The sequence below is a fragment of the Dioscorea cayenensis genome, chromosome 3, assembly GCF_009730915.1.
Source record: "Dioscorea cayenensis subsp. rotundata cultivar TDr96_F1 chromosome 3, TDr96_F1_v2_PseudoChromosome.rev07_lg8_w22 25.fasta, whole genome shotgun sequence".
Taxonomy (NCBI): Eukaryota; Viridiplantae; Streptophyta; class Magnoliopsida; order Dioscoreales; family Dioscoreaceae; genus Dioscorea; species Dioscorea cayenensis.
In genome coordinates this window covers 1-50,965 of record NC_052473.1, presented here as the reverse complement: position 1 = coordinate 50,965, position 50,965 = coordinate 1, and the positions used below count along the sequence as shown (strand labels likewise).

The 50,965-nt window shown below is 36.5% G+C and overlaps 1 protein-coding gene and 2 long non-coding RNA genes across 7 annotated transcripts; all 3 read left to right on the top strand.

Moving 5' to 3' along the window:
• Positions 1–16,802: 16,802 nt before the first annotated feature.
• Positions 16,803–19,330, top strand: LOC120256655. Of its 3 annotated transcripts, XR_005535374.1 has the most exons (5): positions 16,803–17,055; positions 17,134–17,197; positions 17,277–17,398; positions 18,011–18,117; positions 18,399–19,330. It is a non-coding gene; the product is annotated as an uncharacterized LOC120256655 (long non-coding RNA). The 3 variants fall into 3 exon arrangements; XR_005535373.1 differs by having other exon boundaries at positions 16,803–16,989; positions 18,011–19,330; XR_005535372.1 differs by having other exon boundaries at positions 18,011–19,330.
• Positions 19,331–24,270: 4,940 nt separating this feature from the next.
• Positions 24,271–29,480, top strand: LOC120252700 (disease resistance protein RGA2-like). Of its 2 annotated transcripts, none has more exons than XM_039260821.1 (3): positions 24,271–24,917; positions 25,076–28,434; positions 29,102–29,480. In XM_039260821.1, the coding sequence occupies exons 1-2, from the start codon at positions 24,410–24,412 to the stop codon at positions 26,953–26,955; spliced, it is 2,388 nt and encodes a 795-aa protein (XP_039116755.1). In that variant the 5' UTR covers positions 24,271–24,409; the 3' UTR covers positions 26,956–28,434; positions 29,102–29,480. The 2 variants fall into 2 exon arrangements, with proteins under 2 accessions (XP_039116755.1, XP_039116763.1); XM_039260829.1 differs by lacking the exon at positions 29,102–29,480 and having other exon boundaries at positions 25,076–26,748; positions 26,873–26,942.
• Positions 29,481–46,120: 16,640 nt separating this feature from the next.
• Positions 46,121–49,612, top strand: LOC120283274. Of its 2 annotated transcripts, none has more exons than XR_005543243.1 (4): positions 46,121–47,062; positions 47,158–47,241; positions 48,195–48,362; positions 49,155–49,612. It is a non-coding gene; the product is annotated as an uncharacterized LOC120283274 (long non-coding RNA). The 2 variants fall into 2 exon arrangements; XR_005543241.1 differs by having other exon boundaries at positions 47,158–47,268.
• The last annotated feature ends 1,353 nt before the right edge of the window (positions 49,613–50,965 follow it).

Genomic DNA, 50,965 nt, shown 5'->3' with positions numbered 1-50,965 from the left:
CACGAAAGGCATGAGAGGTGTACTCACTCGCGAGTCGGACCGAAAGGTCTTAATAGAAGCAGAAGGCGGGTGTGGATCATAGCGAGAAAAAAAGAGCGATAGATGAGCGAGAATTAACTACGATGAGACATAAGATAAAGCCGAGTGAATCGAGTGTAGTCATCAATAAAAAAGAACATAATAGCGATGACCACCTTTAGAGACAAAGGGAGCGGGACCCCAAACATCAGAATGAATGAGTTCAAAAGGAGTAGTAGTCTGAGACACACTCAAAGGATAAGGACGTTGAAGTTGCTTACCAAGTTTACAGCCAAGACAGATGACATCAGAAGGAGGAGAGACAGCCCCTAAAACGCCATGACGAACAAGCGATGACAGACGAGACGGACATAAATGGCCAAGACGATGATGCCACTTATGATGAGACTGAATGGCAGTATAACAGTGATGAATAGGTTCAGGTGATGATGGAAGACGAAGGGAATCCAACGCATAAACTCCATTTTGACGACGGCCAGTTCCAATCACTTTCCCACTGCGATCCTGCACACGACACGAGGTACGATCAAAGATAACATGACAATCATGATCAGTAAGCTGGCTAACAGATAGAAGATTCATGGATAAACGAGGAACATGAGAGACTTTAGGAATTGAAAAGGCACTAGAAGAGAAATGACCAGTAGAGGAAACAGGAAGAAGTGTGCCATCAGCAGTGCGAACACGGGTGACGTGAGACGGTGAATGAGAATGGTGAAGATGGGTGGCATTAGGGGTCATGTGGATAGAAGCACCAGAGTCAAGAAGCCAGAGAGGACAGAAACTACCTGAAGCAGATGGAGCAACCTGAGTGGAACTCGCATATCCAGTGGAGTCCGCATGATTGGACTGTAGAAACTGTCGGAACATATCTAAAAATTGCTAATCTGCAGGAGACATCGTAGTAGAAGCCTCCCCTGTGGAGGAAGTCCGGAGATGGGTTCGTTCAGCACGAAAAGCAGCAGATCCATAAACATTCATCTTTTACTTCGACAAGTGGTCACCATCACTTTTGAAAAATTGGTCACTGTGGAGAAGTTATGTCTACCATTGTCTGCCACTTGTTGGTAAAATAATATATATATAGTGTAAATATATATTTATATAGTAGTGGGTCCCAGCATATTTGGAAGTGGGTGTGTGGAGAGATGCTTCCAATTTTGTTTGGAACGAAATGTTTTTGTTTGAAATTGAAAGAGGGGAGTCTTGAACGGACGAGCAGGTGATGTTCGAGCGGCCGACGTCGGTTGGCGATTTTTGTTTTTTTGTTTTTTTGTTTTTTTGTTTTTTTGTTTTTTGGAACACTAATAAATTAAGAACTGCAGCATGTGTACGGCGGCGTGTAAGTAGTGTTGGAGATCGACAGCCTCGATGATGGTGAGGGTGGTGATGGTGGCCGGCGATGGTGATGATGGTGGCCGGTGATGGTGGCACGTGATGGTGGCACGACTGGTCAGTCGCGGGTGGGACAGTCAAGCTGAGATAATGGCGCAATGATGGCCGGTGATGGTGGCCGGTAATGATGCCTGTGATGAGGGAGGAGAAGATATGTGATATAGAGATGGCTTGTGAGTGAGATGGTGATGTTCAGATGAAAGAAAGTTGGTGATGTAACAAAAAAAAAAAATTGCCGATGAGAAACAGAGAGATAGAGGGTCGGAGAGGAAAGGAGGTGGTCTGCAAGAGTAGGAAAGAGAGAGGACTGGCTCTGCAAGAGAAAGAGGGCCGATCGGTGCAGCAAGAGAGAGGAGTCAAGGAGGGCGACGGCAGTGCCGGTGGCCGAAAAAACCTAGGCGTCTGATACCATGTTAGAAGAATGAAAAGAGAGTGGAACAAGTGTACATTCCTTGAACGTATCACATGAGTGACCCTTTGGGTCTACATATAGAACATGATAAGTATACATATACATCTATACATACATATACATGCATACATACATATACAATACAATAATACATCTAACATAAAGAACATGCAACCCTACTGCCAATATCCGCTATGATGCAATTTTCAGTATGCAAAACAATTATACACTTGACATTCAACTAAAAGATACAGATATTGTGAAATAATTGAAGCATCTTTTAAAATTAAAATAAGACTCACCTTTGATTTATTTCCCTTATAAGGAATGAGCTTTGAGAGTTTACTTATGCTTTGATTTATTTCCCTTACTGATCATGAATATAACACATTTCTACTTCATCATCGCTGACTTCTTCAATAAAATTTGTTATTATGAAAAAGAAGAGCACACAATGCCAAAAAAAAAACCCAGCAACATAACAATACCATAAAATGATGTGTGGCCAATTTAAAAGTTGAATAAGGAATGGGGAAATTTCCCTATCAAAGCAATAAATTCAGAAAAGAGAAAATCATTGGGAAGTAGAGACAACAAAGGCAATCACTTACCCCAGAGGGTGGAGGTGGATTTCAAGTAAATTTGGTGCCGCCAGGAGCCCATGGAACTGCACATAAAAAAAAACAATCATAAGCATCCCAAATGAACACATATTGCTACTGGTTCATTCAACATTAGCTGCATGGCTAGCAAAATAACTGAAAAATATCCTCTGAAATGCAGTCTGTAGGTGGAAGTTCATGATTAAGACTTCTCTCAATTAACTTTTCCTTGGCATTATGCCCTTAAAACAACCAGAAGCAATGACCTAAAAATGCAAGCTGCACTCAAAAACATCAACAACTGCAGAACTTGTTGGAGATTAGACTGAAGGGTGACTTGTGTGCATGGGTACTGTGGTCACGTGAAGCATGGTCTCCAAACTCAATAGAAATCTCAGTGGATCTACAGGGTTTTACGTACACAGTATCACCACCATGCATTAATAGATGGAGGCTGAAGTGACATTATAATTAAAGAGTAATGGGTACAGTGATAGAGCACTGTACTAGAATGTTGTCCTTATGTTATTGTTCCTATCCTTTTTTGATTATATGTAATGTTTGTTTGTGTTTTGAATGCTAAGTCAGTGAAGTATGATGAAATAGCTTTTGAGAACGGTTGTTCTTGATCTAGAGCTCAATACACTCACTCAATTTCTCCTCTCTAACATATTGATCACACTGTAAACATTTAGAACAGAACTATGGCCAAATGAACAAATTTCATCTCAAAATTTACAAAAGAGCAAACATTCCCATAATCATTATCCAAGATAATATTTATTCAATAAAGAAACCACTCACTGGACTACTTCACAGCAGTTTAAAGCAATGAAGCACAAAGAAAAACATAGATCATAATAGAACTCAAGCCCAAAAAATCAAATCAAGCAACAAAACACAAATTTCTGTGTTAAATGCATAAAACACATCACTTCAAACTTATTAGTAAACAAAAAAGAAAGAGAAAAAAAAAAGGAAAACATCCAGCAACAAAGAGAAATCAACCACACAATGCATCATCAAGCAAAGCTTGAAACATTTAACAGCATTTCAAGCAACAACCACCTCCAAATCCCACAGATTTACTGCTCAAAACAGAAGCTTGATGTAGAAGAAATAAAATCAAGAAAAAGATAAAACAAGAACGTTAAGGGAAAATAAAATGTTGTTTATACAACTTAGTAAGTAATGCATGATAAGGAGCATTAATGGCAACAATTTAGGGAAAGTAATATGAAGGAACCCAATGAATGGTAACTCACTACATACGGGACAGGTGCATCCAAAAAGGTCCATCACATAGATTGGCAAAACCTGGATCATTATCAAGAATTCTTTGATGAGGAGCTTCTACCCCCAAAATATCAACAACTACATTTCCTAAATTGTATTACAAACCTCAGAAATATGCTAAGAGAGCTACCAATGGCCGCAATTGTTTCTTTATATGATGGCATTCCATTTTCATGATATGATAATCTCCTGCCAACTTGTTATTATCACACACTAACAAGTTCATCGTAACAGACTAGTCTAGATAAATCTTGCTTGAGGGAAGAAAACAATATAACAATGCCTGAAAACTCATCCATTTCATACAAAAGAAATAGTAAACCTTCTCCAAAGATATGCTACCAACAAAAGTTATTACAAAAAAGAAGATGGGCACACTTCTATAGAAGTGTAACCTGGTATAATAATTTATAAATGACATCAATTATAATTAACTTGGTCAAGCTCCTTCACAAGTTCCTGGTTCCTATATACAAATTGGAAAACTTATGGAATGGTGGTTTGACATAAAAATCCTGCCTTTTTACAGGTACTTGACCAATATTTTGAAGACTTGACGAAAATAACTAATGCTTTCAAAACAAACACCCATAAATCATTTGCTATACCAAAAAAGCAAGCAATAAACTTGCCCGATAGTTCAAATATTTTTGGGGCAGAACTAATACTTCCAAAGTAAAAACACAAAAAATCATATAGTAAACAATACAAAAGATTCAGCAAACAAGATTAACAACAAAGACACTAGATAATGGAAATCAAAATATGCTGTTGAAAGAGCCAGATTAATATACCATCCAAAGTACACAACATTCTAAACAGACTGACATAAAAAAGATATATTTAAGATCCAATTCTAACATGAAATTAAACAAAAGGTTTGCTAGTTCAATCAAAACCAAAAAACAGGGCCTAGAGACCGTGTTTTCAGTGACTCACTTGATTTATCTAAAACTGTTTTATGAGCTGCTGCTAGAATGGGGAAAACATTAGGAATCTGTTCAAATTAGAAGAGATGTTATGTGTCCAGAAAAAAGATTTACAGGAAAAAATGTAGAAATAATACAATCAAAGAGACGAGGGCTTTATATACACGACAAAGGTTAAAAGGAAGTCATACCAATGACTTCCTTTCAATTAGTTGTACACGCACGAACATGTATTGCATGCAATCAGAATAACTGACCTGACCTCATTGTGCAGTTCAAGAGTGCCAAAAGTGAGGGTCAACACTAGCATGTGTTTGCAAAAAATAGACCTTATAAAGTAAATATTTTTATAAGTCATCCTTAAACCTCTCCATTATTTGGAAGTATGTGATTTTCTGCACTCCCATTCCACCTAGGTTTAATAGGGGAAAATATTAAACGAGATATAAATGCACCACCAAACACATACGAGTACAATACTTTAAGAATAATTAACCTTAATTTGCATGTCAATGACTGCCAAAAGTCTGTATCAAAACTAGTATGTATTTACTTTAAAAAAAAATGGATTAAGAGACTCATTTCTGCCAACCCGATGGCACATGGCACAGTAAAGCATCCAAGAGATGATATAATCAGACTCCTAGATTCAAATGAAGCCCCATGGGATAAAATATACTACTAGCTATTGTTTTCATTCTAAAGCCAACAAAAAATGACATATGATGTAGCCAAAAGTTGATGAAAGCTTTCATGTAATCAGCATATTCCAAAGAATAAAAATACCTAAAATAATAAAATTCCAAAGTAAAGACCCTACTGAACTCCCAGAAAAATCTCAGTGACAGTGGATTTGAACAATTCTGCCTAACTACTGCAGAATGACTAAAAATATAGCACATCCCAAAGAATAAAAATTGATTAAACAAGAAAATTCCAAAGTAAAGACCCTATTGAACTCTATAAAGTCCTAGTGCCACTAGATTTAAGCAATTCAGCCTAACTACTGCAGTATGAATAAAAACAAATGGCTCCAATATACACGACAAGGGTTAAAAGGAAGTCATACCAATGACTTCCTTCCAATTAGTTGTACACGCACGAAAATGGATTGCATGCAATCAGAATAACTGACCTGACCTCATTGTGCAGTTCAAGAGTTTCAAAAGTGAGGGTCAACACTAGCATGTGTTTGCAAAAAATAGACCTTATAAAGTAAATATTTTTATAAGTCATCCTTAAACCTCTCCATTATTTGGAAGTATGTAATTTTCTGCGCTCTCAGTCCACCTAGGTTTAATGGGGGAGAATATTAAACGAGATGTAAATGCACCACCAAACGCATATGAGTATACAATACATTAAGAATAATTAACCTTAATTTGCATGTCAATGACTGCCAAAAGTTTGTATCAAAACTAGTATGTATTTACTTAAAAAAAAAAAATGGATTAAGAGACTCATTTCTGCCAACCCGATGGCACATGGCACAGTAAAGCATCCAAGAGATGATATAATCAGACTCCTAGATTCAAATGAAGCCCCATGGGATAAAATATACTACTAGCTATTGTTTTCATTCTAAAGCCAACAAAAAATGACATATGATGTAGCCAAAAGTTGATGAAAGCTTTCATGTAATCAGCATATTCCAAAGAATAAAAATACCTAAAATAATAAAATTCCAAAGTAAAGACCCTACCGAACTCCCAGAAAAATCTTAGGGACAGTGGATTTGAACAATTCAGCCTAACTACTGCAGTATGACCAAAATTATATAACATATCCCAAAGAATAAAAATTGATTAAACAAGAAAATTCCAAAGTAAAGACCCTATTGAACTCTATAAAGTCCTAGTGCCACTAGATTTAAGCAATTCAGCCTAACTACGCAGTATGAGTAAAAACAAATGGCTCTAATATAATGCATTTGACAAGTTCATGTGTCACAAACGAGAGCCACTCTTTTGTAGAGAAGACAACCTAGCTTGCACCATAAAAAATCATCACTGTTTTGTAAACTTCTTGCATAAGTCTTGAACAAAAGGCTACAAAATGCAATCTAAACCATAAATCGTAAAAGCATTCTTCTAACTACTGTAGGATTGAATTTGCAGAATATTAGATATTGCAACAATTAGAAAAGCAAGGGATTCTTCCAAATTAAACAATAAAATAAAATAAAAAATAGAAACTCACCTTTGAGGGCAAAGGAAAATATGACATCAATGTTAACTATTTTAATTGAAGAAGCTAGTAGTACTTACACTTGAAGAAGCTAGTAATACTTACACTTAGATGATTGGTACACCACAAAAACTAAGGTATAAAGAGTTGAGATTTGAATATAGCTCCTGTGGTTGAAATGTGACATCATACATGTTTTATATGTTTGTTGTTAAAACCAGGTTCACCAAGGCATAAATTTGAAGATGCAAAAAAAAAATTCTTATGAGTTTCTAAAACAAGAGCCCAACTGCAACTGCTTGAAAATGGGCCAAGTGGCAATCATTTATATCTCAATTATTTTTTCTTGGAACTGATATGCCTGGAATGTTTGACTCCCCACTTGCAAAAGTAGTTTCAAAGTGACAGACCTGAATAATATGCACTAAACTGACAGAACCGCATATGATTGCCAGTTTGAAAAATATAAAATAACATATGACCAGTTAAAAAACATGTAGAACATGTGCTGATGTTGATGAATAGGACAAATCAGATGAGGCAGAAACAAGAGATGAGAACCATATATAAATGTACAATGATTGTTCGATCATTGCAATAGATGACGAATCATATTATAGGTAATTGAAAATTGTACGTTAAGCCAATAATGAATCACAATTGCACTGCACCATATGAAGTGGCATACAATAACCAAAAGGTTTTGAAGACACCAGTAAGATTACCTAGTGTTTTTTTAACGACCATGCTGGAAGAGACAACAAATTAGTGAAAGCATGTATACCTGTTTAAGAAAGCCACCTCAAGTTCATATTCAGATGTGCTTCTGGTAGCATCAACTAGCACACTAACAATTTCTGTCTTCTGAGTGCTGACCATTAGGCAATCATACTCACGATATAGCTGGTACTATAAACAGTGCCAATACTGTTGAAATAGAAAACTTGTGAGCAAATCAGATTCTGGTCAAGAAATCATACATACTACCGCAACATACATCCTTTGTCACAAGATATACATGCAAGAGTGAAAAAAAAATATAAATGACTAATTTGCATTAGTATCAGTGATCTATAAAGTGGACTGATAGGGACGATTTCTTATGATTTTCTTGCTTGTAAAATCTTATCACTCATATTCATTATGGCCAACTCAGCCATAAATTAAGCAAACTTGCTTTGGATGAACATATGGTGCTTTTCAAATATCTCCTCTATGCAAAAACAGTAAAGATAATCTTTTTTGAACCAAGATCCAGCAATTAGGATACATCGAACTTTACAAGGATAAATGGAATAAAGGCCCTTGAATAATATGGGCATTATATATTCACACAAATCTGCATGCCTTCTTTGATTATTCAAATGTCATAAAGACAAGATATTCTGTGTAATTTTGGTATCCTTTTCGTAAGATATCCATTAAAACAGTAAACGCCAAATATGCAATATAGGTACTCACAAGTCAATTTCCATGAGGTTATAAATAGGGGTGGCAAAAATTCGGGTCCGGACAAAACCGAGTCCGGACAACTACTAATATAAATAGAAAAACTTGTGTCCGGACCCTGCCCGGTTTTAAATCCGGACAAACTTGGTATGTCCAAACCCGGTTTATTTTAAAACCGGGTTGTCCGGATGTCCAAATTTTTCCGAATTCTATAAGTTATTTTTAAGTTCGCTCAAATATTAAATTATACAAAAATAATTTAATTCACATTAAATGTAAAAAAAAACATTAATAATCCAAAACTCAACTCAAATTATAGAAAAATCTAAGTCTTAATAGAAAAAACAATAGATGTTTAAAGTTTTTAGAAGAATGGGCTTAAAACAAATGGGCCTAAGGTTGTGGGCTTTTAAAGTTTTAGAGGTTAAAAAGGCCTGGTTGTCCGAATTTCTATGTCCGGACCCGGCCCGGATTTAAATCCGGACAACCAAGCCATGTCCGGACCCGGCCCGCATTTGCAAATCTTATATCCAAACCCTTTTTATTCCGGGCCGGACAAAACCGGGCCAGCGGGTCCGGACAGATTATTGCCACCCCTAGTTATAAACATAAAGCCAAGATCATGTTGCGGTGAGATTACGTAGGACTACCAACAGATTGGTAGTTGCGGCATTTTTTATGATTTGTGTATCTTCAGATAGCCTACTTAGCAGTTCATCAATTCACGTCACATCATAGAATGCTATTTCCTGACAAACAATTCTGAGGGATCAATATAAATCCCAATGCAATAAGATCGTGATAGTAATAAGTAACCTACATATGATAATATTAGTCTCACTTGGTTTATAAGATGGCTGAACAAATCCTTCCTCGAACGATATGAGATTTGTTATCAGAATCCACAAAATGTTCGATTTCCGCTAATGTAAACTCACATACCAAGGAGACTTTGGCGGGGGAATATCTGAACATAATAGAAAATACAGTAGATGATGACACAAAGTAATCAATTAAAACCAGAGCGCAAAAGATATCAATTAATATATTGGACAAGACAACAAATAGAATGCCACATATGTTTGACAGCTAACCCTGAATGTCTCTATTGATAATTTGTCTTTCAGAGTATTTAGGAGAAAAGGACTAGCACGATCATACTGTGCAATAAATTCCACAATAGTTTGACAGAGAAAACTAAATGCCGTCATGGAATGAGATATTCACCAGCAAGATTCAAATATATATAAGAAAATTGGAAGGTTAGAAGGTGCATGAGTTTCGTCATCTGTGTATGGTAAATCATTGCATCATGAAAAAACCAGTCCACAAACTAGAAGAATAAAACATAGAAGATAGATAACAATTGAGCCCAACCTCATTTCTAAATGTCTGGCCAATCTGGGCAGCTGCAAATGGAAGCTTATTTCCATTGTAATAGTACAAGTCCTTGAAGTTCACAAAGATGCCCTATGCTGTTTCTGGCCTCATATACCTATTTCAATATAGCCAAGCAAATCACTATATGTATATAAGTTTATAAACACTAGAACACAGAATTACCAGAGAACATGTATGTTATTCAGACCCTGTGCTCAGACCTGTTGGGCCTATAGAAGTTTGGAACATGAGATTAAAGGGATATGGATCAGACAGAGGATTCTTTGTGTTTGGCGCCGTAATTCCATACTCTTTGAGTTTCACCCCCAATTCCTCAACAGAGAGATCATCTAATACAGCAATAACATGCTTTAGCTCAGCAACCTTTGTAGGTGCCAAAGTGAGGTCCTTCTCAAGCTTCTCCTTGTTTAAAACTTTATATTTTTAGTTACATGTATACTTGGGAAATTTTGGAAATATTTCCATGTTTATGAGTTTGGTTTGAGGATTTCTGTCTCCAAATGAATTATATTTAACTCTGTCAAGTGGGAGTTAAACATTGACCTTGTCGACAACAATTTTTATAAAAATGAGATTGTAGTTCGCGTCGATTTGTCAATAAAATAATAACTGCTTCTGATACTCAATTTCGGGTCACTGAGAGTAAATAAATGACCTTTGTAATTCTGGCTTTGATCACCAAGGGTAAACAAATGACTTCTGCATCTATAGTGAATTTGGAGATTACATTCTATTTTGCATTAAATTCTTGATTTTTACCGATTACTTTATTTATGGATTATTGATTACTCTGTGTATTTTAGATCTGAGTTTTTGTTTTTGGATTACTTACTGGGCTAGTGGTTCATAAAATTATTTTAAATCCTTTTTCCAATCCGGAGCAGTAGATCCAAATATTTTAACAAGCTTTTAGAAGTTGCATTTCCCTTTCGGAGTTGTGCCTTATGTTATTATATTATATTTTATGGTTGTTAAAACCTTCACTTTGGGACATTTCTTTATTGTATTTTGATTATTTTTATTAAACCTCGTTGTATCCTTTAACTTGTACCCTTTTGTATTTTTGTTAGTTTATTTCGAGTTAGATTTTGAGGTTTTGTAGGCTCACTGATCAAGCTCACGCTTTGTGGGACTACGGCTGTTTGTCTGCATACTAGGTTCGGCTTGGCTGGATCTAGGACATGACAATTATATCATAGATACCAACTGATCCGATTCTAAAAAAAGACAAATCCCAGTTTTCTCCTTTTTATTATTTAACGTAAGAAATTTCGTAGGAAAGCAAATGCTACAAGCCAATGTCGAAGTCAGAGAAATTTTGTTGGATGGCATGTAATTCATTGGAAAGAGCCAAGTCTTTCCCTAGAAGTAATCCCATGATTTAAGTTCACTGGAAGTAACCTTTAGTTGACTTCAATGGATTAGCTACTGCAGTGTTCTTAGCTCTCAGGTTGCTAATTGTGTAGATAAGATTATATCACATACACCAACTGGGGATTCGATTCCGAAAGGAAGACAAGTCTCCAATTTTTGTCCTTTTTACTATTTAACGTGAGAAATTTCGTAGGAAAGAAAATGCTACAAGCCAAAGCCAAAGTCAAAGTAGAAATTTCGTTGGGATAGCACGTAATTCATTGGAAAGAGCCAAGTCTTTCTCTAAGTCTTCCCTTCTCTTATTTCTCCCCCTTCCACTTATACTTAAATCTATATAAGTTTTCATCTGTTCTCATCTATTCACAACCCTTTCCATCAATCATAGCTTGACCAAGACATTTTTCTACACAAAAATAAGTTCGAGTTCAGTAATGTTCAATAAAAATAAAAAAGAGCAAGATATGGACTCTTTCCACAACGATATCCTGTGCAATGGCTCAAATCGAAGGGCTCCTCCCTCTTGGCGAGGTTATGCGCAGCGTCCCAATAGAGAGGACCACTCCCGGCGAGGTTTTGTCCGCTCAGGCACCTCCTATGTACGGGCGGTTAGCCCACAATCCTCACATGAGCATTCTCAACAGCCATCTTCCCCGGAGGACCAACCCTTGGAGTGGATACAAATGAAGCGTAGAGAACATATAAGCTCCTTGAAGAGACAGCAGACAGTGCCGGTGCATTCTACAAGGTTGAAACAAGTCACCGGAACAAAGAGGCCAAGGACACCGGGACAAGAAGTTGTATGTCGACGTTGTTACCAAGTTGGAAACCAGACTTCAGAGTGCCGGTACTTACGCATGCACAGGAGATGCGAAGCTCCTCCTAATTGCCAGATTAACAAAACTACTTCTCGGACACATAAGCAGCCTGATCAGCCAAAGGAGATCCCCCTCTTCTCCGAACAGTCTCCTGAGGTTGCACCCGTTGTTCAGAGATCAATGGTCTCCATCTCGCCATCACCAGAGACTATTATGTTGAGGAAGGAACTTGAAAAGTCAGTGGTCATCAGTGTCACCTCGGGCCAAATTGGGGGAGAAGTATTGCATGCCTTGCTCCCGAGTATTTGCAACCTGTCATTCATCGGGACTATTTCCCTTCTGAACTACAACTCCTACGTTGTATCACTCTCCAGCGAGGAGGAAGTAAAGAAAGTAAGCAAAATTGGCGAATTAGAGCTGGTTTCAAAACAGGGTCCTTGCAAAGTATCGCTGGCACCTTGGTCAGAGGACCTAGGATCAGCAAGAGCAGCTTCTTCCGGCAATGGAACATGGGTGCAAATCTGGAATCTTCCGCTGCATGCTTGGAGCTGGGCTGTGCTAGTGGAAGTGCTCCGATCGGTGGGAGACTTGATCACGATTAATTCAAAGGAGAAGGAGCCATGCAAGATGTTCTTATCTGTCCTAATTAGACTACGCAGCCGAGTTAAACTCCCTCATGAGATCGACTTCAGCTTGGGCATGCACAATTTCATTGTGCTTATCATCGATGACAAGTCCCCCAGCCCGACTTTCAGGCCAGACCTGGCAAGATACGTCGTAGAGGAACAACAGCAAGGCAGGGCGGAGTTTATTATTAACTCCCGTGCATCCCAACAACCCCCAAGGTTCAGTACTCATGAGATTCCTTGCGAAGCAAAAGGGAAGGAACCCTCCATCCCACGGGAAGATGTCGACCCAAATGACCGAGTCATGGCGAGGATGGTAACTGAAAATAGACCCAATGCGGTGGAGGGAAGTTTCAATGTTTCTGAAGACTCATCAGTACCAAAGATGTATTGTGACGCATCAAAGCCCCCTCCAACCCATGGACTCCCTCCTGGTTTTAAGTGGCATTACATCATGGGGATCTGGTCGATGGTGCCAAAAATATTGGCAGATAATTTTGATTACTTGAATTCGTCCCCAGAGGATGATGACCCCCTGCAGTGTGACTATGATGATGATTATGACCATGTAGAGGAAAGCCCAGGGGATGCTAGCCTTGAGTTGGAGGACCAACTGCCACGGGATTCCCATGACAAGATGTTGGAGTACTCCAGTCCCAAGAAAGGGTCAGATACAGAGGTGGTGGAAGCCAACGGCGGGGAATCTGATCTTGGAGCCCAACAAACCTGTTGAGAATGGTTTGAATAGTTATCTAGATATACAGTTATCTGTGTAGTCACTGTAGTGAGAGTCATGTATTGTTTGTGCGTGTGTATACATATGTTCAGTTATGTTTTGTTATAATTAAAACTCTCTGTTGTTAGAGTATATAGAGGCATGTATCCATATCTTTTAATGTATGTGAAAGACTGATATGTTCTGCTGTTTGTAAATTACTCTTCTTTTTTTTTTTAAATTTATTACTCTCCCTCTTTGCATTCTCTACTGAATATCCTCTTATTTACACACAACATTAACCATGCCATTTGCCAAAGACCGGTTGAAAGGCGCCAGGAGAAATATAAGAATTAATAATTTAATAGAGCCACAATGTTTTTTCCTCACAGGTTATTAATTACTTGTGTGGATAAGATTCAATCACAGCCTCCAATTCTTTTTTCTTTTTTCTTTTTACTTTTTCACGTGATAGAAAGGAAAGCAAATGGTACTAGTCAAGTCAATGAGACAAGAATTGCTGTGGTAATTGAGTGCAAAGAACCAAGAACCCAGTCTACTCTGAAGCAAATTCTCCTTCAAAAGACCTCAATGATTTCCGCACAAAGCTTGCCTTTTTGACTAGGTAATTTTATTTAATCTTTGGCCACTGCTAACAAATCCAATGTTTATATTTGATTTATATTTCAAATTTGAACTATACAAGAGAGTAAAATCCTTTCCATTTAATTTTATCTTATAAAAATTATGATGTTTATAGGATAAAATTGAGATAATGTTTGGTGAACAGTGTGTTTGGTTAGGGTATACATTTTCTATAAGGGTTGGCTGGTGCGGTTGTGTGATGCGGATAGAATTTATTTGCCTAATCTCTTCAAACACTTTTCTCTCCTATCTTTTACAACCCTCTTAGATACGGCCTATAATAAGTGAAATAGATAAAGCATATTCATCATTGTATTAGCTTTCCCTCTTCTTTCAAGGCTTGGAGCGCCTCAGCTTTGAGATGGCTTGAAGATCTTTGTTCTTATTTCAACCTAGTCTTTTAATCTTAGTTCCTTTTTTTCTGTTTTTCTTTAGCTCTGCTCCTTTTTGCAATAAAAAAAAAAAAGAAGCTTGGAAGGCATTGTTCAGTTTGGATCTTCAAGTAATCTTTTGAAGATTTTTTAATGCAAATGCAGCTCTAATTTGATGAAATATATAATAACCAAAGAATATTTATAACTTTTTTAAAACATTTGAAGTAAACCATCGTACTTTTGTCAGTCAATTTGTTCATAATTTGATGAGTTATCTTCTATTCTATTAACTTCAGGAAGGCTTGTTCAACATTTGCAAGGATTTTTCTGATTTGTATGAAAGTTTGACCAACAGTATCACTTGGGCTTCCATTATGAGCATATTTTTGCATTTCAATTTATACACAAATGTTACAATTTGTCATTGGGCTAGCTATTGAATAAGGGATTTACTTCCATGCACAAAGTGGAATATTCAAATCTCACCCAATGCATGATGTACAAGGATACTATAAATGGTCCCCATTGTGAGAGGAGTTTGCAACCCCAATTCCTTTGTCATCATGTGAGAACACACGGCTAGATAACTTGATAGTCAATTTTTGGTAGTGCGCACACCCTACTATTATGCTTTGTCCCAAAAAAATATATTAAACATCTAGTAATAAGCCAAATATAATATCTAGAGTTCATTTTTAAATATTCTTGACAACACAACCTTAAAAGAAGAAGAAAGCACCACTAGTTCTTCTCTAATTTTCACATAACCATTATATCGTTTTTAAACTTTCCAAATATCCATAGGTTCCTCATAATTAGCATTTAAAAAAAAAAAATTAACTTTTTCAAATATATTATTTTGGGAAAATGTTGTTAGACTCTGGTGGGATTTTTTCTTTTCCTTTATTATTTATATAAAAAGTTGGCCCAAAACATAAATGGCCCCATTAATGTTGTGAACATATTTTTGTATTTATGTTTACTTATCTTAGCACTATTTTTCTGATCTCTCAGCTAAAAAAACAAACAAACAAACTAGCCAATGTTTAGATATAATACCCGAATTGGTCCCTCTACTTTTTTTTCTCTTCTCTTTTGGTCCCTCTACTCAGAAATACGCCCCACTAATCCCTCTACAATTGAAAATGACCAAATTTAGTCCATTTTAGAGTAGAAGGGACTAAGTATAACCATTTTTAAGAGTAGAGAGATTAGTGGGGCGCAAATCTGAGTAGAGGGACCAAAAGGGAAGAAAGAGAAAAGTAAAATGACTAATTTGGGTATTAAACTTTTTGTTTAAAAGACGAGTTCAAAGTTCAAACCTCAATTCACGTAGAGCGAGAGCAAAAATGAATTGAGGTACTAACTCTTTATTTGTACATATCTATGACATAACTTGTCAATTCTATCAAAAAAAAAATTAAAATTAAAAAATTAAAAATAAACAGCAGAATTAACAACCCAAAAAAATTGGTCCAAACCTCCAAAAGCCCTTCTCCCATCTCCGATTTCCCGTATTTCCCAAACACTTGTCAAAGTTTTACCCATAGCCCCACCGACGTAACCATTCTCATTAATCATCCTCCAAGTCCTCATGGCATCCTTTCTTGTCTGTGATACAACCATTAGAGTCAACAGGGAGATACTACCAGAAAAATCTTAAATTGGTAGGGAAAAAATCGTGACAAATTTATTACAACATTTAACACGGAGCTAACAAACTGTGTCAAATATATAATTTTTTAAAAATATTTTTTAATTTTGTGCCAAATATCATGCCAAATATACAAATTCAATAATTTTACACAACATTGCTAAATGCAGTGCCAAACATTTTTTTTAAAAATAATTTATTAATACCAAACAATGTGCTAAAAACCCAAATATAATAATATATTAATACCATGCCAAATGTTGTGCCAAAATACAAATATAATAGTATATTAATAATGTGCCAAAATATAAATATAATAATATATTACTACTGTGCCAACAATACAAAATAATAATATATTAATATTATGCCAAATACCATGCTAAAAATATAAATATAGTAATATATTAATATCGTGCTAAATATCGTGTCGAAAATATAAATATAATAATATATTAATATCGTGCCAAAAATACAAATATAATATATTAAAATTGTGCCAAATATTGTGCCAAAAATATAATTATACTTTCTTATCTCTGTTTGTTTCTATTTCTGGTTGTTTGCTATTTACCTTACTACTGGTGAGGTTTTAGCCCAGTCTTTCTTTGTTTAGTTGTCGTTGTTTGAGTTTGTACTGCTTTGTTCCTCTTTTTCAATAAATTGTGGTTTATCCACTTTATTTAATATATATATATATATATAATTATACTAATATATTAATATCGTGTCAAATATCATATCAAAATACAAATATAACAATTTTCTAGTACTATGTTAAATACAGTGCCAAAAATATAAATTTAATAATTTATTAATAATGTAACAAATACACAAATATTTAATATTTTATAATCAATTGTCATAATTCATATTTCAGATAATTTTATTTTTCAAAACCCCCGTCCCATTTCCTCGACATCCTCTCCGCCCGCACCTCCGGTCATCTTTTCCTCAACTCCATCCCACTCCCACTCCCACTCCGTCCTTCCCTCGTTCGCCGCATCTCCTCCCACGTTCCCCAACACGACTTCTTCTTTTCCGACGTCGAACGCCGCCGCATCTCCATTGGAACCGTACTCCGCTTCCTCTCTTCCTCCTCCTCCTTCCCTTCATTTTGGTCCCGATCTTGGGGAACTAGGGTTAGGGTTTCGCTTTCAATATCGATTTGGAGGTGTGATTACTGTTTCACTGATGCTTTTCATTCTCGTTTGGCGCAGGGGTTTTGAGCGGACCTTGAGTTAGTAAGCTGTGGGGTCTGGATTGAAGCGTGTTTAATTGCAGGTACCCTTGGTTGATTATAGAATTCTGTGGCAGGGTTTTTAAAAGAGTAAAATAATTGACAATTTTTTGATTCATTCAGGAATAAGAATGACATTGTTAAGGTTCTAGAAATTGTCATTTCTCTGGTGATTGCTTTCCTGTTGATTTTGCGCTATTTGCGTATGCTTCTGGAGGAGCAGAAATTTGGCAAAAATATTCCTGGTGAGTTGTTCTTGAATCAAATACTTTTCTTTTCAGTGTAAATATTCTTGGGACCAATAAAACACTGACTGACTCTACTTATCTTGTTCTTTGTGTATTGGAATGTGTAATTGTTATTGGTTTTGGTTTGGGATGATGCTTGGAGGATGGTAGGAAGTTGTTTGTGTTGGAAGAATGGTAGAAGTTGAAGGTTTGATTTCAGATCTTGGATTTTTCCCCATTGATGTTTAGAGTTTGTTGAATTTTCACTCAGCTTTGCAGGTCGATTTATTAATTTTTTTCTGTGTAGGTTTCATGTGTTTTATGATAGTTGTGATGTGGTTTATTCTTTTGAGTTATCTGTGTTGCATGAAGCTAATCCTTTATTAGATCAGATTGAAAATTTCAAGTGATGAGCATATGCACAAATATTTGTGGTCATGATAAGTTAGATATGATCTTTAAAATGGCATATGTGCACTGGCATCATTGGTTAATTTTATTTCAATCTTTTCCATTGTTCTTCAAGCTGTGAAAAATACGAATTCCGTGGTAGTGTTTATGTGATCACAAGTTTTACATGGATAGTCTTATATCAAACTCCTAAAGCCTTTTCTACATCCTTATTTTCAGATTGGTAAAAGTGATCCTCTGCATATCCCATCCAAAAGAAGAGAGAAAGTAAAGAAGTCCTGAGAACCATAGCTCATCTTCGCCCTTGAACTAGTACATTTGGTGCGGTATGTTCTGTTTTTTTGCTAACTGTAGGTGTATGGAGTTGGAAGAAATGAACTTTAACTACAGAACTAGGGTGTTTTCCCCTATGATTTATGAAAAATAACTAAAGTACCAAGGCATGTAGGAAGCATCAGACAAATTTTGAATGTTTTACTCTATCCATAGAACAACTGGAATATAAATAGTAACTGCCACTTTTTTAATGATAAAATATCTGCTCTTCTCTTCTGTTCACAATCCTTCCATCAATGATGGCTTCTGCAACTTTTGTCTGCCCTTGCAGGATCTCTTCTTTCACCTTTACGTGACATCAGTTTGGAGAAACTGATCGGTTATTTATGGAATTATCTATCATCATCACCATCACCATCTTCCCCTGATGAAGCAGAGAAACAACTACTGAAGGATTCACTGGAAGCAAAACATAAACAAAACGAGAGGGTTGTGCATTTGCACAACAAACTCAAAGATGTTGGTTATGACATACAAGACTTGGAATCAGAGATGAAGTACATGGAGCTGGAGAGAAAGGTGCAGGAGATCAACATGGCTGAATTGTTCCTCACCTCCTCACACACAACATGATCTGCAACTCTGCTTGGATCTTCACTAGGAAAAGTTCCGTTGATTGGTTATTCATTGGAGCATACACAGCCATATGAAACAGAGACTTGGAGCCAAATGGAGCGGTAGCAGGGCTATGCACATACAGATAATCACTCATCTTCTTTTCTTCTGCAATATTATAAAAGTTGTGTATAACTGAAGGAGTCATAACTGTGTACCCTTGAGTCACCTGCAGAATCTCTGAGCGAAAAAGACCCCGGAACTCTGATCGCAATTTGTAAAGCAAATGCTTCAAACTCCTCCTCATTCATCTCAATGTCTTTGGCAAATGCAGGCTTTCTTGGTAGGATCCAGCCCAGCCCCAGCCCCAGTCCCACCACTTTCTCAGAGGTCCTCCAGCAAATTCCCAGAAGGATGGCATCGACTAGGACCGCCTGAATGCCCATGCAGTGGATGCAGATGTAAGTGGCTGCACATTAATGGAGAAGGATGAAAGCCTTCTCCTCAACTTTGTTTTTCACAGCTCTTGGACAGGCTGGTTTTATTAGTCCGTGTGGTGGATCATGGATGGGGTCCCATGAACCATTTTCCTTCATTCATCTTTCTTTAATTAATGTCACCGCATCTTCTTTTTTGATTCCATCTCAACCAATCATCTCATGATACGTATTTATGTCTCTACTTTTTGAGTTGTGAGTATCTTTAATTATATGTGCATGTGTATTTGATAATTTCTTCACTTGTTTTAATGATAACAAATATAATGATTTTATTATGTTTATATCAGATTAGATTGATGAATTAGATTAGTAGATTAAATAATTAAGAGTATTTCTTTAAAAATACAAATATATATTTTTTTAATTAGGAGTATTTTGATGTTATGTTTAAGTTAACTACACAATGTGATTAATGTTTTAAGAAGGTGATGTGTAGTTATAATACACCTAATTAGGTTTGGTATGTTGTCTCAATTATATTAGTCTATTCGATTTTGGTGTAACTCAATTTACTCTCATTAATGTCATTATTAATTATGTTATGTCTATGGATCTCCAAATTAATGAGGGAATAACAACAAGTAGTGGCATTGAAAGAAAATGCTTTAAAGATTTTTTTTTTTTTAAATAAAAATACAGAATATTCAAATGTGAGAAATTGAGGGGAAATTGAGTAATTTGAGGGAGAGTCCAAATGCTCCTCTTAACCACTGAGAAAATGTGGTTGGGAAAATCCATCTCGTCTTATCATTTTCATTTAGTGGGGCTCACATGACCGACACTTTTATTTCTCTCATTTTTTAAATACTAAAAATTAAAATACATATATATTTATAAAATTAATAATTGATTTATTCAAAAAAAAAAAATTAATAATTGATTATCTTCTTGTACTCCTTGAGCTCTGAGCCTACACCTTGTATAATCTCATTATATTTACATTAAATATATCAAATATTAAAATCAGCACAATTTTATCTCTTCATAATTTTCTTTTAGAAAACATGAATGAGGAAGATTGATTAATTGGGTTTATTCATTTTTATTTATAGTAAAAAAAATAATGACTAATGTTGATGTAACCTAATAGTATTAATAAAAAAGTTCTATGTGGACTATCAAGAGTTTTAATATTTTTATAGTGATTTATCTAATTTATCAGATAATAATAATAATAATAATGATGATGATATGGTAGTTTTTTTAATGAATAAATATGTATAATAAAGAAATGAGGGTAGTTGGAGAAGAGAATTTGATCTTTCATTGATTAAATTTAACTAAAAGTGAATTAATTCTTATAATTAGCATAAGTTGGTATTTATTATTTAATATCAAATGGCAAATAACTTTAATACAATACACAAGTCTATATAAAGATCAACGTGTATTATTTTTTGCATAAAATTTTTGGATTTAATTCATTCACTTTCTCAAGAAAGAGGTATGATTTATTATTTATTAATTATTGAGGAAGAAATAAAATTTGAACAACAACCAGGGCGTTTTTTTTGTGATAAATATCTTTAATAATATTGTTTAATTTGGTATGGTTTATTGATGATTTTTCAATGCCAAGAGCAATTTTAACTTGCTAAAATATTTACAAAGATAAAATATTGATAAAATTATCACATTATTTTATTTATATATTTTTTTTAAATAAAGTAAACACATCATATTTTTATGGGAAAATTACTGTTTACCCCTCGATAATTTCAAAACTTCCCAAACAGACTTTCGTGAGTTTTTGCATACCCTCGCATAACCCTTCCTTTATTGTTTTCACTTCCTTTTTACCCCCTGCATTATGAAATTCCATCATTGCCTCTTAAACCTTTTTGCATATATTTTTTTCATTCTTTTTGCATTCCTTTTTGCACGTACTCATTTCTTAAACAGAGAGCTCATTTTTTTAAACAGAGAGTTCATTTCTTAAACAGAGAATTCATTTCTTAAACAGAAACCTCATTTCTTAAACAAAAACTCATTTTTTTAAACGAAACCCTCATTTCTTAAACAGAAACCCTCATTTTTTTAAACATAAAACTCATTTTTTTAAACAAAAAAACATTAATATTTAAACGGAAAAAAATAAATATTTACGTGATAAATTAATCCCCGGATATAAAAACCAATTAATCTTGGCCACTGTACATATTTAAATAGAAACAACGATATTTAAGCGCTTTTTTAAACGTAAACGCAATATATTAAACAGAAACATCGATAGTTAAACAAAGACAAACAAGCATATAAACGGAGAACTCATTTCTTAAACAGAGACTTATTTTTTTAAACGAGACCCTCATTGAGTAGGGACGTTGAGTATCTCATCGTCAGCGATCTCGCTGAACGCTTGAGTCTCGAGCTCGGATCCGGCGAGCGATATCGAAGGTGGCTTGCTCGTGTGGGGTCTTAAAGGAGAAATCTTTATCGGCGTTGGCGATCCGGTTGGCGACGTTCCTCGGCGGTCGGAGTGGTGAGGTCTTCGGTGGCGACGCTCGGATAAGACGAGTCGAACTCGAACGGAACCATTCTCGACTGCGGAGACCGCAACATGGATAGCAATAGGGTTAGGGTTAGGGATCATTCCGGGGTTTGGATCCATGGTGCCTAAGTCGGTGACAGGAACGGAGGGAGGAAGCGGCGCCGATGAGGGTTCGATCTCGCCGTCTTCGTCTTCGTCTTCATCGTCTTCCCTGTCGTCGACCTCATCTCTTTCATCTTCTTCGTCGTCGACCTCGGGGAAGACCGCATGCTCCTCGTCGTCGAGCGAAGGCATCGAAAGGTTGCACTCGTACATATTTAAATAGAAACAACGATATTTAAGCACTTTTTTAAACGTAAACGCAATATATTAAACAGAAACATTGATAGTTAAACAAAGACAAACAAGCATATAAACAGAGAACTCATTTCTTAAACAGAGAACTCATTTCTTAAACAGAGAGCTTATTTTTTAAACAAAGACCTCATTGAGTAGGGACATTGAGTATCTCATCGTCGCTGATCTCGCGCGAACGCTTGAGTGCTGAGCTCCAGATCTGGCGAGCGATATCGAGTGCTGCCCGCGTGTAGGGGTCTTAAAGGAGAAAATCTTTATCGGCGTTGGCGATCCGGTTGGCGACGTTCCTCGGCGGTCGGAGTGGTGAGGTCTTCGGTGGCGACGTCGGATAAGACGGGTGAACTTGAGCGGAACCATTCTCGATCGCGGAGACCGCAGACATGGATAGCAATAGGGTTAGGGTTAGGGATCATTCCGGGGTTTGGATCCATGGTGCCTAAGTCGGTGACGAGAACGGAGGGAGGAAGCGTGCCGATGAGGGTTCGATCTCGCCGTCTTCGTCTTCGTCTTCATCGTCTTTCCCCGTCGTCGACCTCATCTCTTTCATCTTCTTCGTCGTCGACCTCGGGGAAGACCGCGATGCTCCCTCGTCGTCGAGCGAAGGCATCGAAAGGTTGCACTCGTACATATTTAAATAGAAACAACGATATTTAAGCACTTTTTTTAAACGTGAAACGCAATATATTAAAGCGAAACATTGATAGTTAAACAAAGACAAACAAGCGTATAAACAGAGAACTCATTTCTTAAAGCAGAGAACTCATTTCTTAAACGGAGAGCTTATTTTTTTAAACAAAGACCCTCATTGAGTAGGGACATTGAGTATCTCATCGTCGCTGATCTCGTGCGAACGGCTTGAGTCTCGAGCTCCGAGATCCGGGCGAGCGATCTCGGCTGTGCTCGCTCGTGTGGGGTCTTAAAGGAGAAATCTTTTATCGGCGTTGGCGATCCGGTTGGCGATGTTCCTCGGCGGTCGGAGTGGTGAGGTCTTCGGTGGTGACGTCGGATAAGACGAAAGTGAACTCGAGCGGAACCATTCTCGATCGCGGAGACCGCAACATGGATAGCAATAGGGTTAGGGTTAGGGATCATTCGGGGTTTGGATCCATGGTGCCTAAGTCGGTGGCGAGGGAACGGAGGGAGGAAGCGGGCACGATGAGGGTTCGATCTCGCCGTCTTCGTCTTCGCTTTTCATCGCCTTCCCCGTCAGTCGACCCTCATCTCTTTCATCTTCTTCGTCAGTCGACCTCGGGGAAGACCGCATGCTCCTCGTCGTCGAGCGAAGGCATCGAAAGGTTGCACCTTTTTCTCTCGAACTTGAAATCCCATTTTTTTCATGCAACGTGATCGTGATTGTGAGCCGTACGCTTTGTCTCACCTGGCCCAACCTAACTGATAAAGAGATTTTTGGAGGGTGATAAATACACCACAAAAACTCATTTCTTAAACAGAGACCTCATTTTTTTAAACAAAAACCTCATTTCTTAAACAGAAAACTCATTTCTTAAACAGAGACCTCATTTTTTTAAACAGAAACCTCATTTCTTATACAGAAAACTCATTTCTTAAACAGAAAACTCATTTTTTAAACCAAAAACTCATTTTTTTAAATAGAAAACTCATTTTTTAAATAGGAAACTCATTTTTTAAACAGTAACCTTATACTCTCATATTTTTAAATGAAAGCTTCATTTTTAAATGAAACTCATTGCACTCCAAGGGCATTATAGTCGAAATCTCATCACACTTGCCACAACTTCCCATGCAAGGGACAATTTCGTCCCAAAAATTCCAAATTAATTCTATCAATCACTATTAGATGTTTTGGGGGTTTTAAAAAAATCATTTGAATTGAAAGGAAGGGGTTTTGAGGAGTCAGAAAACTAATGGGTGTTTTTTGCAATATCGTAAAACTTACGGTGCTTTTTGGCAATTTCCACTATTTTTATTAATCTAATTTATTTTTCATCATATTATTTATGTATATAAGTATCTATTATGTATTCAATCTTGTGAATCCATTTTCTTAAATTGTATAACTAACATGATTCATTTAATCACCATCACTATAATTTATTTTTATTATTACAAACTAATAAGAGTTAATAGAGCAAACCTCTCAGGTTATTAATTACTTGTGTGGACAAGATTCAATCACAGCCACCAATTCCTTTTTCTTTCTTTTTCTCTTTTTTTCACGTGATAGAAAGGAAAGCAAGTGTTACTAGTCAGAGTCAAGGAGACAAGAGTTGTTGGGGGTGTAATTGATTGGAAAGAAACAAGAACCCAGTGTTATCAAACTCTTTTGTTCCCTTGAGGTTTCTCTTCTCTGTTCTTCTCTTAATTTGTTCACAAGAATCACAACACTTTCCATCACTCATGGCTTCTGCAACTGTGTCCGCCCTTGCTGGATCTCTTCTTTCACCCTTGCGTGAAGTCAGTTTGGAGAAACTGATCGGTTATCTATGGGATTATCTGTCATCATCACCATCACCATCTTCCCCTGATGAAGCAGAGAAGCAACAGCAACTGAAGGATTCACTGGAAGCCTTGGAAGATGCCAAGTTGACTGTCAGGTTGATGCAGAGTAGAATCATGAAATTGTTTCAAAAACATAAGAAAAACGAGAGGATTGTAAGTTTGCACAACAAGCTCAAAGATGTTGGTTATGACATACAAGACTTGGAATCAGAGATGAACTACATGGAGCTGGAGAGAAAGGTGCAGGAGATCAACAAGGCTGAAGAAGAAGAAGAAGGTGACAGTAGTACTAGTAGTCAATTCAGTACTGGAAAACGCTCGTTTCCATTTCGCTTGCCAACTGTTTTCTTATCTAAGAAAAAACGTCGCCTTCCAGCATCATCACAATCCTTAAGTTTGTCAACAGGTCTGTGTTTTTCTTTTCCTTTCCTTTCTTTTTGAGTTGATTTTTTTGTGCATCATCTTTGTTAGTTAATTTGTTTTTGGATGATGGAAATATATATTGAAAATAATTAAGGCGTTTTTTTAGTTTATTGAAGCTTGAGAAATTTAATTATGGTGCAGATGAAGACATTGTGAGACAGGTTACTAGTATTCTAAAACAAATAAAAAGCATTAAATCAAAGTTGAAGGATGAAAGCGAGTTGGAAGATTTGTTTGACCAGCTCATAATGAATGAAGTTTATAATCCACGGGAACAACATGATTTCACACAAAACGAACTTGTCACCACGTCATCAACAAATGAAAGGAAGATATGTGGTCGAAATGATGAAATACAACAGTTGATCAAGTTTCTCACAGAGCCAAATGTCAACAATGGTAGTAATGTTTCTGTTGTTCCAATAGTTGGAATGGGTGGTATCGGCAAAACTACTTTGGCTCAATTTGTCTTCCACAACAGAGAAATCAAAAATCATTTCGATGAGAAAGCGTGGATATATGTATCAAATCACTTTGATAGATGCAGAATCACCAAAGAAATGCTACAGGTCATCAACCCGAATGTTCAACGTTGCATCACCTCCAATTTGGATTTTCTTGAGAGAGAACTCCAAAGGCATTTGACAGGGAAAAATTTTTTATTGGTGCTGGATGATATTTGGTCTAATGAGTGGCAATGGCTCCTTGTCCCTCTCCAATCTTCACAAGCACATGTCATTAAAATCATTGTGACTTGTAGGGATCCTATGGTGTTAAGAAGCACAGATGAAAGAAATAAAATTATTTTGAAAGATATAGATCATCAAGAGTACTGGTCACTTTTTTTGAATCATGCCTTTGCCGAAAACAATCCTGACAATTATTCACAGAAACTGCATGATATAGGAAGATGCATAGTGAAAAAGCTGATGGGGTCACCATTAGCAGCAAAGACAGTGGGAAAGCTTCTAGGGCGTGATCTAACTGAGAAGCATTGGAATGATGTATTGGAAAATGATTTGTGGAAATTACAAATCGATGCACATGACATTATGCCTGCACTTGCATTGAGTTACTATCATCTATCTCCGCATCTTCAGCCATGCTTTGTTTTTTGTTCCTTGATGCATAATCTTAATGATCAGTACTGTGAAATGGACGAATTGATTTTCATGTGGATAGCCAATGGGTATATACATGAAAGCGGAAGTAATTCAAAGACAATGTATGATATAGGAGAAGAGTATTGTCATGAACTGCTGGCAATGGGTTTCTTTGATAAGGCTGATTCTACAACGGGTTTCTCAACGGGTTTCTATGAAAGCCCTGATATCAGACAGGGTTTCTTTGACAGGGGTGATTCTACAAAGGTCAAAATGCATGACTTAATGCATGATTTGGCCCAACTAGTTTCTCATGGGGAGATTTGTATTTATAAGAATGGGAAAGATGAAAAACTCTTGAAAAATGCCCGTCATGTATATGTAGAAGGCTCAGTTGATCCTGGGTTGGCATGTGAAGTTAATAACTTGCGCACACTTGTGTTAGGGAGAGTTGATGCCATGTTGGCCCTTTTCAACCATGGGGTATTCAAAAGAATCCGAGTGTTAGTAATATTTGATGGTACTATGAAAGAATTGCCCGAGGTTATTTATCATCTAAAACATTTGCAATATTTGGATTTGCTGGAAACAAGCATAAAATCAATATCGGAATCAGTGTGTGGACTTTATCAGTTGAGAGTGTTAAAATTACCGTGGGATCTACTAACCGTACCAAATCAAATACATAGCCTCATAAATCTTGAAATATTGCACACAGGTAGTAGAAAAAATGGCTTGATGTGCATGCAATTGAGGAATTTGAATAAACTAAGAGGATGGCTTTCAATTGTAGCCTTGGAGATTATCCGCAATAAGAAAGAAGCAACAAAAGCCAGATTGAATGAAAGACGTCATATCAAGGGGTTGGAACTATGTTGGAATATTGATAAGGTGGAACATTGCAAGCATGATGTCTAAGAAGTACTTGAAGGCCTTCAACCTCATCCTAATTTAGAAAGATTATTTATTGAAGCGTACATGGGTTCCAAAACGCCCAGCTGGCTCATGACACTTGCATTACAGAAACTACAAAAATTATATTTATTTAAATGCAGAAACTGGGCATGCCTACCTGCAACACTTGGGTTGTTAGCCTCCCTCAAGGTACTACATTTAGAAGACATTGGGAACATAACAATTGAGTGTGATGATTCCGTGCCAGAGATGTTTCCATCCCTGGAGCAGCTTGAATTGTACAGTGCAACAGTATCATTTAAGAGCATGTCATCATCATCATCTAGATCTCTAACAACAACAGGGCGTAGCAACTTGTTTCCTCGTCTCCAGGGGCTCACTGTAGACAAATGTGATGAGGTGAATGGGTTACTCTTGCCCAAGCTTTCAACACTTGAGAAGCTCTGTTTAATAGATAGTTGTGGGCTCCAAAGTCAAGTGCCAAGATGCCTCCAAAACTTGACCTCGCTTACTTCAATTTATTTATGTTTTATAAAAGGGTTAAAGACTGAAACCACTACCCAAATTGGGGCACAACAGCAACATGAAGGTCGGGTCCTACCAAATCTGAAATCTATTCATATACAATGTTGTGAAGATAAGTCATTTATGCGGGATTTGTTGCTTCGTGTTCCTCAAATGGAGAGATTGGGTCTTTTCGAATGTAGTCCAGTAAGTCTTCTGGCATTTGGACGCTTGTCCTTCCTTAAATCGATTGAATTAAAAGAGGTGGAGCTAATATTAGAGGATTTAGCTCCCGTGTTTCCATCTCTACAAGCACTGCAAGTATTGAAGAAATCAACAATTATTTTCTAGAACGTGCCATCATCGGGAACAACACAAATTCGCAACTGCTTTCGCCGTCTTAAAGTCCTCAAAATTGAGGAGTGTGATGAACTAGTGAATGGATTACATTGGCCCATATCTTCCCAATTGCCCCAATGTCTCTATGGCCTCTCTTCTCTTACTAGATTGCATTTGAGTAAAATAAAGATTACAAATTTTCCTACAGAGGTGATGGCCACACTGCATACACTATATGTATTACATCTTAAAGATTGTAATGAGCTTTCATCAGTGGAGGGTTTACAAGCCCTCTCCTCCTTGGAATATTTGTATATTTTTAACTGCCCCAAATTCAAATCATGGTGTATGGAGGAGATGCAAAAGTTGGACACCATAGATATTCATTATTGCCCAGATCTGGCTTCTCTGCCTACTTGGTTGCATCGTCTTCCTTCACTGAAGCACTTGAGAATTTACAAATGCCCAAAGTTTGATTCACTACCGGAGGGTGGCCTCCCTTCCTCACTTAAAGAATTGAAAATCATAAAATGTGACTCAGGCTTAATGGAATGGTGTCAACAAGAGTAGTCTCCACAATGGCTAATGATTCAGCATATCCCTCAACGACAATATATGGTTCCTGAATTTATCTAAGCGGTATGTATATATGGATCCATGCCTTTACTTGTCACTCTGTTTTCTCATTCGAATTATTTATAATATTATCTTCAATTTCACTTAACTAATCAAAAGTTATATCGGGAAAACAATCAATCAGTTTTTTTTCTATCAACCTTTGCTCAATCTTTGGATGCTGGAACCTCTTTAGATTAATTGTGACTAGCTAGTGATCTCAGCAACGCAGGATATGAAGAATCCTTTCACAAACAAATTTCTCTATGACTATGACAGTGATACTATAAGTATGTTAACTACAAATAATGTTTCTGACTATATTTATGACATGATGTTATGGCTTGAATTTTTTTTTTTTTATTTGTTAACATAGCTTGACATTTAATCATATTGGTCTTTCAGCTAGTTGTTTTAATAAAATTGTGAGTTAGTGGCTTCTACCTTCATTTTTTTAAAGAAAAATATAGTTCTTCTGTCATAGTATAATTTATGATCCTCTTTCATTTTTATTTTTGTAACATATCATTATGAGTTTAGATTGACCACCACACCGTCACATGTAACTTTTGTCATTGTCTGGAAGCACTACATTTATGATTAAAGCCAATGTATGAAAAATTAATTTTCTCCTTTACATTGATAAGATTGATAAGTAATTCTCATACAAAATTTGTTCCATTTACTGCAGACTTTGTTTAATATTAGAGCAAGGGCTAGCAAAAATTCCAAGTTTTCTACAAGTGCTCAGCACCTGGCTTTCATTAACTTGCTACTCAGACTTGAGTTAATAGCATTAGTTATCTATCACTCTTGAGAGATTGGAGGCAAATGTTATTTTACAGCACTCAGTTGGAGCATTCAAGATTTTATAATGCACATCTGAGAAGAAACATGGATGAACTTTTCATGATTGTTGTATTATAAGTATCGATTCGCTCTTTGTAAATGTTAATTCTGCTGCTAAACAAACTAAAGGTGTTGATTGCATTATAATGAACCTTGATTTCACCAAACTAAAGGTAGTTGTTCAGAGCAGAACAAAAAGGAGTTTGATTTGTTTTGTACTACGTTTTATTGCCTATGGTTGTCTTGGTTGTTTACAGTGTGTTCTCGCTCTAATAAAGATCTTTATTGTGACATTAACATTTGCTTTTCAGATGGAATTTTTATTGTGGGAAAAGAAATTGAGATTGAAGAACGAGCAGGATGTTTTTCTTTTTTAAATAGACATTGTTCAGTTTGTTTCCAGTGGTTGGTTACTCTTTTGACAATTATTTAATACAGATGGAAGCTCTAATTTGATGAAATATTTTTTAAAAAAATTTTTTGAAGTAAAACATCATACTTTTGTCAGTCAATTTGTTCATAATTTGATGAGTTAATTTGGTAAGATATTTTAACTCATGAGTGAATTCCGGATGTAAGATTCAACCCAAATAGACTTGAGATTGAACCCTAATCAATCATAAAATATGAAAAGAAATTAAAACAGTTAATGATCCCAAAATATAACATAAAAAAATTATAATAATATTAAAAAACATAATGAGTTAAAATATTAAATCCATTCCATTCTCAAATAAATGAATATCAATCAAAAGAAAGTAGTCTAGAGTATACAATCAAACAATAACCTTCTCCTAGATCCGTCAAGTTCATTCTATTCTCGATCTAAACAGTCCAATTTCACTAAGGGCAGCTAAAAGTGTATACGTAATGATCTAACGGTAGTTGATTCTTAGTTTTTCCAGTTAGATCTATTAGATCAGTATAATTAATATATTTTCTATGGGACTATGATAGAACATCTTAAGTTGAAAAGGATAAAAAGTAAAATAGTCATTTTTAAAAAAAAATTATCACGTGCTTATGACACAATTTCTATATTTTGATTAAAATATTTAAACTTATATAAAGCTTTATGTTGATGTATTTGTAAGCATTGTTTTGTGAACATGTTAATGTATTTGTAAACTTTTTGTGGAGATATTGATATACTAAAATTCATTTTCTAAAAAAGTTGATTTTATGATAATTAAGGATGCATTTGTAAATGTGTTATAGGTGATATGTGGATATTGTTTATGTGAATGTGTTATTTAAAGGTGCATTCATAATCCAAGTTTTTGTAATAATTAAAATTTGTTTAGGTTATTTGGTTAAGTTTGATAAATAAAGTCAATAAAACTAAAATTTTGGGGTATATTTGAAAGTGCAAATAATAGTTTTTGAGTTAGAGTTCATATTTGTAAATTAAAAGTAATTTTTAGTTATTTTAAATTTTAGATTTTTAAAGGGGGTATTTGTAAATTTACAATGAAAAAGTTTTTAGGGGTATATATGCAAAGGGTATAACGGTCATTTTGTATATTTGTTGTTAGCATATTAATCAGGGGTATATATGCAATTATGTTTTATTCAGGGGTAAATATGCAATTTTAAAAATATTCAAGGGTATACATTCAAAAAATCCAAACTATTATAAAGCATAAGTTTTAATTGGTTGGTTATCATCTCAAAATTTAAAAAAATAAAAAATAAAAAAAACTTTTGGCCCATATATACACAATGAGAATTAACAATCACTACTTAAAGCAATGGATTGTTACTTGAATAATAAATAGGCACACCCATGGTCGAATTCTTAGGTCGAACTCTAATCACCCCATATGACGTCTAATCGAGTTAAAATCTTTAGGGGTCAATTAAGCCATCATAACGGGTACACCACCGTACTTGCCTGTCTCTTTTGACAACCCCATCGTGAGGCGGTACTTGTTACCTTTGTCAGAAGAAGATATTTTTAAAATAAATAAAATTTTAAGTAAAATTAAAAAAAATTGAATTCAGAAATTTAATTTCAACAATACATTTAGATGTGGTAACATAGTCATAAAAATAAAGTATTGAAATATTTTGATTGTTATTTCAATCAGGGACGGAACCAAGGGGGCTAGCAGGGGCTTCAGCCCCCCCTCGGCACCGGCATGGATCTTTTTGGTTTGGCCAGAAGACATGGAATCAGGCAACCAGCCCCCCCTTCGGCCATGCCAGCCCGGCCAGCGGCCTGTCATCCGCCAACACCACAAACTCTCATCCAAGACAACTGCTGGTTTCCAAACAGAGGGGGTGGCGGCCTCCTTTCTCTCCCTTTTACTACTCTCTCTCAGAGGCGGAGGGAGAGGAGGGAGAGGGGACGGCCTCCTCTCTCTCCCTTTTACTACTCTCTCTCTCTCTCTATATATATATATATATAGATCTATAAATATATATATATATATAGGTTGTAGATCTATAAATATCTATATATATAGATTGTTGTATTTTTATATTTTTTACATATCTCTATATCTTTTTTTAGCATTTTTTATTTTTATTTTATAAAAAATATCAATTTTTTTATATACAAATTAATGCATATATTCAAAACATACTAATTTTTAAATAAATTTATAAAAATTTATTATTTATGTATTGATATTTATAAATTACTTTACTTAATATATTTTTTTTTCAAAAATATATGTTTTAGTTTTAGTTTTTACCGATTAACCTATATAATATATAAAATTATATTTTTAGTAAAGTTTTTATAAAAATTTATTGTTTGATGCTCATTTTTATAAATTAAACTATAAATTAACATATAAATAAATTTTTGTAATTTTGTAAAATTTTAATAATTAATTTTTTTTTTTACAATTTGTCCCGCTAATCTATAATTTCTGGCTCCGTTTCTGCTTTCAACCACTTCATTAGCTTCGACGAGACTTCCCCAACACCACATGCCAGTCCAGCGCCTCATCGATTTAGTAAGTATTCTCGTTTCCTTTTATTTCTTAATAGTAAATTAAGGTTTAAAATAATTGTTAATCCTTAAAATCATTGTTTCATTTTAGCTTCTTTGTTTATAATTATTATAGATAAATGTTTTATGTTTTTTTGTGACTGTTTTAATTAAATGTCACAATATTACACTATTTTGTATCGAATACAATTGTTATGTTGACTAAAATAATTTGACGGTTTGCCCTCGGTCCCCTCCCCCCACCCCCAAATCAATAAGTTCTGGTTCCGTCCCTGATTTCAATACATTTTCACTTAAAAGTTTCTCTCTCTCTCTCTCTCTCTCTCTTAGACACAGACACACATTTCTTGTGAACCTGTGTCAATGATATGGTGAACAAATCACACACATTTTCTTGTGAACCTGCTGTGCCAATGACATTGTTAGAGAATAGGGCAAAACATTTGCATTCAATAAGGATCGATGAAAACGGTGGCATGTAGTGTTGAGGATCTCGTCGCTGGTAAGCCTCCGTCACTGTCACCTGCTGGAGAGAAAGAAACTAAAAAGAGTGAAACGTGAAGAGCAGCTGAGAAGTAGAAGAAGAGAACAAGCAATGTGTCTACAAGTCAATTCTAGTCAAGAGGAGAACATTTCAAATGGAGCTGCTCACACACCAATGAGCTTACAGTCTATTAAATAGTCAAAAGGTAACTGATTAAAGGTTAACACACTACTAGCAACCTGATTGGCCAACATAACCACATTAACTTAAACTTGATTGGTCCATAACCTTAACACAAATACTATATTATATTGTTAGTCAAAAAGCTTCAAAAAGTCTTCCGCTTCTCCTGAGCTTCAATGGCTCACCATTCCTTCACTCCATGCTGCGCATCTCGCATCCATGGCACCACCATGCTTCCTATGACTTGGATGATGGTCGCGCTGCACCAAGCTTCAATCACAGCTCCACCTCAGCAACATGTAGCAGCCTTCATGATTACAGGCATTCAAATAGCGCATGTCACATGCAGTCTGCATAACTAAAAGCATGCAAATAGTTCATATTCGCAGTCTACATGATCAAAAGCAAACTAGACAACGAAAATGTTTAACTAGGCACCGACGCCAACCACTGTTTTGTTATTCCATCTGATCTTTGTAGATTATGTGTATAATTATGTGCTAATAGCTGCCCTCCATACCCAACTTGTGAACCTGTGCTAATAATGGCTTGTTCCTATTTCCAACTTACTTCACTTCTCTTCACTAGTACTACTCTCTCTTCTTTTCCAAGGCCATCACCAAGTCATGAAAAGTGTAATAAGAGCATTATTAATGTGGGCCCTAGCCTTTTGTCTCCATTCATTTGTAAACCACATTTGAAGCTGGATTCCTGGCCTTTTTTTTTCCATGCAAAAGCCTTGTATTAAGCCTTGTTTTGTGGACTCTTTGTTGCCATCTTGTTGGTTATATGTTGAGCCTTACTGATTTTCTGTAAGAGAGAGAGAGAGAGAGAGAGAGAGAGAGAGAGAGAGAGATTCTGGGATCAAAAAATTTCCAACCTTCGAACGTCCGGTGAAAATGTGCCCACTTAGAAGGACTAAGTGGGCACATTTCTCAAAGTAGAGGGACTGGTTGGGAGCATTTTTAACTAAGTGGGCACATTTTCAAAAGTAGAGGGACTAGTCGGGAGCATTTCTAAGTAGAGGGACTAAAAGGGAAGAGAGAGAAAAGTAGAGGGACCAACTAGGGTATTATACCATTTTTATTCAATTGTCTTAATTAAATGATTACTTTTCACTTTGTTTTGGTTATTGATTTATTATTTATACTAGTATTGTGATTTCTTTTAGATGACTATATTAAATGTTTTGAACTGTGTACTTAATCCAGACATTGGTATGATCTACTTAAATTATGTCCATTATTTATTTAGTTGTATATTTCTTTTACTTTAGTTTGGAGAATTTAGTATTTTAAATAATTTTAAATGTTTTGTTTACTTAATCTTTAATTTCCATATATTTTAATTCCCCCAATAGTGGGATCTTGAAATTTAATTTTTTTTTTTTTGCGGACTTGGGAATCGGAAGAATTTGGTGATTTCTGAATTTGTACCTTGTAAATATTTTTTTTGTATCTGAATATGGTCTCCAAATGAGCGATATGCAACCCTGTTAATGGGAGGTTAAACCCTAACCTTGTCGACAAGTAATTTTGGGAAAATGAGACTGCAGTTTCGCACAGTATCTGTTCGGTGAAATAATTAACAGCCACCGGTATTCGGGCCTCGTGTCACCGATGGTAAATAAATGATTTCTGTTATTTTGGCTCGAGTCTGTCATCGAGGATAAACAAATGACCTTTGGCATTTACAGTGAGTTTGGAGACATACACTAGAATCTGTTAATCTTTGCTTTGACTTTTGATATTGATTTTCTTTCAATTGCACTATTTGTGTGTTTTTAATTTCCGGGTATATCTCAGGCACACTTTTTATCCTGCCTTGAAGTTTTTGCATCTTTGAGATCGCGTTTTTGGTTTTCAATTGTTGGTGAATGACATATTTGGATATATTCTTTTATTAGAATATTATACTCTATAAGTTATTTAAATTTTTTATTTCGAAAACTTGTATTATTCTGAAAATCAGGTATAATTGAAACATACCTTTGAAATTTTTTGCTTAGTCTAACTATGCTTTGGAGATTTATGTTCATATCTGACGATTTACTATACCTCTGTTTGACAGTTTTGAAAACTGATAATTCTTTTACCTGCAATGTTTTGGTTAACGGAATTATTTGAGAATTATACCCTTAATGGGCTATTTATTTGTAAACTCTGTTCAGTCTGAGTTGAAAAACTTAATTGTTCTCGGCATTTGAATTTGAGATTTGTAAACCTTGTTATTTTGATCAATTTCTGGATTACTTACTGGGCTAGTGAGATCATGGATTTTTTTAAATCCTTTTCAGATCAAGAGTAATAGACCAGCGTGAATCTTGAAAGATTGTCTATAGATGTTGTCTTATCTTGTTGTAAATTTTGAGTTCTTGTCATTGTCTATCCCTGTATTCATGTATTTTGTATTTTGGACTTCTATATCCCCGTATTTTGTACTATGTAGAGTCTGTAACCCAGTGACTCTGTTGGTTCTTTATAAGTTATTTGCTCTAAATAAAGTTCTGAGGCCTTGCAGGCTTATGGGGTTTACGCCCTGTGGGTCTGCGGCCGTTTGTCCGCGTGACGGGTCCGGTCGGGCCAAGTTCAGGGTGTGACAATTAATGTCCAAAAGTGCTCACACATGATCAGCAACTTCAATGCTCAACACTTGAAGTACTCTTCATCATCATCATCATCAATAACTCAGCATAGGTCTGCAAATTTCCAGCCAACTATATGGACTGATGATTATCTTCAATCTTTGAAGGATGATGATTTCATGGTGAGCTTCTTCTTCTCTCTGATATCCATATATTATTATGATCTTTGGATCTATTATGGGATTTATTATTGTTGCTCGTACTTACGTCAAATGCATATAGATGTCTTAATTTACTGTCCTGATGAAAAGCTCAGCGTTATCTGTGAGAAATGGAGCACTTGGAAGCTATAGTAGAGTGGTAGTATTTACTGAATATCAAACTCAAAAAGCTCAAGTTGGGGCAAGTTTAGTCATTGGATTTTTTTTTTAAAGAGAAATTATTGGATTTTTCGAAAAAAAAATCCTACAATATATGATTAACTGGTTAAATCCTTAACAATATTTATTACTTCATACACTACATACACTGTACATCGGGGTTTCAGTACTGTTCGGTACTGTTTATATTCATATAAAAAAGGCGCTTGTCGTCTATTATTCAAAAAAACAATTGAATAAACAAATAATGTATAAGAAATTCTAGACATATATATAAAGTGATAATCAACCATCGAATTAATAGATTTCCATAATTTAGTAATCATCATCACCAAAAAAGGAAAATATAAATAAATAATTTTAATAATTCATGGATACTTCAGGATGATTTAGCTTTTGATTATATATATAGTTAAGAATTTTGAGTAATTATGTACGCAAAAGCGAAAATTTGCCAGAGTTATCCCTTAATTCTGATTTGCCCTGGGATTAAAGAACATTTCACCATACATACATGGAAGTGTGGAACCCATTGCTCCCCCTGAGTCTAGTAAGTGCACTTGGGATTTGGGTGGTTATGTCAACATGACTCCAGCATGACAAGTGCTTAACAATGCAAAAGTACTCACATATCATCCACATCAAAAGCTCAATATTTGAAGAACCACTCTTCTTCATCATGCAATGACTCCAAGCCAACGATATATATATGCTCTTATTATCTTCAATCATTAAAAGATAATCATCACATGACGAGCTGCTACTTCTTCAACAACCAAATCTCTTCCTCTTGTTAGGTGGAAAAGATCACTAGTTTTTTTTTTCATACTTAAAATCTACAATATACAAGATATATATAGGTACACAGGTATATAAATATGGTAGCTATACAAATATAGATATACAGCTGATGTATACACAACTATATTCCCTAACACCCCCCCCTCCCACAAACTCACAGGGGATCAGACACCGAGAGTTTGGACAAGAGAAAATCATGGTGTGCCCGTGTCTGAGATTTAGTAAACAGATTCGCAAGCTGACGCTCAGAAGGAACAAACTAGGGAGCCAGGATGCCTTTGCTATACTGATCACGCAAGAAGAAAGCATCAACACCAATATGCTTGGAGAGAGAATTTTTGACAAGATTCAAAGTGATCTGAATGGCACCGGTGTTGTCACAATGTAGAGGAGTAGGAGCATATGAGACAACACCAAGATCATGCAAAAGCCAACGCAACTAAACAATCTCCTCAGCAGTAGTAGACATAGCGCGAAGCTCTGCTTCAGTGCTAGACAGAGAAACACCTATTTGCTTCTTAGACTTCCAGGAAATGAGAGAAGAGCCCAAGAACAAACAGAATCCAGTAACAGAATGATGATCAGACGGATCACTAGCCCAAGTAGCATCAGAATAGGAACGAAGCTCCAGAGAACTATGTTGAGAGAAAAGAAGGCCTCGAGATGGAGTCGCCCGAAGATAGCGCAAAAGCCTCAAAAGATGGGCATAGTGAACAGAAGTAGGTACACTAACAAACTGACTCAAAACATGCATAACATAAGTAATGTCTGGACAAGTGAGGGTAAGATAGACTAAGCTCCCAACCAAGTGACGATAGCGTGTCGGATCAGATAAGGGAGTCCCCACATCAGCACGCAACTGAAGATGTAGCTCCATAGGAGTGGTCACAACACAAGAGTCAGAGAGAGCTGCACGTGCAAGGATATCAGATGTGTAACACTGCTGGGATAACTGAAAACCAGTAGAAGTAGAAGTGACCTCAATGCCCAAAAAATAGCTCAACCGACCAAGATTAGTCATCTGGAAATATTTCTGAAGGTGATGCTTTACAAAATCCACATGAGCAGGATCATCACCAGTGATGATCATATCATCCACATAAAGCAACAACAAAGTCCGACCATGAGAGGTAGAGTGCACAAACAAAGCGGGATCATGCGGACTAGGCTGAAAACCAGCACCAACCACAGCAGAACTGAAACGCTCAAAAAAAGGCTCAAAGAGCCTGTTTGAGACCATAGAGAGCCTTCCGTAGGCGACAGACCAAACCAGAAGAAGAAGAAAAACCAGGGGGAGGAAGCATGTAAACCTCCTGTTGAAGATCCCCATGAAGAAAAGCATTCTTCACATCAAGCTGAAAGAGGGACCATTGTCGAGCAGCAGCTACAGCAATAAGAGCTCGAATGGTAGTCATGTGAGCCACGGGAGCAAAAGTCTCATCATAATCACATCCCTGCTCCTGGTGAAATCCACGAGCCACAAAACGAGCCTTGTAGCGTTCCACAGAACCGTCAGAGCGAGTCTTGACTTTATAGACCCACTTGTAGGTAATGGGAACAACACTAGGAGGAAGAGGAACCAAATCCCATATAGAGGTGCACTCGAGCGCCTCCAACTTAGCAGACATAGCAGCTTGCCACTCATGTATTTGGACAGCCTCTCGATAAGAAGATGCCTTTGGAGGGCATTGGAGGGAGAAATAGGTTAGTCAAGAAGCTAAGAGACAAGATTAAGATGATCAGGGGGATGATGATCACGAAGAGGATAGCGACGTGCAGGGGGATCATCCACAGGGGACACATCAGAGGAAGCCTTTGGCGCCAGGGGTGACTGCTCAGGAGGAGGAGGAGGAGCGGGAATTGAAAAACCCGGACAGGGAGGATCAAAGTCAACGGTGAATCGGATGGAGGAGAGGATGGGTGAGATATAGGTGGAGGTGGGGGATGAGGAGGTGTTGATGACACAATGAGAAACCGAACATCGGTCGATGTAGTAGAGGAGTGAGAAGAAGAGGAAGGGCAAGGGACAAAGAAAGGATGATCCTCAACAAAGGAGACATCACGCGAGATACGGAGGCGACGTGCAACAGGATCATAACACCGATAGCCTTTGTTCTCAGGACTATAACCAAGAAAGACACAAGGAACAGACTGAGCAGAAACTTTAGTCCGCTCTCGAGGCAAAAAGAAGGACTATAACACAAAACAACCATACACACAAAGATGAGAATAACGGGTGGACTAGAGAAAAGACACTCCCCTGGACTATGACCCCTAAAAGAAAAGGGAAGAGGGTTGAAGATTGATGAGTTAAATAGCAGAGAGAGACTTTCACCTGAAGTGAGGGAAACATGGGAGGCAATGAGAAGAGTACGAGCGGTTTCAAGAATATGACGACAGCTTTCTTTCTCGCAGCGCCATTCTGAGCATGGGCACCAGGACAAGAGAGCTGAGGAAGAGTACCGTGGGAGGCAAGAATCCCACGAAACTTATGAGAAAGATACTCCCCCTGAATCGGAACGGAAAGTACGAATGGTGGCAGAAAACTGGATGCACACCATATTAGAGAAATCAATATAAACCTTTAAAAACTCGGAATGAGAACGCATAAAATAAATCCAAGTGTAACGAGAGAAATCATCAACAAAAATAACATAATAACGATGTCCACCTTTGGAGACAAAAGGGGCAGGGCCCCAAACATCCGAATGAACTAATTCAAACGGAGAACCAGACCTAGACACACTCAAAGGATACGGGAGTTGGAGCTGTTTACCAAGCTTACAACCCGAACAAGAATGAGAACTATCAACTGAAACATGACCTAAAATACCCTGATGAATAAGAGAAGACAAACGAGAACCACTAGGATGGCCAAGCCGATGATGCCACTGATGGAAATGAACAGTAGAAAAATAATAAACAGAGGCCGCTGGTAACGTAGAAGAGACGGAAGACGAAGATGATCGAGCACATACACCCCACTATGGGGATGGCCAGCTCCAATGAGGGTCCCTGTAAGGCGATCCTGTACACGACAACCAAACTCATCAAAAATAACAAGATAGCCAAGAGAAACGAGCTGGCTAGCAGAAATAAGGTTCATGGAGAGCCGGGGTACAAAGACAACATCAGGAATATGAAAATGAGTGGTGTGTAAGAGGCCACGACTAGGGATAGGTAGGGTCGTGCCATTAGCGATAATGACACGAAGATCAGAAGAAAAGGGGTTAAGAGAGTGAAGGTGGGTAGCATCATAGGTCATATGAAAAGAAGCTCCAGAGTCAAGCAACTAAGAGGATGAAGAAATACCTGTAGGGGCAGAGGCAACTGATTTGTGAGTGGAGACGTCTGAGGCATCCTGAGTGAGTACTGGAGCCGAAGAGGGAGAAATCGACTCTGGAAAGTCACGTTAGTTGTTGAAACCGCCGAGAGACACATGACCACCCTGAGCAGGTGAGGGTGGGGTGGGAGCTAAGCGCTGCTGTGCTCTCAGCTGAGCCCGTTGTAGCTTGCGACACTCAGTACGAACATTGCCAAGAGCATGGCAGTAATGACACCGAACTGACCGTTGATGGGGTGCACTAGAAATCGGTCCCTGAGACTGAGAAAGAGGACGGATAGGAGCGCTAAGACATGGAGACGGTATTAAAGAAGCAATAGTCGGCACTGGGTTCTACTAGGGAGCAACAAGAACAGAGTGAGGAGCATCAAGTGGTTGAACCACATCTAAAGACCGAAGACGAGTCTCCTCAGCAAGCACATAAGCCAGAGTATTACTAGCAGATAGAGGTGTAACCCGGTGCAGTAGCTGAGCACGAACGGCCTCGAACTCAGGCCGAAGACGCATGAGAAACTCATACGTGCGAAGATAATCACGATCCTGAGCAATGACAAGACACTAGGCATAGGTCGGAGAAGGAGAAAGAGTCATCTCATCACACTGATGCCATAAATCACTAAGCACGGCAAAGAAATCCGACACAGAGGTCTCATGCTGATAGGTGGAGATGAGAGTATGTAGCAAGGAGTAGCGCAATGGCTGACTGGAAGGAAGATAGAGTGTGCACAGATGATCCCAAGTCACCTTGGTTGTAGAGAGATCACAAACAACCAAACGAATAAGAAGCTCACAGGACTGACAGATGATAGCAATGGTACGAGCATCATCCTCAGTCCACTTGAGCAAGTCAGCAGACGGGGAAGAGGACGCGCTGGTAACTGCAGACGAAGAGGAGCTAGGAGAGGCGGCAATAGAAGCAACCGGAGGTGGACGGGAACCATCAACATGACCCCAAAGATTACGTCCGCGAAGGAGCACACGTAAAGTGGAAGACCATGCTTTATAATTCTTGCCATTAAGCATGATGTCCGCCTTTTGTAGATAAGAAACCTGGGCAGAAGCCATGGAGCACACCGCGGGGCCGAGGTTTCGCAGGAGCCGAGGGCGGCGGCGGGTGGGCACGGGCGGCATGCGCGCGGGGACCGAGGGCGGCGGGCACGCGGGGGCCGAGGGCAGTGGGCTCACGGGCCGATGGCGGCGTGCGGGGGCCAAGAGCGGCACGCGGGAAAAAAAGAAGGTTTAGGAGAACCTCTCTGATACCATGTTAGATGGAAAAGATCACCAGTTTTTTTTCATACTTAAAATCTACAATATACAAGATATATATAGGTACACAGGTATATAAATATGGTAGCTTTACAAATATAGATATACAGCTGTATACACAGCTGTATTCCCTAACGCCTCTCACATCATATATAATTAATATTATTAGTTTTCGTGTCAATTTTCTTTTTACTAATCTCTATGTATGTTTTTTAATATTATTTATAGGGTCATATACTAATTAAATCTCATGTAGGAGGAGAAATTTATATCAAGAATTGAAAAGTTAGACGCTACAAAGCATTTGCTTCATGAAAACAAAGAGACCATCCATCAATTAAAGCTCATTGATACTCTACAGCATCTTTACTACAAGAAAAATTGATATTTGCGATACATAAATTTGCGACATATAAAAGTGTTATAAATTTGCAACACAAATTGTAACAATATGTGACAAAAAACCAAAAACGCTGCAGAAAAGAACGAAAATTGCGCTGCAGAGACAATCCAAAAACGTCGCAAAATATGTCGCAACATTTTGGGATCTAGCATGTAATTGGTTTGCGACACAGATTATGACACATTATTTGCAACGATTTATAAGCGTCACAAAATGTGTCACAAAGTTTAACAATAAAAAACTTATATCTCTCTTAGTCAATAATAATAATAATAATAATAATAATAACAATAATAATAGTTTTTTAAAATAAATGGTTTTTAAAAATTAATATATTTTAGAAAGTAAAAAAATTGTTTTAAAAAAGTTAAAGATTTAATAATTATAAAAACATAATGGATCAAAATGCAAAAAAAAAAAACCACTCTTTCTTATACTTTGAACAGTTCTGTGACCATGATTTTATCGCCCTTCAACCATTTAAATAATAAAAACAAAAATGAGACCTAATCAAGGAAATAGTTTTTTTTTTAATTAGCCTATGTGGCCCCATGGTCCGTGCATATCAAATTAAGATTTCGGCCACACATTTTTTTTTTTTTTAAAGAAAAGTGATATTTTTTAAACTATTTAAAATTTGATTTGTTTGCATAATATTTAATTAAAATTTATCTAACTTTAATTTGATATAATGATTTTTTTATGCTATTTTTATTTTTTTATTTTTTTCATTAATTCTATATATATATATACATTTTGCATCCCCTCTAAGTGTAACGAATAACTTATATGTATTAAATTCAACTTAAATTATGGCATTAAATAGAGTACGCTCTATATTGATTAATGTCTTATATGTAATTAATTAATAGAGTCATTTAAAAGTTGTATGATCAATGGCGATGTGAATATGGTAATTAGATGTTGGAATTTAATATTTATCAAAATTATTAAAATTAATTTCAACAATAAAAATTATAGTAGTATTATTCTAGAGATACATAACATGATATACTTGGGGAGAAACTTCAAAAATTCTGATTTTATTATCACTAAAAACTAAAATAAAAAAATGTATTTCTTTATTTATGATAAAATAAAATTTCTTTTTTTAAGTGACTCTTCTGTTTGATATAAATCAGAAACGAGTCGGTGGCCATGGCACCCACGGCGTGTTGTACGAATCACAAGGCAAAAATGAACGATAAGGGCTCGTTCCGGTGCATTAAGATTCGGATTCGCCATACATCATCTTCTCTTTTACAACACCCTCTACTAGGGATGGCAATAATACCCATACCCGATCCAACCCGACCCGACTCGACCCGAGTTTGACGGGTAAAACCCGATTTGACCGGGTTTCGGGTCGGGTTCGGATAAACTCGACTTGTATGAAAAAGGGTGCGAGTGGGATGGGAATTCTAATACCCGACCCTGCACTCGAACCCGCACTCCGATCCCAAATTAAAAATTACTAAAAATATTTATATAATATATATATGTATATATATATATATATATACATATATATATATATATATATATATATATATATATATATACTAATACGTTTCTACAACTTAACAATTTAGTGCTTTTTATTTTTTTCCTCTTTGTTTGGTCTTAGTAATTTTTATAATAATTTTATTTTTATTTTATTTTTATAAAAAAATTATAATTACTTTTTAAGTTACTTTTTTTCTATAAAAAAATAATATATTATTTATTAATTTTTTTAATATTGGGGTCGGGCGGGTATACCCGCGGGTACCCGATTACCCGTCGGGTGCGGGTGTTGGTTTGGGCTTTTTAAAACCCGTCGGCTCGAGCTCGGGTCGAGATATTAATGCGAGTATCGAGACGGGATGACGGGTATAGTAATACCCGCACCCGACCCGACCCGACCAGACCCGTTGCCATACCTACCCCCTACGTCTCCCTTCTTTCTTTCGCTCGTGCTTTATTTCTCTCGAATTCTCTCGCGTTCTCCGACGATCACCTACGCTGGAGACCTCCATGGACAGGGGCCGCAAGAGGGCGTAGGCCGGCGATCACCTCCCGGCAGATAAGCGGCCGTGTAGCTCCTCCGATTTCCACCCGGGAACGTCCTCCTCTGAACCCCCGGCAGATTGCGACATGGAGCAAGATCCATCGACGTCTGAATCGGAAGAGGATGATGACCATGGTGGGTATGGCTCCGACGATGATCCAAACTATGCTTCTCGCAACATGGAGAACCAGACGGGTTGGAGGGGATCATCCCGAGGCTTGGTGATGCCGATTATGGTGCAGATCTTGCTGTGCTGACGGAGATTTGTGAAGTTCGTACTATAGAATCATTTGCTCTGAGAAATCTCTCTGGTTCTCTGGCGCATTGAGGATGATTGGACAAGCAAATTATCGTGTTGAGGTGACAATGGGTAGTTCTACTTCAATTTTTTTAGATTATTGTTGATGACTTGATAAACTTTAATGTATACCTGTTGTTAGATAGTGTCAAATATTATATATCATATTGAGGTGATGATGGGTAGTTTTAATTCGATTTTTTTAGATTAAATCGATGAGTTGATGAAACATCTCTACATGTAGAAGGGAATTCACAAATATTTAAGCCTGTATGACAGGAACCATTCTCATTTTTTAATGAGGGTGAAATTGATTCTCGTCTTATTTTTACTTGTAAAGTGGATGGGAGATGATGAGCTTGAATAGAATTCTTTTGAAATTAAATATATTAAAAGTCCAGAAGTGTTGTTTCATGGTTCCTTGCTTTAAATTTTTCACCTCTTTGCATGATTTTGAAAGAGTTGTGTGGTTAAGGGCAATTAGATTTGATTTTGTGTTTGTGAGTTCTTGTGGGGACTAATCAAATTACAACTACTTTTGCACATCATCTGTTAGGGCTGTTCAAAAAAACCGGTTAAACCGTAAACCGGACCGGATCGGTTGTTTTTGAACCCGGCGGTCCGGTTCCAACTGGTTTTCATTATTAACCCGGTCCGGTCCGGTTTTGAAACCGGTTCCAAACCGAGTCCCGGTCCCGGTTCCAGCTTTTTGAACCATGGTCCAAACCGGACCGGGACCGTGTCTCTGCTTTAGTTATTTTTACCTTAGCTCTCTCTATATATATATATATATATATGTAAATTTTCTATTGCTAATGAAGTTCGATTGTTTGCTTTTTTAACTCTATATATTAAATGACCACTCTATTAATTTAATTTTTAATTCATAAAAACCGGGACTCGAACCTGGATTGGACCAAATTGGTCCAAAAACGGTTCAAACTGGACCGGACCGGTCCAAAACGGTTTTGGGACCGGTCCGGTTTCTATATTGGTCCGGTCCGGTTCCAATAATAAAGAAACCGTTTAACCGGTCCGGTCCGGTTTTGGACCGTGCACAACCCTATCATCTGTAGCTTTAAGTTATCATCTTTTTGGAAAGTTTTTATATTGCACATCCTGGAGTTTGATTGTGAGTTATAATTATGTTCACAATCATTAAGGTTTTTGAATCTCATCTTATTTTCTTACTCCACCTTAAATGGAAACTAATGTCTTAATTTTCTTTATTGTTTCTGTAATTTCAGTTCTTTTTTAGTTCTTCTGCTGAACTGTATAGTCTCTTGAAATAGGAATTGACACAAAGCCAAATGTTTTCAGCAACAAAAAACTGAGAACCTGATGGGGATCTGTGAAACTTCAAGGAATTTGGCTGCAGGTTTTCTTAGGGAAGATGAGGAGTAGAGGAAGAGAGGAAGAGAGGAAGGGAAGAAGAAGAAGGAAGAATGGAGAAGAAGATTGATTTGCTAGCCAGATGCCTTTCATTTCATTCAGGATTCCCTTTATAGGCGAATCATTACAAGACTGTAACAAATTCATAACAAATTTGTGAGCTGGCATTCTCTCGAACACATTGTATGCCAGGACGCGCTGTCATTCAATAACAGCCTCCTTACTCCACCTCTATCTCCAAATTTACAATCATCCAATACTCATATAACCCATCATACAAGTAATTTCATTTGGTGATATAATCATTGTATTTCACATGCTTCTTTCCTTGAGTCTGGCGAGTGCTTTTCCTGGTACCCATCCCACACTTGTTTGTCAATTCTGGGTCCTTATTTTCCTTTGCAACAGAACCACCCTTGCATTGACTTGAATTCCGAAGTTCATGTATCTCGTAAAAAGCTGAAGCCATCCAACGTTGCTTCACCCTCTTTGGAATATTTTCCTTCTGTTTAGACTTCACAGGTGGTTGTTTCCTTTTCATTCGTGGTTATTGCAGACTTAATAGACTTATGATAACAATTTTTTTTCATGAATGCCTTATTTTTATTGCTCCATGGATATCTATAGTCACATAATGTCTAATTATTTAGGAATATATTTATACCTCTGCTTGTACCTATGCCAAATTGAAAGAAAACCTGCTAAAAGTTTTTGTTTAGGTTTTAGGACCAAGCCTTTCTTTTAAGACATACATCAATTAGTCTCTTGCATTCTTATCTTTAACCTTCCCCATATTCCTTTTGTGATTTTCTGTGCCATGTTCTTGATGTCCATAATGTCCAGACTCACTAGTACTAACAAATCTTGCTATATTTATTTTTTTATTCAGTTTTCATTCTTTGTTACTGGATCCCTATTTTGTAATTATCCAGGTCTCTTTAGTTTGCAGTGACCAAAATTTATGTCACTAAGCTTCAATAGGAACTGCAGTTCATTCTTTTGGTCTCTTCAGTCTACAGAGGTGTCGAGCAAATTGAGCACCTCGGCTTTGGTTTCCATATCATATTGCTTCATGACCTCCGGCTGCCGCATCTCCGACAAAGGAATCAGAGCTGACCGATCATGGATCATCCCAAAATAAACAAAAAAGTAAACGGATCAAATTAATGTGAGCAAATTAACTATATCGACACGGAGACTAGTCAAAAGGGAAAGACAAGGAGGATGATATATATAATAGAGAAAAAAAAAGGTTATGACTTACGAGATATGGATTTACCCCAGAGGTTGTGTTTATTAGCGTCGTGGAGCTTGTCGTGCTTGACATGGATGATGATGAGGGTCTCACCCTTATCAAGGAGGTTATTGATGGCCCAGGCCAACGCCGTCTTGTTGCTCTCGGAGAAGTCCAGTGCAACACCAATCTTCCGATCACCTTTCATTTTCTCTTTCTTTGTTTCGTTCAACCGTCAACCCCTTAATTAAGAGACCTGTTTGTATGAAGCACTAGTCTCCAGGGCTCAACCCTTGAACAGTAAAATCACGCAACCGTGTTTTCAGGGAAGCATAAGTGGCTACCTGTGTGTGCTGGCGCACTAACCTCGCTGATGCCTTTTTTTTGTTGATGGTGATCGAGTATTCAGACATGGCCGAGCAGGTATGGTATAAAGATCATGAAGTTTTTTCATGTTATTTTAATTTTGAGGGAAGTGCTTGTATGGATATTTTATTGGAATTATTTTGATATTGTAGTGCTTGCAAGTGTTGGAGAAGATATCGAAGAGGCAGCCTGTGGCCTGCTTGCAAGAAGGGGTGGTTATGCCGGTGCTGAATTAGGTTGATTTCTTCTCCACAACTATTAAAGTGAGGATTGTGTTTAACGTTTAAGTTTTTATTGATGGAAAAAGTATGTGGAGTTTATTTATGTTTTGTTATTTTGAATTCCCATATTTTGTGATATAATAATTTGCTCCTTCCTCCAAACATCTGCATGATGCATGAAAGTATTACTTAAAGAAATTGTATTTATTAAAACTATTTTATTCAAAATATCATTGATGCATGAAAGTACGTGAGTTACCTTCTTTCTATAGTGAACTACTAGTGCACACACCCCAAAGTATTGAGACAGTGTAATTAAGAAGAGAATTTATAAACTATAATAAGTGTTCATTTACACATACTCTATTGAGGCACAGATAATAATCACATGGAATAATATGAGATATAGTTCCCAACATCACAATGAGACATGAGTTATAAATATTATAGCATCAACTAAACACAACAACCCTACTAATGTAGTGCCTTCATATATATATATATATATATATATATATAAGGTAATTATATATGCTTCTTAGAAACAACCTCTCCATGCTTTTTGTGTGAGCAAGCAAGCTGTCTTGAGGAGGAGAGGAAGGTGATGCATGCCCTGATATAGACTTGGAAATGGTGGATTAATGCCATGGACCACACATTTCTTCTTATTACCCATGCATGTCAAAGATGTATACCTGTTTTGCTATAACAACTTATAGAGACTGCTGCTACGTGTTTGATTAAAATAACAAAGTGCTTTAGTAAATCTTTCGCACTCTTGGATGAACTTTGCAAACGTAGAATTATTAACCATGTTTAAAGTTGGTAGCCTTGGATGATCGGATGACACTTGGCTAGTCTGCTTATAATGTACACTATTTGGATTGAATGCTGTTGTGCTATTTTCTTCTCCATTGTTGCTCTTTGCTAGATGATTACTAACTCTATGTTTTTTTGCTTACCATCAGGGGTTGATTGGGCTTCTCACCAAGCTTACTGCTAACTCAATGGTAGCATTCAAGACACTCTTTGAGTTGAATATAGGTGGTATTCTACGTGGAATTATTTTGACAATGTTAGACCTATCCCATAGCACTTCTTCTCACTTGTTTCTTGAAGATGGCCAACCTAATCAGGTTTAAAGTCTTTAAACTTCATTTTTGCTATAATTGTTCATGATCTCCTTTCACAGGATTTTGTTGGAAGTCTTGTATGAACTAAAAAATTCATACTTTTATTTGTCAAAATATTTAGCCTTGTAATTGATAGAAATAACTTCAAATTAATTCTGATAACTATTCTAATGTGATTGTAGAAGATAGAGCTCCAAAGCAAGAGAGCACCTGAAAATAAAACTTTCTGTTAAAAGGAATATTTGTGTTTGGATGGATCCTGATCTGTTAGAAAGAAATACTGAAGAAACTCATACATTGATGTCATGCAGATCTTAAAATGTGAAACATATTATGCAATTAAGCTCCTCTTTTAATGTGTTGTTTTTGGCAATTTATAAATGATTTTTTACTTTCGATTTTTTTTTTCCTCTGCTTTAGTGTCTACCCTCTTAATCCTCTTCCTCTTCATTATTTTCAAGTCACTTTAGTGATATTGATTGTATCATGGTTGATAGTCCTTTTGGTTGCTTTGGTTATATTTAGAATTTCAAAATATAGTTTATGTGATTGAAAGTCTTACTCTAAAAACTTGTACTCTTGTTAAGTATGTTTGTGTTATGCATTCATGTCAAGGAAGGTGGCATCATCAGAGGCAAAAACTTGTACTCTTGTTAAGGAAGTTGTACTTAGTTTAGTAAAGCTCATAAAGTTTACCTACTTCATCTCTAATTCAGTTGACTCGGAAATGGCTTTGGCTGAAATTTTGCAGAAGATCAAAACATTTTGTGCAATCCTAAATGACAATGTTGACAGGTTTTCAACAAATGATGATTTCTCTCAAAATGAGGAACACTTGGCTCGTGTTTTAGATCAAGTTATGCAAGAGCTTGATGGGGGGAGGGCATGTCCACTTTTGAGTTCATTGAGAGTGGAACAATCAAATCCTTTGGTGCACTATTTATCCAATGACAGATATCCTTTTGGAGGACAATGTGGTTCGTGGCGTGAGTAATGATTTTCTTATTGCACGGAAGAGGTTCCAGACATTCTCTTATATTTCATTGTCAAAAGCAGGCCTAAGTTGGAAGGATATGCTTTTGACATTGTTAGTAAGAAAACTGTACATAACATTGTTTGGACTATTACATTTTGTATTGGTTTGTTATATTAGATGTTTAGATTATTATATTTTGTATTCAATTGTTGTTCGTGATACTTATAAATCGGAATGTTTATTTTGCAAAATAATATAAAAGTTGTCGAGCATTGTAAATTAGGCTTTTAAATAAGTTTGTAAAAAATATTTCAAAAACTTATTGTATATAATTGCAAACTGTGTCGCAGTTTTGTTTGTTATAAAATTAATTTGTGACATAATTTGTGACAAGAAAAATGTTTCACAAAATGTCTCACTAATTTGCGACAATCAAAATGTATCACACATGTGCAACACAATTTGCGACACACAAACTGTGTCGCAAAAAATATCGCATATCGTTGCAAATTAAATTGCAAATATTGTTTTAGAAGACCCATGAATCATGGAATGTACATTTCGACATTTTTCGCTTTTTCATGTCGCAATATTTACGTACACATTTTTTTCAAAAATTGTCGCAAAAATTTCATGCACATCCTAAAACACGCCACATTTTATCGTGCTCCATATCAGTGCAAATCGTGATTTATGCGACACATTTCAATTTTTTGCGTCAGTAAAACGTGTCGCAAAATAACGTTTTTTGTTGTAGTATCAAATAAATTGACAAGAGATTATATGTTATTGGTGGTGGGCTACTCTCAATCTTCTTGATGTACTTTAAGCTTCTCAAGAGACAGATTAGTCAAAAACTACTTATTTGCTATTGGATGGATATTTAAACCAGAATTCTCTTTCTGTCGCGAGACTCTTACCAAAATCAACAGTGTAGTAACAATTATAGATGACATTTATGACATCTATGGATCTCTTGATAAACTTGAGCTTTTCACTTCTGCTATTGATAGGTGATTCGTTTTCCTATTTGAATAAATATATGTATCAAATAATAAATATATATACTCACTGCTATTGTTATGTGTTTTTGATAAATTTTTCCAGATGGGATGTTAATGATATAGATTACCTTCCGAAGTATATGAAGATATGTTCTCTAGGACTCTTCAACACATCTAATGATATTGCATACAAGGTCCTCAAAATGAAGAATATAAACTGCATCCTATATCTAAGGAAATCAGTATGCCCCGGGCTCTACTTAATTAGTATTATAATCTCAAGATTACTATTATATATTATTATGCTAATTCTAAGCATGTTAACATTTAAAGGTGATTGTTTTATTTACTTTTGATTTTGGAAACTATATCATTATGTTATCCCATGATTTGATCGATTAATGAAGTATATCTTTATTTAAGCTTATCTTATGTAGATTTTATTCCTATATATATATATATATATATATATATATATATGGATTCTAAGCCTCTGCAAGCCTTGTGGAATTATAAAGTAATATTAGATTATTTTAATTATAGAATAATATTATATTTTTATGTTATTTTAATTCTTTATAATTAACTTCCAGGGTTTTAATTTTTGTATTATATTATAACCTATG

Excerpts from the sequence above, each read along its gene's own strand:
- LOC120252700 (XM_039260821.1), top strand. The coding sequence starts at position 24,410 with ATGGCTTCTGCAACTGTGTCCGCCCTTGCTGGATCTCTTCTTTCACCC. Across the intron at positions 24,918-25,075 it reads ATCCTTAAGTTTGTCAACAG|ATGAAGACATTGTGAGACAG; the intron begins GTCTGTGTTTTT and ends ATTATGGTGCAG.